Consider the following 62143-nt stretch of genomic DNA (forward strand, 5'->3'; position numbering starts at 1 on the left):
CATACATAGCTAAAAGGCAGTGACATTAAAATGATTTGTAATGAATTAGTTATTCAAGGCTTCATTATTGTGTTTCTTAACCATAAACACGCGTTGAACTTGATCTTCATGAGGACCGAGGGACTTCACGTACCATCTTTCATTTAATTTTCAACGTCTCAATATACTTAGCTTTTATATCGATTCAGCAGAAATATAATCAAGAAATCCCCCAAAGCTCCCTTCTCTATAAGCAACAGGGTGTTGCTCATCAACTAGCTCGGGTGCGGGTTCCCACTTTTTTCTCTAAACGCATACTATGAAGACTCGCAATTGAAAACGGCTTCCTTTTCATGTTAAGAATCGCTCTATGCGGGACACTCTTGTATCTACCATTGCTAATCACTTCCATTTGATCTCCCAACTGAACTATTAGTGCACCTTGAATAAACGGAACAGGGTGCCATTTATTGTTGCGGTCCATGATTTCAAGTCCTTGTTGGCTTTGATTTAGAATGGTTATTGTACCAAAATCCGTGTGAGGTGGCATCCCGAGTGAAAGATCTGGTTTCGGACAGGACGGGTAGCAGTTAACTGTCATCACTTGAGAACCTTCTTCAATGTCATTGTTTAAGTAACTTGCATTCAAACCGAGGCTTTCTAGAACCACTTCCATTAACTGTTTTTGTAACGCCACCATCGCCTTCGCATAGTTTCCCATTTTCTCTTTATAAATAATACAAGTAATCCAAAGTTAAAACATTGGTGAAAAAAGAAATGAATAATATAATTTGATGTTTTTACTTGTTAGTTGGAGGATTTGATGGCCATAAATGGATCCAGTCTGATATGGGGTTAGCATAATGCTTGATAAAGTCTCTCCAGTATAACACTTTATCCATCCGTGATTCACACTCGTGCCATATCTTACAGGATCATGAACATCGGTTGATGCAAAACGTGTCTTTTCATCACTTGGCAAGTGTAAAGAAATGGTTGTAGTGAAGTAATGTTTATTACTTGAAGGTGTGAGAAATACATAAACAACTACATCTATTTATACACAAATAAACCCTAGCTATCAACCCATAAAAGGCCCATGGGTTTTAGCCAACTATAGGGGCTAAAACCCTAACTAAATACAACTAACACTCCTCCTCAAGTTGGAACATAGATGTTAATCATGCCCAACTTGTTACAAATAAAGTCTATCTGAGCTTTCCGGAGCGATTTAGTTAGAATGTCTGCTAGCTGAAAATTTGTCTTCACATGAACTGGTTGAATGGAAGGAGGATCAGTTCGTGTGCCTACTACTCGATCTCTGATAAGGTGGCAGTCGACCTCAATATGTTTTGTCCTCTCATGAAATACTTGATTCTTGGCTATGTGAATGGCTGACTGACTATCACAGTATAACCTCATCAAGTCATTAGAAACAACCCCATGCTCTCTGAGAAGACGACGAACCCATGTCATCTCTGATGTTACATCTGCCATGGCTCTATACTCCGATTCGGCACTCGACCGGGAAACCGTGTGTTGCTTCTTACTCTTCCATGATACAAGATTTCCTCCAACAAACACACAATATCCTGTGGTAGATCGTCGAGACATCGGACAACCTGCCCAATCTACATCTGAGAACCCTGATATCCGACCATATCCTTCTTCCGTGAAGGCACCTACACGACAATGACCCTGATCGGAGTATAATATACCCAAGCCAGGTGAGGTCTTAAGATATCTTAAGACACGAAGGGCAGCATCCCAGTGACCGGTGTATGGTGTAGCCATAAATTGGCTCAGAACACTGACAGTAAAGGAGATATCCGGTCGTGTGACGGTTAAATAATTAAGTTTACCAACCAGCCGTCTGTATCGCTCAGGATCTTTCATTGGATCTCCTTCCTTTGGGAGGAGTTTCTTTGTAGGAAACATTGGGGGTGTCAACAGGTTTACAACCCAGTAAGCCACATTCAGTTAACATATCAAGAACATACTTTCGTTGGGAGAGAAGTATTCCTTGTGGAGAGCGGGATACTTCTATGCCAAGGAAATACCTCAATCGACCTAAGTCGCTGACCTGAAACTGAGACTGAAGAAACTGCTTGAGTTCGGTAATCCCGACCTCGTCATCACCTGTGATTATAATGTCATCCACATAAACAACTACGATAATCCTCTTTCCTTTCTGGTGTCTAAAGAAGACAGAATGATCGTAGGCACTCCGAGTCATCCCAAACTGTCCCATAACACTAGAGAATCGACCAAACCATGCCCTGGGAGACTGTTTAAGACCATATAGAGAATGACGTAGTCTACAAACTTTCGAGGCCTCCTCCTCAACAACGAACCCTGGGGGCTGCTCCATATATACCTCCTCCTCAAGAACACCATTAAGAAAGGCGTTCTTAACATCAAGCTGGTGGAGCGGCCAATGATTAATGGCAGCAAGAGCGATACAAATACGGACAGATGACATTTTAGCAACCGGAGAGAAAGTTTCATCATAATCAATGCCGAACCCCAATTTTTTGAGTCAAGTTTGATCGGAATGCGAAGAACAGCTGAATAATTAATAATACCTGGAGCAATCTAATTTTCTGAAGCCTTTTTATCAGCCATTGGATCTGAAAGTTTCTTATCCGAACGAATACACACGCGAACTGAGACTGAAAACTTAAAAGATCCCGAATTGAAAAACTAACAACACAGGGTGGCGCGGAAGCAAAAAATAAGTAACCTGGAAAAAATACGGCGGCCGGAGGATGGTGCACGCGTCGTCACGCGGCGGCGCGTGGGTGGCAGCGGCGGTCTTCAGGTGGCGCGTGGGGGCGCGTGCGGCGGATCGGCGTCGGATTTTCAGGGTTTGCTAATCGGAGGGTGGTGGTGACAGTGGGAGAGGCGGCGACGGCAGAATATATCTCGAAAAAGGATTACGAGATCTGGACAGGAGGTAGACGGGTTCGGTTTCAGATCTAGGGTCGGCTGGTTCGGTTCAGATTAAGTGGCGGCTAGGGTTTGGATCGAGAGCCGTAGCTCTGATACCATGTAAAGAAATGGTTGTAGTGAAGTAATGTTTATTACTTGAAGGTGTGAGAAATACATAAACAACTACATCTATTTATACACAAATAAACCCTAGCTATCAACCCATAAAAGGCCCATGGGCTTTAGCCAACTATATGGGCTAAAACCCTAACTAAATACAACTAACAGCAAGTTAAAGAATTCTTCAGCCGAGTTAAGCACGTCTTTCATCACCGAAGGAGGAATCCCGTGGTTTGTTACCTTCAAATACACATTTGTTATTATCTAAGTAAAATAATATCTATAACATAATTACATGCATGCAGTGGCGAAGCTTGGACACGAACGTCGGGAGGCCGGACGCAAAATGTATTGTAAAAATCATCGAACGAGAGGGGGGGGGGGGCACAAACTTTTGGCCGAAAACAGACAAAATTACACAACTTATGAAAATTTCCAGGCAAAAAATAAATAAATTTACACTAATGCACGAAAAAACAAGGGGGGGACCACTGGCCCTTGATATCCTTTGCCCCTGCATGCATGCACACTATATTGTTTTTTTAAACTAATAAACACCTGAAAGTAGCCAAGCTGGTTGCATGCTGCGCGCACTTCATTGATTAACCGAGACCTATGTGCGGGGTGGTTCATCTGGGAAATGTCAATGACTGGGTGGTCGGTTGAAATGCAGTCAACGTGGCCATGGTTCGGTCTTTTGAAAGGAGGGAGAACGTAGCGTTCGGGTATATTTTGATGGCATTTTTGGATAAGTGCCATGACACTGGTAAATGAACCATCTGATATGTCTCTTTGTACTCCCATTCTCCCTCTCTTTCACAAAGTTAAATATGACGATTTGGATATTCTAGTATAAATCTAGTCTATTTATAGCTAGAAAGGTTTGAAAATAAAAAGGGTACATTTAATTTTATTAAATTTTATAGTTATGTGCTATTTATGTACAGGTACTATGAATGTTAAAGTAGAAAGTATATTATGTATTTAGGGGGAAGAATCCTTGTCATGGTTGTATACTATTTAGCAGGGGACCAATTATTGATATTTATGCCATTCATATTCCACCCATTCACCTTGTGCAGTGTTCTCATATTGAGTTGTTATTGTTAAATGGTTTTATCAATTTGATCAACAAACAAAAATTATTTCTCTTTTCGAGTCAAGAGATAGATAAATAGACACATCCCATTTGATTATTGTAAGCAAATTCATGTAAAATAATATGTTTAGTTTTAAATAGAAATAAAAATGTTATCAAGGATGTTACCAGTTACATCACTTTACAGTTTTTGCAAGTTACATGATACATTTATTTTTATTAAGTTACTAGAAACATATGAGTGCAACATATGTGTTTAAATTTTAAAAGAAAATTTCCAGAAATAGTTGCAAACCATTTGCATTATTTATTATTATCTTGTTACTCATGTTGCAAACTATTGTTAGACATGTTGCAAACCATTGAATATGAACTCTCACTTTATTGGACTTTTGAAGAGATTTGTAGTAACAGCCCAAAACTTGTTTTGCAACTATAGGCAACAACTAAAGGGTAAAATGGTAAGTCAACAACTACAGTGTTTAATGGTAATTTAACAACTAAAGGTTAAAAAATTACCCCAAATTAAATGTCATGATCTATATGTAGTTAAGAACATTTTTACAATGAATGACTAGTTATATACTTAAATCCTAAGTTAAACTTTCTTTTTTTTGGGTGATTTTTAAACTTTAGGCCCTTCTTTGTGGGGTGGCGCGCTTGCAACCCAAAACGCGCTTTATTAAAGGATGAGTTAGTTATTAGTTAAAGCTCACTATCTATGTGACACTGACATGCGTTTTAACTGTTAACTCACAACACATAGCCATACTGATCAAATTCAAAATTAAACCAAGTTGATTGACGTTTTTAGTTATGTAATAAGTAATAACTGTATTTTTTTGGTGGTCACAGACTCGGTTATAACTTAGAAGCTCATTTCGACTCTGGGGGTGCTTTTGTATGTTTTGTTACACCAAGGGTACAAAATGTGTATGGCATATAATACTGGTAGCTGTTTCTGACATTTTGTTCAAGTTGAATTAAAAATCATATTTATTCATTTCCTTATCCATTTATTGAATTGTTCGACCAAATAAAGGCCATAAGGCTGAAATTCCTAAAACAGCACCAACATGTATGCCATGCACAATTTTGAGGACTATAATTTCTATCCCCAATGCATACTTTTGAGGCTGAAATCACTCAACAAAACCAACATGTATGTATTCTATTTTTCTTTTGTTTTATTTTATTTTAAATTCATTTTTTTTTATAAATTTTACAAATGATTTCTATTAGGGGTGTTCATAAAATAAATAGTTAAAACCGGTCGAGCCATCCAAACCGAAGCAAATTGGATAATTGGCCGGCTAAATATTTTCGATTATGTTCAGTTGTTCACGATTCGATTTTGTATGTTTGACTATTTATCATTTTTCTTATTTTTCCTTTCATTTTTGGCTCATAAAGCTCCTATAAATATTTTTATAATTTGTTATAATGCTTTTTAACTTTTTTGACTATATTCTAAAATCTAAGATGATATAATGTTTTTCAACTTTTTTTTTGAAACCGATAAACCTTGAAAACGGGCATGTTAGGCTTACTCAACCGGCCGATTGCTTGGTTTGTTTTTATTTAAAACTATAGCTTTCGGTTTGATAAACTTTTACTGATAATTCAAACGAACCCGACTCTACAAACCCTTAACTTGATAATGCCGCTAAATCGATCAAATGGATGGATTTTTGCACACTAAACAATTAGATCGGGTATCAAAAAGTCCATAAGATCGAAATATTTATACCAAAAATTGTTTATAACCAATAAGCTTGAATTTCAAACATCTCATGTTTATAGCCAAACGAGAAATGGGAAATCTTTAAAATGGCATGTGGACCGAAAAAAATCCCAAAATAAGATGAATAGTTTTCGCAACAAAACAATTAAAAAACGTGAAGATTTGCTTAAACCAAAACAATTTATATTTGTTGTCCTTAAAAAACACATTGGAAACATAAAAGCGAGTATAAAATCCACTTAAGCACATAAGTTATTCTTGGTGAAGCTAAATTGAACGGTGTGTTACCAATATGTGGGCATGACGAGTCTAAAAGTTCTGTCAGTAAAGGACATTTATTGAATACTTTAAAAATAATATGGAGAATCGAATGAGTCCATTGGTAAGGTTATATAAGGAAATGCCCCGAGAAATGATGTCTTAAAAAATTTAGAAAGACATTTGTAATTGTTTTGCACACTTAGTTTTAGCTGTTAAAGAACAATTTAATGTAGTTGGTAATGAAAAATATGTTTTATCTCTGAAATAAAAAATTAATGAATTATTTACTCGATACAATATGACACTGCAACTCTGCAAGCAATATAGTTAGTTTTATGGTTTGAAAGCCTTAATTTTAAAAGAAAATACTTTGGCATATTTTATACATTGCTTTACTTACCAATTTCAACTAGTTGTTTAGGCACTTGCAAACAAACTTGATGACCTTTGGACACTTTTTTTTTATTAGTAACTAGCTTTGACAAATGCGGTTGGCTCATCTTGCAAGCAAATAAATATGATTCAAGAAAGTCAAAAGGAGAAATTAAAAGAATCAATTGGTCATGAAAAAGGTGAAACCCGGAGTTGTTTAAATCAAGAACATTTTCCAAAAGCTAGTGATACGCGTTGGAGTTCACATCATAAAACACTTGTGCGTTTGGTTAAGTTGAAACTAGAAGTGGTTTAAATCAAGAACTTTCTTTTTTGGTCGAAGATATAATGGATCGCTTTTAAAAGATGAAAATTCGTATAGAACAACTTTAGAAATTTGTAATATTTTTATTTTTCATTTATAATGACCTCGTAATTTTACTGCGTGTTTTCTAATTATAATATTATTATGATATCGTATGTTATATATAATGTTCTCCGACCTGACTGACCCAAATAATCTAAAGCTTTGTTGTGGAATTTTGACCATCGAAAAAAAAGTGAGTCCATGGGAAAAAAAAACACGGGTCCACCTTTGAAGGGGTTGGGGGTTTAGTAAATAGACTTTGATGTATTTTGAGAAAATAAGATTTATAATTGGTTATTCTGTTTCATTAAGCAATTAAACATTTTTTTTCCAATCTCACAAAATAATCGATTCCACTTCGTCAGTCATCATTGCATAGCATACACTACCTTAGTTACCCTAATCAAGCTCGAGACATAGTTTCTCAATAAATAAAATTCGCATTTCACATTTCGTTAAGGAACTGTATGGGCATGAACTTTGTTAAATATTTAATGAAAACTTGATAAAGAAATTGCAACAAATTTTGCATAATCAAAGTCGATATATTAACAAAGATTGAAATTCAAATCCAGTAAAGCTAGACCGATGGACACCTTGATTAGGTGTAATATATACCTATTATTAAAGAGAAAAATTAATTAAGGTTAATTCATGTTAACGATCTAAGTAGACAACCTAACAATTTCAAATGACATAGATGTTCCAACTTCTAAGGGACAAAGACTAATGTTGACTTAGAACTTCAATAACAGTAGTGTTAAGATGGAGAAAAAAACATCATTCGTTAACTTTGGAGGATATATGTATATTAGGCGGAGCCACGTAGTCTCTATCGGGTTCGGCCTAATTAACCCGGTCTTTTTGGTTTTATATATAATCTATAGTATCAAATTAACAAGCGAACTCATTCTTTTTCAGCGAGCGAACCCAATATCTTTTCAAAACAATATTCAAACCCACTGATTATGAAAGATTTAGCTATAAAAGATATTCGAACCCATTAATTATGAAACGTTTTCGAAAAATGAAAACACGTAGGGAACAATTAAATATGTACTTATGTTATGATAGTGATATTGCTTTTTATTTATTTGACCGAATGACCAACCCGATTCATCCGGGCTCCAAACTTAACACCGGATAAAAGTCGAGCACCAAATAGTTCCGAACCTATAGGGAAAAATTTATGACTCCGTCACCGTGTATATAGTGAGTATTAATTCCAAAATCATATTCTTGCTTATAAAAAGTATAAGTAAACTACACACGTTATTAACTTAACCCACAACAATCCTACATAGAGCTGTCATTTTTATCCGAAATTTGAAACCCAACCCAAAAAAACCCGTACATGAACCCGAACTAACATACCCAAAGAACCCGAACCCGAACCCGAGAAAAGACCAACCCGAACCCGAAAGTAATTCTTGTTGGTATTCGGGTTTGATTTATAAGTTATATATCATACATGTTATTTGGACACCATATGCGCCTATACGTCTCGTATAGGTGCAAAATTTTGTCCTTTTGTGTTGGAGACTATCATGTGTTTGAAGCATATACGGCTCGTATAGGGGGCTATACGACCCGTATAGACTGAAAAAACTGTCATCCGTACAATAGTTAATCATGTAAGGGCTATATGACTCGTAGCCTAGGACGAACCACATAGAACTGTTAACACACTATTGAGGGTGATGTTTGAATATAACGACCCTAAATTAAATTACATAAACCATTTTATTACATCATATGTTATTTATAGCACATAACTTACCGGCTTCATGTGGGGCAAGGGAGTGGGTTGGAAGCATTAGGTAAGAGTTAGTAGCAGAATTAGTCAGATATTCCATCTGCCACACACAAAATATGAAAAATCATATAATTAATATTTCATTTAAGTGCCTATATAATCACATGTTCTTACACCCTTTTGTCACAAAAACAATACTTTCACTACATAAAAAAACAAACAAACCATGGCAATTGCCACATTCTTTCTTGTTTTGATTCTAGGAGTCGCGACACGCTCAGCGTATGCAGTGCAACATATCGTCGGTGATGACAACGGTTGGACCAATTTCGGAGATTACACTACATGGGCTACTGGCAAAACGTTCAATGTTGGGGACACGCTTTGTAAGTATTCGTCCATATTTTATAAAAACTTTATGTAATACAATCTTTCATCTTTATGTAATATGTTTTCTATGTATTAATGAAAGCCAAATCGCTTTGTAGAGATATTATAACTGAAAAAGATAATGAAAAAAGATAATGATAAAGCTAACCAACTGATAATAATGATAATATTTTAATAATAATAATAATAATGATAATATTTTAATAACTACGTGACATTCAAACTAGAGGTACAATAATAAAAAGTAACTAAAAAGAAACCTAAAGTTAATTTATATTTGTAATAGATATAATAGATAATAAACTCGGTTAACAAATAATTTTTGTTGGGCAGTATTCAACTACGGTGGTAGCCATGGTGTGGACGTAGTATCTAAATCCGATTATGACAATTGTGCCACGGGCAATGCTATCGACTCCTACACTGGTGGCACAACAACCGTTCAACTAAAACAACCGGGTCCAATGTATTTTACTTGCCCGACATTTGGTCATTGTAGTACGGGGATGAAACTTGCGATCAACGTGGTATCTACAAGTTCCGACTCACCAGGCACCACTACCCCTAGTGACGGGAGCAACTCATCGCCACCGTCTACTACTAGCCCATCTACGCCGCCAATTAAAAGGGATGCTGGCTCAACCAATAGTGCAAAAATGGTGGTGGCTGGGCTTTCTTTGTTTTTGGCACCGTTGTTTGTGTTCATGTGCTAGGAAAGAGGCAGTGCTTATTGTTTATGTTGTCCTTATTATATAAATTGTGTGCCTTTTTTAAAATTTGTTCTTTGTACGTGTGACAAATAATTAAAATGGAAATATTAAATATTTTATTACGAGTATTGAAGATTGGGTTGGGTTATGCTGCATTTTAGTTAAAGGCCGGCCCTTTTAGGCCCAGCTCAAGTTGTGCAATCAGCCTAAATGTTTAATCAAAAGCCGTGATAGGTTCAAGCCCAGTTAGACCCAAATCTCTGTTTAATATATATTAAAATATTAAATCTTCTATATCGGATAAATAAAATTAACGTGGACCCATGTTAGCGTTAGAGGCCAGCTGAAAGTTGGTTCCCGGCACTGTGTCCTAAAAAATATTTGATGTCACGTGTTGACTTATGATGGATTTTAATTTTAGTTTCTCACATCTCTCTCATTAAATACTCCGTAATAATAATGGTCTTTTTTTATTTTTTATTAATCAGATTTGATAAATATATGATGTGTTTTATAATATATTTATTTTGAGAAGAATATTTATTTAACACGTCTAACATACATGTTCTAAACCTAGTATGTAATAAGTTCAATTATTTTAACTAGTAGCGTACTTGTAATTTGCGTACTCTCATGTTTTATTGAATAAATTTAAAGTATTTTTTTGGAAATAAAACTATATTTTTGTTTGAAACACATTTGTATTTATAATTTAAAATATATTTTCAGTAAATAAAGCTATATAACTAAATGAAAATAGAAAGCATTACTTCGACGAGTGATTATGTCCATTTCGGCGTTTATTAGACCAATTCTTCTTCATACATAACATGATTAAAATAATACTTTTACACACTTGTAAAACATTAACATTTTAACCGCAAACTCGCACTCTCTTAACTAATCCTAAATCTACGTTATTTACTCACAATAGATATTGAACTCTTATCACTTGAAATAACATCATTTCATATACTTTAATACCATTGGGCTACATGCCTTTTAGTTCGAAAAATATTAATTGAACTATATTGTCTACAAATATCATACCCAATAGCTGGTTTTATATTTTTATTTGGCTAAAAATTATTATTTAGCATTTATAAATTACTAAGAAAATTGGAGTATATTTATTTAAAATGTAATCTTGAATTTATTAATGAATCGGCCAACCCCAATCACTTTTGTAGTCGGACGTGCTTGTTTCATAAAAAGAGGAACAACTTTGTTTTTAGCTCAATAATAGAATGCCCTATATGTTCTTCAATCATTCTTTTTCATTTTTTGGATCCTACGTTTCATATAATTGAATAAATTCATTTGAGAAATCTTAATTCACAATAATTCAAAAAAATAAAATAAAATTTGTTGAGATGTCCTTGAAATTTCACAAGATATCTTAAATTATAGGTATATTGGTTTTTAATGATCCCAACTATTGTCTTTTGGTCGCTGCTGGTCCCAACTAATGAATTGGCTATTGATGGTCCTAACTTTTAAAGTATTTGTTCCTAATGGTCTGCGACTAACAGAATCCTAACGTCGTTAGTTTCAGGTCGCCGGAAAGACGATTTTGGCCGGAAAATTCAAATTTGTTGCCGAAAAACACCACCTAAACACCGTAACCACTGCCAATTGACTCACCGCTAACCAACTACCACCACTTGTGCACCATCAACCGATTCCGACGATGGTTCTAGAGTTTCCGGCAACCTCAATATTTGGGGCTTTTATTAGAAAAAGGTTCCTAAAGATCCGATACGAAGTTACCAAGATGTTTGGGACGAAAATGTTGAGTTTTCGGGAAAAAAAATTGAGTTTTCCGGCCAAAACCGCTTTTCCAGCGACCTGAAAATAACGACGTTAGGCTTTCTGTTAGTCGCAGACCATTAGAAACAAATACATTAAAAGTTGGGACCATCAGTAGCCAATTCATTAGTTGGGACCAGCGGTGACTAAAAGGCAATAGTTGGGATCATTAAAAACCAATATACCTAAATTATATCATGATAATTTAATAAGTTTTATTGATTATAGGTTTGTAGACAAATCAAATATTCAACGAATCGTTAAACTATAAATTCGTTTATTTCATTCATTTAATAAATGAGCATACATGAAATATATATATATATGTGTGTTTTAGTTCATTTAGTTAAACAGAGAATATGAGCAACATTTTTCATTCAATTAAACGAGTGAACATTAACACATACCCCGTTTCGTACACTATCGTATCTTTGTTCATATATGTTCGTTTATGATAATTCATTTATGTTTGATTAATTAAACAAATGAACATAAACACATATCTTGTTTGCATACGGTGTTTATTGACCTTGAACAAGCTTACGATATTGAAATACTGATTGTGTTTAGTGAATTTTTTTAATCATTTTTCCTGTACTTAAACGATTACTTTACTTTGTGTATACCGAAACCCAGTTAATAGATAATAAATCACTAAATAAATGAGTATTACCGGCAATCATATTCATTCATAATGTTTATTACAGATGGGAAATAACTGTTAGATTAATGGCAATGAGTAATCAAATTCACGATAAATGGTACCATCGGCAATCCGTCGTTAAATGTTAGTTTGATAATGGTAAACGGTGATGTCCTTGTGCCAGCTTGACTTTGGTCAACAGATTCATTGGTAATCTATCGGTAATTACCAATGGTTACCACCAACTATAACATTTAAATTACGTTTGAATATTTTTTAGGTATTGTTGATGATCATTAGAAACCATTGGTGGATGAATTTTGACGCTAAGTGTCCAACATAGGTATATTTTTTAGTGGTGAATAATTATGTATTTTTTTTTGAACGGCCAACTAAGTAACGCCGGGTACCCCGTACGCGGCCCCCATTAGCTAAAGGGGGCCCAAGCCGGCCACTAGTCCGGACGGACGGAGCCCCTAGCGGTCCACCTGTTGAGGGATTCACCGGATAAAACCCGACCCCCACGCCCGCCAAACGGCACGACAGCGAGGAGCCGGTAAAACCGGGTGAGATCAGGACTCAAACCCAGGCAAACCAGGGTCATCCTTCATATCTCCCATATAAGTTGGTGGTAGTGAGGTTTGATTCTCCTACCTCTCACTTGTAAAGTGAGTGCTCTACCATTGAGCCACAACCAACTTATTGAATAATGATGTATTATAATGACTTTTAGAAGCTATTAATAACATAATTACTTTATTATATTATATTATATATAATACTATAAAGTTTTACCAATGTGATATATGTTGTGTTCGAAGGAAACATTAAAGTTACCTTTGTATATAGTCAACCAAAAACCACTTTCATCAAATAATTTTAACCCAAAATGCTGGGAATTCAACCATAACTCAAAAATAAGGATCCACCAATTACATATGGTTGATTATTTGTAGCTAACTAACAACTTGTATGAAAAAGAATAAAGTTTTATAGGATGCCATAGTCGACCTTATGTTTTTACAAAAGTTTTATTTGTTATAGGAACAACGATTTACTTGTAAACTTTTGTGTTAGTTAACTATTGTAACATAGGGATGATGAATGTTCCAACAACACACTTTATAGAATTACTCAAACTATCTAGCTTTCAATTTGAACATTACCATAAGATCTAAGATCTTATGGTAGCATAGATGCCAAACCTCTTTCTTAATTCTTCTTTGGAAGACTGATGTAGCATTTTCGCTACGTTAAAGTATTTCAAGAATCTTTTTAAGTGTTTGGACTCAACACAACACGTATAATGTATGTTATGAAATATTTACTGACACATATACGTGACGTCATATGTTGCTTTTTTTGTTTGAATGAAGGTGGTTTAACTTCTACTGATTAGACATTGTTAGCCTAAATCATAAATTTTATATTGTGTATAAATTAATATAAAATGAAGCTCTTAATCTTAGCAATAAAGTGATAAAAAAATGTTCAATCTAAGTACCAAGAATAATATGGATTCGTGTGCCATAAATCATAGATTACATAAAATTACCATTCCATAGGTGGAGAATGCTTAAGGCTTCATGAGTAGATTTTAATCTCAATGATTTTATAACCACTCATAATGGCGTCACTAATCCAATCCCATAATCTTATGTCCGTTTTTGCCACTACTAATCTAGGATTAGGAGCAAATTAATCTCTAATAATGTTTGAAATCTATCTTTTTTTAAATTATTTTGAACGACAATTTGGATAATTGACGAGCCACTGGCGCACTCGATCATTTTCATTCCTCAAATACGGAATCATGAGGTTCTAGGCTGGTACGTCCCATAGGTGAGAACCCTCTTGTCTAACCTTGAACCCCTATTTTATCATAGATGGGACTTGAACCCCAAGAATTAAAGTTGATTTATTGATATATGGTGCCTAACCTCAACCACTTTGCCCGGGAATCATTGGCAAACCAATGTATCAAATTAACCGTGTACGCGATTAATTATGTATGATGATGTAATTAATTTGTAAAGATGTATCATTCCTTGAGATCCCATTATAAAATACACATTATAAAAGGCCATTATGTGTTTAAAGTTATATATTTTTTTTGACAGTCATGTTCCTTCTTTTCACTTATATATTTTCATTTACAGGTGTTTATGTCTAATTAAGAGCAAGTGTATATAATATCTTTTGAAATGAGTGGATTATAGCTAGCTGATCCTACATTACCACATGCATGTAAGTGGATGAAGAGGCTTAACTTTAAAGCACACATGAAAAAATGGTCCCTTGTATGAGCAAAAGTGAAAAGGAAGGCATCCTAAATGACTTTGGGCATTGTTTTTGACACCCATGCTTGTATTGTAGGCCATGTAAATTTCTTTTATCAAAAGGCATGGTTACCCACAAAAGCTAAGTACAAAGTTGGGAAGAAGAAAAGTTAAAAGAGTATGTTAGGTCATGAATACTCTTCATCATCATCCAAACCTCCTAATTCTCCAACACACCCCATGTGACATAGTTTTATATCTTATGATTCGGAGATTTGATAATGGTTGAGTAAGAAAAAATGGTCGTCGAGTTAAAATGATGTAATGGGGGTCAGTTTGAATCGACCCATCTAAGTTCTAATATTTATTATCCCGTTTCAGATATATAAACAACTAATGCAGTGGATGATTGGAAATTGTAATAATGTTTTGTTTTATATAGACTCGGTATCACTTACAACTTATTTAATTCATTATTGTACGTTTTATAAACTTAACTACCTTAAAAGGATACTTGTTACATAAACTTTAATAGTATATCAACTGTTTTTTATCGCTACAATAATGGCTATTTATTTACCTGAGTTATTGGAGCCAATTAAGTTATTTATGACATACTGGCAGAGTAGACTAGATACATACCTTGCTACTATGCCCCCCTCGATTCCCAACGCATTTTTTGATTTTTTTCTTTAATTTAATACCTCACATTAAAACTTACTTTATATAGTATTCTGATGAATATATTCTCATGAAAATATTAGGTCATTTTCAAGTGATAACATAATTTTGAATAATCTTTTAAAAATAATTTATTTGTCATTCAAATATCTACGTCACATGTGATCTTGTGAAAAATTTGTTATAAAACTCGTTTAACACTATAATCAAGGTTGATTTCACATAAGAATTATTATTTTTTAATTAGAAACGTAAGGTGTGAGAATACAATGACAGGTATTCTGTTATTATATTTTTTTAAAATGACAAAACATAAACTTAAGAGTTGAGCCTTTTCATTAGAATGGTGAAAATGCTAATGATGAGATTGGTTACAGAAGCTACTTTAAAAAGAATCAATCACGTTTGGATCCGTACAATTTATAGGTCTCCCTTAAAAGAACAAGTCCAAACAATCATCTGAATACATAAGATGATAGCTTCTTTACTATTGCTCCAGAGTTCGTATCGCTACAACAAAAAAAAAGAATTAAATTGATTCACAAACTCGTATGTAGTCATTGAACGACACCGTCCAATTCTACTGCCTAAAATGTCACTCCCGATAGCTGCTTAACTTATGGTAGATTTCCTTCATATCCTTTACTTAATTTTCTAAATAAATTAATTTCTTTCCATTAAACTCACCAACGTCCCAATCCCATCCAAATTTATCATATTTTTAAATCTCATATGGTATAGCCGTAGTATATGGAGAAAATACATCCACTAAAAATCAAATAATCTAATATTATCATAAGTTGTAATCTTCGTACCTCAAAACCTTCGCCCTATGTATAAAATAAAATACAAAATATTATTATATATTATATGGATATAGATATAGATATAATAGATATGTAGATATATAAATAAAATACAATACTCGTTCCTAACCTAACAGACGAGATGGCCACCAACAAGCGAACAAAAAAAGAACATGTACAAGTAACAAGTAACAATAAAATATAAATAAATAAATAAATAAGAAACAATAAAATAAAAATAAATAAGAAGATATATATAGAAAGAAACAGTACCTCCAAATTCTCCTTTCCTGTATGTATATATATGTATATATATTCATTTGAATCATATATATATATATATATAATCCTCAAACAATAAGCTGCTTATTATTCATTTCATTTCTTCATTTTCATCTTACAACTTCTTCAGATCCAGTTGAGAATTAAACCCTAACCTAACCAACTCTCACTTTCATTTCAAATCAAATCAAATCACACGGTAACGTTTCTTAATCTATTGCATATTGATTCACCTTCTGTTTACCAATTCTAATTGTTTCTTGATTAGGTATTGTTTCAATTGAAGTCTGCAATGGTGGAAATTAAGGTGTGTTGAGTGTTTGTTTGTTAACGGTATTAATGGAGGATAGAGGCGGTGGATCATTCGTTGCTGTTAGAAGTATTTCACATACTCTTGATAGAAATAATAACACTTGTAATACTACTTCAGGTATATTATTATTATTATTATTATTATTATTATATTGTAGATATATTATTATGTTCCTCTGCCATGAGTTATATCTGTTTCAATTGAATTTTGGATAATTGATTTTAGTTTTCATTGATGCATATGATTAATTTAGTACCTTAATTTAGAAGTGCACAAACCGGTTCAAAACTTAAATCCGGTTTGGTTTTGGTCAACAAAAGTCAAAACTGGTTTATGATCGGTTTCGGTTCGGCTTGAAACCGCTTTCTTGACCAGGTTACGACCGGTTTCGGTTCGGTTAACTGGTTTTGGTATAAAAAATTAGAATCCGGTTCTGAACCTACGGTTTCAATCGGTTCCAAACCGGTTTCTTCATAATCGGTTTCGGTTTGATTTTTGGTCTGTTTCGGTTAACCGGTTTATTTGCCCACCTCTACCTTTATTGATGTAATAGAGTTATAATTACTTGAAAGTTATATTGATTATCGAATATGTGTACCGTCGTGTAGCCATAAAGCCTAACTTCTGTGAGACTAATGAACGGATGACCATTATTTATTTTTCGTGAAGTTAGAACGGATGACCAAAATACTCTCAGTCCAATCACTAACATTTAATCGTTTATATAAAATATAGAGTTTATTAGTATAACTACCAAAATTGTCTGAGGTTTGGCCATTTGTGCGGCTTTTGTCCAAAAAATTTTGTATTTATTTTGCAATTGGTCTCTTCAGTTTCTCAATTAATCCTAACTTCTGTGAGATTTATGAAATTTATGTTATTTTGACCATAGTTATTAAAAGCCCTCGCTTCTTGCGCCTAGGCCCATTTTTCAGGCGAGGCTCAATAAATGCGCTTCTAGTTCCTAGGCGAGCGCTTCGGCATTGTCTATGCCAAGAACATGATAACATAAAAGCCAAGCAAAAGACAGGCAAGGGTTGCTATTGAAACTTAGATCTAGGAGAAGTCAAAGGCATTATATTGATACATTTTGTTATTCAAGTTTTGGAATCACATTTGAATCTTGACAATTTTAGAACTTTTGGTACTAATTAGATGATATTAAATGTTATATAATAGCTTTTGTTTATTTTATTTGAAGAGTAGTATTATTTTTCATATACATAACATTTTTTTAGATGTTTAAATATAAGTGCGCTTATTTTTCCTCATACCATTGTTTTTTTTGCGCCTTATACATAGGCCCTAGGCGAGGCCTGTGCGCCTTATGTGCGCCTAACGCATTTGATAACTATGATTTTGACAAATGTTTTTTTATTTATGTGTAGCTGAGGCTGTTGCAGGCTCAGCAGCATGGCTTGGAAGAGGCCTCTCGTGTGTTTGTGTTCAGGGAAGAGAAGGTGACTCTCGACCCTCGTTTGATTTGACTCCTGCTCAAGTAAGTCGTTAAGATTGTATGCATAATAATCTGATTTTGAACGGATGGGTTACGAGTGAAAATATTATTTGTGTAGGCGTAATACTGATCTGATTTTCTGTGTTTGAATATGGCATTGCCAGGAACATTGCTTACAGAGGCTGCAAAGTCGCTTAGATATAGCCTATGATGGTTCAATTCCAGAACATCAGGTACATTTTGTAGAAAAATTACAGATTCTTGATGTTTGTATGGTTTTAAGTCTAGAAAAGAGGGACTGATCTTGCCATTTTTGGCAATTTTATTGGAGTTTTAGGAAGCATTGAGGGCGTTATGGAAGGCTGCATATCCTGAAGAGGAACTCCGTGATTTAATTTCTGAACAATGGAAGGAAATGGGTTGGCAAGGGAAAGATCCTTCAACTGATTTTCGGTAAGTTACGCCTTCTTTAATATAAAAAGACCATTGACATTATTTATCTAGACTTCAAATTTGTGACAGGGGTGGAGGGTTTGTATCATTGGAGAACTTATTGTATTTTGCCCGGAATTTCCCTGTACTCTCTCTCTCTCTCTCACTTGATACAATTATATTTGCATAATTATGTTTTGTTTTTGAATATAATTTTGGTTTAATTTACTTCATCTTATCCAGAAATCATTCCAAGATCTTCTTAGAAAGCAGGAAGGTGTACGGGCCATGTGGGAATATCCTTTTGCTGTAGCTGGAGTGAACATTACATTCATGCTTATTCAGATGTTGGATCTTGAAGCAGGTTTGATAGATTTGTATGAATTAAATTGTGTTCTGTAAGTGATAGATTTTGGAGTTTAACTGTTTTTGTGGACTAATAATGTGTCCATCCATTGTGCAGTAAAACCGCAAAGTTTTGTGGGAGCAACCTTCTTGAAGTTGCTTTCAGGTATATTAATATATGTAACTGTAAACTGCTCTGTCTAATTATTCTGTGTTTATTTTTGTTCCACACAGTTATTAATAATGTCAATTATGTTCATTTTCTTCAATTTGCATGACAGAAAATGAATCAGCATTTGACCTTCTTTATTGCATAACATTCAAGCTAATGGATCACCAGTGGCTCGCCATGCATGCTTCTTACATGGATTTTAATGTATGTGCTTTCTTTCTGTTGTCCGCAGTGATTAGAAATAAAAATATCCAACTGCGTTTTTTAATATGTTTTGGTATTGAAATTGCAGGCGGTGATGAAGTCGACACGTCGCCAGCTTGAAAGAGAGCTTTTGCAAGAAGACATAACACGACTTGAAGAGTTACCATCCTACAGTCTACTTAGTCGATAGGTGTTTGATCTGACCACATTTTTAGTTACAAAAGAGATTTCACTATTTACCACGGATAAAATGGTTTACTACCACCTACTGCTTGATTTGGTTTGATTTCTCTGTAGAAGAAAGCAAAAGAAAAACGGTAATTTCATCTAGGTGTGGGTGTGGCTTCATTATCTAATGAAGCGAATGACGATTGTGCTACATTTGTTATATTCTAAGTGTGGGTGTGGCTAGATCTTATGAAATTATATACCATCACCTGTTCCAGATTTGAGACCAAGAATTCTAGGTGTCTCATAATAATATAATATGATATCACTTAGAATATTTGATTCAAGATTGTGTGACTTGTGTCCACGATTCCAGTTGGACTTGTAGAGAATCATAGATACATTAATACACCATCTGAACATGTCATTAGCATCAACATGACATCATCATAAACAGAACAATTTATACAAATTATGAAACCAGCAAATAATAAAAATGATCCAAATTGGTTTACGCACCAAAAAGTAAGCAAGGTATTAAAACAACTAGAAATGAAGGAAACAAGAGGTTGAGTATTGCAAAATCTAAATCCTTTGAATAAGAGGAGACCAAAATTATAGTTCATAGCGACGATCTTATGGTTTATAGAATACGAAGTATCATCAGTCTTTCAAAAGAGTACTCAGTTTGACACTTGAAGAAGCCTTGTCAAACTTCAGCACTTCCTTCATAATCTTCGTTGACTTTTCATGGTATTTGACTTTGTCACGCCAACTGAAAACCATTTCCTCCAACGCATTTCAATGTCCCAACAAAAAACGAGCCATGTCCCGCTACCGCTTTTCTCCATTAAACTCAAGAAACTCGACCCGTTTCAAATGACGAGCCAAAACTTCATCGAAGTCCCATACTTCCAGCCCAATAATTTCCTACATCATCAAACAAAAAGATATATATATATATATATATATATATATATATATATATTTTCAGCACAATTATGTAAGGTGATTTAAAATACACAAAACAATATCATTATTTAGGATCAAGAAGAAGTGCAGTACCTCTTCAATAATCAAATAGAAAGAGTCCAGATTGGGACAACATCTGAGGATCCGTGTGACTACATTCAGGGCGTATTCGTCAATTGTTGTGGATATCTCTAATGTCTTCAGATTGCCAAGAGGTGCCGGGAAATCCTCACGCGCAACATTAATGCCCTATGAGACAACATGATTCCCATATTTAATCATTAATTAATAATCTAAAACTTCAATTAAACAGTATATAAGTCAAACATGAGGAATAAGCTAAACTCAGGTTTGGTATCACTACGCGGGTACTGCAATATAACAAGTTCAAAACTTAGTCATTTTATAGCCTGCAACTAATGTTCTAGTCTTGATTTGCATATAGTCTTCTATTCATGTCTACAAACCTGAATGAAAGAAAGGCTGAGGTACAAAGATTCGACATGAGAAACTCCTGCAAACAACTGACATAAGCTGTCGCCATATCTTTCAAATAATATTCTCTTGTTTCCCTTGGCATTCGGGTAAATCACAGCTTTCTTCAAGGAGTCCAGGTTTTTACATTTAAATTTATACACCGTCTGGCCTACATACTCCAAAAACACCAGTTTTGGACAGCAAATCTTTAGGCACCTACACAGAATGCCGTCCATGTAATGGCTATAATAGAGTACACCATGAGCGTAACGCTCTTTAATATCCATTTTCTGATTACGAATTCTGAGATTCTTGAGATTCGGGCATGAAATACGAAATTTAGCAAATGAGAATGAAAAGCAGTCAACCAAAGTCAAATCCTCTAGCAACGGGCAGGTATCGAGAAACTGTTGAATCGGATGACATCCACCCATTAAATAAACACTGTTGAGTTCAAGAACTCTTAGTGCAGGGAAACCACCAGTGACAAAAGGAAAAACTAGAGGCCTTGTATACAAGAACAACTTTAATACCTCCAATGCATCATATTTTACCAGATTATAGGGAGGCTCAAAAAGCTTAACATGATCATGATCAGCCGGCCTAGGGGAGAACAGCAAGTGTAGCTGTTTGACTTTTCGAATAACCGCGGCGTGAATCCACTGCTGTACTGTCGACCTTTTGTAGAAATTTGCACAGCATAAACGAACACTCTCCAAATCTAGTGTTTGGTTTTCCAAAACCGAAGACACGAAGTCTTTGAATGTGTTGGTATTAAAATTTGTAGAGGCTCGAGTGCAATCTAAGTCTATAGATGGAAGTGAAGTCCACAAGTACCTCCATCTTGTTGACAGAATGCTTGTTCGAGCCGCTTCTTCGGTAGCTGGAAGACGTGAGAGGATCATCTGGAGGATATGATCAGGCAGGTTACTGATCAAATCCACACTATTTTTGCTACGCTTCGATCTCTTCTTATTCATGCTTCTTCTGTTAATAATTTGGTGATAATAATAATAATAATAATCAGCAACAGAAATCAAACTTGCCACAGGGATTTTATAGAATTGGCGTGTCAAATTAAATTTCAAAAATTTCTAATAGACTTATATTTAGTAATTTTTTATTATTATTTTTTTTACAGAATTTCACTTTTATATATAACACAAACCGAGCTACATCTGGATAATGGATAATGGGTAAGTGAGCAACAAGTTGCGCCGCTATCCCCTTTTGAATCGCAAAACCTATTCTACTAAATATGAATCCTTGGTTCCTCGGGCTCTGCGAGTCACTGTGTACCACCTTCTGCACCCGCTCCAAGAAGCGAACCGCCTCGGGAGCTAGGGATCCAAAAGTGTCGAAGCAAATGGAATGAACACGTGCTGATTCTCCAAACACGCTGTCTCATGCTTAGCAACCTTTCTAGATTCCGCTCTCAAAACCGCCTGTCCCGGTACGAAGCCACTGTCTCTCAGCCCCACCAACGGGGACACCCCAGTGAGGTCAACACACGCATGCTTACCCCCTGCCCAGCCAAACACAAGAACATCCACAGGACGCAGGGTTGATCTCCCATCTCGCGCATCAGTCAAAAAGTTAACAGGTGCCTCTTTCTTGGCTGAGATCCCGGCACGTCTAAGCACATCCCATAAGACATCTCTAACCCAGTCATGACGATACTTGAATCCCGACAATTCCTTACAGTGGAGGGCATGCTCACCAAATCTATCCAAACAAGCTTTTTACAAATGGGGCATGATTCATCTTGAGGGAAAAGACGAATCATAAGCCGGTATTTAAGGATGGCTCTGTATTCAACTGCCGACATCCGTTGCCCAAGACCTTCAATGGACACAACAGTCAAAAAATCCTGGGCATGAGCCCCCTTGAGACAAGCTAAAACTGCCTTTTGTCTCGGGGTCATATCGAATCGCTCCTCCAAATTATTATAATTTTGTATTTAGAAGAGATCTTCTCTCCAAATAGAAGATCACAATAAGATCTTGATCACAAGGTCTAAATGCATAATTATAATATTCACTAAATATAAGTCTACTAGGCAGATGCGTGCGTGATGCAGCAGGTGTTAGAACATAGACTCTGATAATCACGTAACAGTTATGAGAGTTCATGATTTGGTTTGTAGCCTTACAACCGTTTAAATTGGTATTGGCTAGGTTCACGATTGGTTGTTATTTTAACATTAAGTAAGGGGTATTTTGATCCTTTTAGTTTTATAAAGTTTAGTAATAATAAGAGGCTATTATATAGATGGTGTCATTCCTACTTTATTAGGTGTCAATCATGGCTTGGGTGTTAAATACGAGGTCAATGATTCAGTCAACTTAGCATAAAATAGTATATGCTTTAGGTGTTCAATTTTTTTTTATATAAATGGTACTTGTAGTATGCGAAGTGTCACTTTCTAACATATATTTTTATATTATACGTTATTTCATCCCAACAATTACTCACCTTATAGAAATAAAAATTCAATGCAACAGAAAAAATGCCTCAATTTTAACTACAATTTCACATAAGGTGCGAATTCTCTTGTTTATTTGTTAACGTTTATTCACAAACTAAAACAAGAACCATCCACAACCACTAGCATCAATGTCAACCGTACAACCTACATAGGTCCAGACTGAACCTATCTAGGCCCGTGCAGGATGGACGTTAAGCACTTAAGCCTAGTAAAGAGCGGTCTAGAATACAACAAAGGTAAGAGGCTATCACTACGAAAAAGCTTAATTTTGTCACACCATCTAGGTGTGGATGTAACTTGGTCTTATAAAATCATATGTCATCAATTGTTCCAGATTTTGAGACCAAGAATTTCTAGGTATCCCATGATATGATGATATTTATTCCTTAAAATTAGGGGTGTCAAATGGGTTGGCTTGGGTTGGGTCGAAACGGGTCATGGGTTGGAATGGGTTAGGATAGAAACGGGTTAGGGTTGGAATGGGTCAGTTAAAAAATGGTTGTTTTGGATAGGGTCGGAACGGGTTAGAGTCAACAGGTCCGGGTCGGAACGGGTCAAAACGGGTTTCGGGTCGGGTTTTTTTTGAACTAGGACAACGGAGAAAACATTTTAGTTTTTTTTTACTTTTTTCGTTTTTGATTTATATTTTGACGCATATAATGTATATATGTGTGAACCCTCGGGTGGGCAAAAGTAAAATTGCACTAATTTTGACGTTATTTTACTAATCTCGTGAAAATAACGTTAAAAGTGGCGGAAGGTTAATCAGGCATCATGTGGTGGCGTTGATAGCCGAAAGACAAGGGCACATGCACCGATCAGCCGGTGTCCCGATGATTGAGTGCTATGTGCCTTATGTCCAAGGCTTGATGCAAAACTACTATCGAGCCGGGGGTCTCACCGGAAGCAGCCTCTCTATCCCTATGGGATAGAGGTAAGGCTGTCTACATCTTACCCTCCTCAGACCCTACCATAGCATTGCTATTGGTGGGATATACTGAGTACGATGATGATGATGATGATGATTTATATTTTGAGTTATGATTTTGTATTATTTTTTTTGAATTTTTATTTGAGGGGTGTTTATTAAGTTCAAAAACCCCTAAAAAAATTAATTGAAAAATCATAACTCAAAATATAAATCAAAAACGAAAAAAAGTAAAATAACTAAAATGTTTCCTCCGTTGTCCTGGTTCAACAAAAAAAATCCTAGAAATGAACCGAAACTAGAAAGTCGACGAAAACGAAACTAAAAACCAAAACTGAACCGAATTGATCGAAACTGGAAAAATCGATCAAAACGTAACTAAAAAACTGAAACCAAACAGAAAGAAACTGATCAAACCTACCAAAACAAAACAAAAAACCGAAATCGACCAAAAAGAAACCGAAACCCAACCCGTCCAATGCGAAAACTCGTTTCGGCTCGAAACCTGATCGGAACCAAAACCTAAACCGGATTCGTTCCAATCCAAAACCTAAACCGAACTCGTTCCAATCCAAAACCCGTTTCAACCCGAACGGACACTTTTCCTTAGGACACTAACTCACATCGACCCATTTCTTTAAATTTTTCGACCCATTTTGACCCGAAAATAAGGTGGAATTTCATGTCGACCCATTTTGACCCATCTAATTAAAATCTGTGACCCAATTAAAATCTATGACCCAAACCAACTCATATGATTTTTAAAACAATCCAAATTGACCCATTTGAAATGGTTTGGATCAAGATTGCCACCTCTACTTAAAATATTGCTAGACTTACAATTCGTTTTAATATTATGTGAGTTGTGTCCACCATTCCAGGTGGACTTGAAGAGAATCATAGATCCATTAGTACACCATGTGAACATGAGCCATAATGCTTCAAAACAGGCCATTAGAATCAACATGACATGATCATAAACAGAACAAGTCGTTTATACAAATTATAAGTCAGCAAATAGTAGAAATGATCCGAATTAGTTTACTCACCAAAACGTAAGCATAGTCCATAGCAACAGAATATATTACTTATGGTTTATAGAACACCTTTTATTATCAGTCTTTCAACAGAATATATTACTCAGTTTGACAGTTGAAGAAGCCTTGTTCAGTTTCACCAATTTCTTCATAATCTTCTTTGACTGTTTATGGTATTTGACTTTATCACGCCAACTAAAAACCATTTCCTCCAACTCACTTCCGTGTCCCAGTAAGAAACAAGCCATGTCTAGTTTCCACTCCCCTCCATTGAACTCAAGAAACTCGACCCTGTTCAAATGACGAGCCAAAACTTGTTCTAACTCCCATTTATCCCACGCAATAATTTCCTAGGTCATCAAACAAAAGCATATATTGAGGTGCGTTTAGAATTTTGAAAAATGTATTCATTATACTATGCTAACTCAAGTTTTTCAACCCGTAAAATGATTCAAAATACACAAACAATATAATTATCTGGGATATAGAAGAACACACACCTCTTCGATAATCAAATGGAAAGACTCCAGATTAGCACAACATCTGAGGATCCGGATGACTACATTCATGGCATATTTGTCAATTGTTGTTGATATCTCCAATGTCTTCAGATTGCCAAGAGATGCCAGGAAATTCCCATTTAGATCACGTGCGGCTTTAATGGCCTATGAGATAACAGGATTCCCATTAATAATCTAACACTTCAATTAAACGGTATACAAACCCAAACACAAAGTTTGGTACCAAAATGCAGCCGGTACTGCAATATTAATATAATACACTTAAGTTCAAAATGTATTCAATTTACAGCCTACACCTAATGTTCTAGTATGGATTTGCATATAGTCTTCTATTCATGTCTACAAACTTTTTGCTAAATTATAAAAATAAAAAATGGTTACAAAGAAAGAAAGAAAGACGTGTAAGTACCCGGATGAAAGAATGGTTGAGGGACAAAGATTCCACATGTGAAACTCCGGCAAACAACTCGCACATGCTGCCACCAAATGATTTAAATGATCTTCCTTTCTGTGCCATGGCATTAGGGTAAATCACAGCTTTCTTCAATGCGTCTGGATTTCCGCATATAACTTCATACGCCGGCTGACCTACATACTCCCAAAAAACCAGTTTTGGGCAACAAATCTTTAGGCGTTTACACAAGCCCCGTATTTTACAGAATTCATCATAATCCTCCTCCACATCAGAATCATCCGAATCCTCATCATGAAAACCATAATCATCCATTTTTTGATCATTATGAATTCTGAGAGTCTTGAGATTCGGGCATGAAATATAAAGATCAACAATCGAGGACGAAAAGCATTCAGCGAAACTCAAATCCTCAAGCAACGGGCTGCGATCAAGAAACTGATGTACTAAATCACTGTCCGATAATCGAACACTGTTGAGTTCAAGAACTCTTAGTGCAGGGAAACCACCAGCGACAAAAGGGAACACTAGAGGCCTTGTATACAAGAACAACTTTAATACCTCCAATGCATCATATTTTACTAGATTATAGGGAGGCTCGAAAAGCTTAACATGATCATGATCAGCCGGCCTAGGGGAAAACAGCAAGTCTAGCTGTTTGACTTTTCGAATAACTGCGGCGTGAATCCACCCCTGTACTGTCGACCTATTGCAATAATTTGCACAGCATAAACGAACACTCTCCAAATCTAGAGTTTGGTTTTCCAAAGCCGAAGACACGAAGTCCTTGAATGTGCCAAGTGTATTAATATTTGTAGAGGCTCGAGTGCAATCTAAGTCTAGAGATGGAAGTGAAGTCCACAGGTACCTCCATCGTGTTGACAGAATGCTGGTTTGAGCCGCTTCTTCGGTGGTCGGAAGACGTGAAAGGATCAAGTGTAGAATAGGATCAGGCAGGTTACTGATCAAATCCACACTATTTTTGCTTCGGTTGGATATCTTCTTATTCATGCTTCTTCTGTTAATAATTAGGTGGTGATGATAATAATAATAATAATAATAATAATAATAATAATAATAATAATAATAATCAGCAACAAAAAACAAAATCACCACTGGGATTTTATAGAATTGGCGTGTCAAATTGAATTTTAAAAATTTCTAGCAGACTTATATTTAGTGAATATTATGATTATGTATTTAGATGAGATTTTGTCTCCAAATAGGAGATCACATACTTATAATATATCCACTAAATATAAATCTATTAATTTCCATATGGTTCCTTTTTTTGGCATTCCGATTCAAATATCATTAATACTGTTAGTTATTTTTCGTTAAGTTAGAACGAATGACCAAAATACTCTCACTTCATATAAAAAATATTATTATTAAAATTATTATTTTTTAAATATCGAGTATTAACTATCAAAATCGTGCCAAAAGGTTAAGCCGTGTTTGCCACTTTCATCCAAATTTTTTTATTTCAACTAGTCTTTAAGTTTTTCAGTTGTTGTCAATTTCGTTTAATACGTTAACTCTGTTAGTTTTTAACATTAAGTCAGGGGTATTTTGGTCCTTAGTTTTTTTTTGTTTTTTTTATTATCTTTTAAGTCTATATATATTTCTAAATTCTAATAATAATAATATAATAATAATAATAGGCAATTATATAGATGACGTCATTCCTACTTTATTAGATGGTAAGCGTGGTTTGGGTGTGAAACAAGAGGTCAATGGTTCGATCTCCTTATTATACAATAGTATATGCCTTAGGTGTTCAAACTTTTTTGTATAAACGGTACTTGTGGTATGCGAAAAGTCACTTTCTAACATTCATTTTATATTATACACTATTTCATCCCAACAATTACTCACCTTATAGAAATAATAATTCAATGTGGTAGAGTATTCAGATTAATGGCGATGGAAATTGAAAATGAATTAAGTAACATAAACCGAAACTAGAATTGATATGAAGAAGATGATCCTGTCGGATCTTACAGACTCGATAGACCAACACCGAAGTGTTCCCGGGACTGTGCCCTCTCTCAATGCCAAGCAAAGAGCCTAACAACTTACAAATATTATACCTGTCCTCCCTAATGAGTTATTAACCTATTTATAGAAAAGAAAATTACACTTAATACTCTTCTAGAATAGACAAATGATACTTAGAGACTAACTATAGCATTCCTATCATTATTCCCCCCCTTCAAAACAGTCTTGCACTCAAGACTGAGAACGAACTGACTCGACACCCAAGCGGAGGCTTCCCCGAGAGCTTTTCAGGTGGTCGTCCCTGCCATACACCACCCACAAATGATATGATCCAACAACACCTGCAGCAACTTGACTAGCAGTCCTTGCACCAACCATGAAACAGTTTCCATAACAAATCTGATTTAGGGTTTGTATACGGGTCACGTGGTTTAGGATCCTCATCCAAAAAAAACAGCTTCAAAGCAAAAGCAGGAGGTGGCCAACCAAAGTCCCAACCCGGTTTCCACTCAAAGGTTTGAACATCACAGAATTCACTACCAATTTTCTCTCGACTTTGAGGAACAGTAGGCACAATATTTGTAAGCCTGTGAAATATCGGAACAAAATTCATTGAATGAAGCTTGAAATCACCAGTTTCATGTGGATTTCCCTAACAATTTGGTAATTGCGTCGTTGTTGGTGAAAATAAACTCTGAAGACAAAGGTGAAGAGAGAAACACGGCGACATGCTTAATGAAAATTATAGCCTTCAATTGATTTACATGTAATGATTTACCTGTCATATAGGAGGAAGAGGAAGATAGAAGAGGAGCGCCTGAAGGAAGTCTTCCATCTAACGAGCCCAGATCTGGAGAGTCCAGGCCCACTGCCATTTTCTGATCGATACCTTGGCCCAGCACTGTCACACCCCGATTTAGGGCCTAGGCGTGTGACCACAAGTTGCTACCTGTTTTGTAAATATATCAGAGTTTATGGGTTAATTTTAGCGGAAGACTTTAGGTTGAATATAATATTAATTTACATTAAAAATTTACTCGGGAATTAAATACCCGAGTATTAGTTTACAAAACATATGTTTCATATTACAAGGATTTCTAGTTATAAAAAACGGAGACATCTTGTATGTGCTTCTATCTTCCTTAAAACTCCAATCCTTGTTAATGTTACTTATGCTTAATTACCTGCAATGGGTTGAAAAAATACGTCAGCTATATGCTGGTGAACACATATGACTCGATAAAACATTTGAATGACATTAAAATACAAATATAGTTTTCTCTACAAGCTCAGCGGAAGTATTTCTACTCCCGGTCTATGTACCACTGCCCTACACACACAATAATTCCCGAGCCACGTAGCCCTTAATGGGAAACTAGTTATGACCATTAGCCCGCGGCCACGTAGCCTTTGAATGATTAGACTGAACGGTTATGTTTGGATCCAGACACATGCGTATTCGGTCTAAGTTGTTTTTATTCTCTACTTTGTATTATAACGTTTTAGAGATCACATGATCTCATGTAGACATTGATTGACTCGTTAAGACAAACACCCGTTCCTCTCATTGAATATAAATATGTTTTGACTGATTAAAAAGGTTAACGTATTCACATGTACTGTCGGTGCGTTTGAAACCTTAGATTGATTGATTGACTGTGAATGATACTTAACCTATACATAAATAGGTTCGTATGAATGTTTTGAATGATGTTAAGCTATGATTGTAAGCTTAACCTTGAAATCGTTTATCTTTTATTGTGAATGAAAACACTTGATTTTATGTGACGTTTGATATAGCATGCTTTGGCTTAGTAGGTTCTATCACGTTGGTAAGTTTCTCCAGGTAAGTAAATGGGTCCCTCGGTTGATTGGGATTTATACGAATTACTTTTCCTTATGCAAGAAACTTACTACTAGTGATATCCTCCTTACAGTTACTACATGCCCGTCAAAATATATCTTTTGTTTGACATTACTTTCGCTATGAAGTAACGTTTATGAAAACTCGATTGTGAATGTTTATAAAATACGATCAAGGTTAAAGGCCATAGCCTCGATTGATAGTCTAAGCTATAATTCAAATAACTTAAACATAACCCCAACCTTAATGCGGATACTTAGATTGATAATAATAAAAAGGCAGGATCTTGATCTACTCGATTATATGATTACTAGATCGACTATAACTTCGTTCCTTACACGAAATACGAGAAAATGACACGTCGGCTTGCTACGGCAATGGGGCACGCATTTCGAGGTTAAATGTGTGAATGTAGAGGTGTGTTTCGGGATGAATGGGTTCAATCCCGTAACACTCTATTTATAGGCAAGTTCAGGACCCCATCGCGGTACGCGATGGGTTCCTTGTGACCCGTCGCGTACCGCGGCGCTGCAATTTGACGTCGTCTTACCGGCTCGTGACACGTGGCCTGTCATATTGTGCCACGTGTTGACACGTGGTTGGACACGTGTTCACGTTACTTAGCCTCGTCAACGCTACGCGATGATCCCTTAGGTTGAGTCAACGCGTACCGCTACACCGCCCAAATCTGGGTTTATGTGCAAGGCCATCGCGCTACACGATGGGTTCAATCTTACCCCATCGCGTATCACGATGAGTTCAAATTTTCAAAAATGTTCATTTTTGGTCCTTATACTTTCTAAGTTGGTATATTTGGCTTAAATTTTATAGGGTAGAAGACGCGGTGTTACAATCACAATCTCGAAGCCCAATTGTCTCTCAAAATGACCTGATATCACTCCAATTGCATGATATTTCGATCTGACGTCAACAATATGTGCACGTGAGACTGAAATTGCTCAATTGGAGCCGCCGGTGTAGAATTAGATCATGAAAACCTTGAATCCGACGGACTATTCATCATCAAATAGCCATGGTCGGTTGAAATTTCTTCAAATCGGTAAGTGAGCGCCTTCAATTGATCTAGATATAACACCGAGTTGGTTGTTGAGTGGCCATAGACAAACGCGTTTACACCGGAATTGAGACCAGAACCCGAAGAGCCATCGATATGCCGCTTCTCATGTTACTTCATCCAACCCAAAACCACCTTTTGGAACTCCCTTGAGTCAGCCCGATCTGCGTTCAATGCAGTAAGCGATGCCTTAATCTCTGTAACATCGGATTGTAATTGTTGAATTTGTTGTTCATGAACATCCAAACGAGAAGTCTGATCTAGGGTTTCCATGATTGATCAGATTAAAACGGCAGGTCTAGGGCAGGTCGGAACAATGGTAGATATCCAATTCAGATTAATGGCGATGGAAATTGAAAATGAATTAAGTAACATAAACCGAAACTAGAATTGATATGAAGAAGATGATCTTGTCGGATCTTACAGACTCGATAAACTAACACCGAAGTGTTCCCGGGACTGTGCCCTCTCTCAATGCCAAGCAAAGAGCCTAACAACTTACTAATATCATTCATGCCCTCCCTAATGAGTTATTAACCTATTTATAGAAAAGGAAATTACACTTAATACCCTTCTAGAATAGACAAATGATACTTAGAGACTAACTATAACATGATTTTCTATCACAATGTAACATAAAAATGACTCAATTTTAACTACAATTTCACATAAGGTTTCAATTATCTTGCATATTTTTAACAACGTGTCTTCACAAACTGAAACAGACCCATCCACAATCACTAGCGTCAATGTCAACTGTATAGCCTACATACGTCCAGACTGAACCTATCTAGGCCCCCATGCCGGATGGATGTTAAGCACTTAAGCCTAGTAAAGAGCGGTCTAGAATACAACAAAGGTAAGAGGCTATCACTACGAAAAAGCTTACTTTTGTCACACCCGATTTGTTCATCTAGTTGTGGATGTAACTTTGTCTTATAAAATTATATGCCATCAATTGTTCCAGATTTTGAGACCAAGAATTTCTTAAGTATCCCATAATATGATGATATTTATTCCTTAAAATATTGCCAGACTTATGATTTGTTTCAAGATTGTGTGACTTGTGTCCAACATTCTAGGTGGACTTGTAAAGAATCATAGATACATTAGTAGTTTATTAGTACACCATGTGAACATGAGCCATAATGCTTCAAAACAGGCCATTAGAATCAACATGACATGATCATAAACAGAACAAGTCGTTTATACAAATTATAAGTCAGCAAATAGTAGAAATGATCCGAATTAGTTTACTCACCAAAACGTAAGCATAGTCCATAGCAACAGAATATATTACTTATGGTTTATAGAACACCTTTTATTATCAGTCTTTCAACAGAATATATTACTCAGTTTGACAGTTGAAGAAGCCTTGTTCAGTTTCACCAATTTCTTCATAATCTTCTTTGACTGTTTATGGTATTTGACTTTATCACGCCAACTAAAAACCATTTCCTCCAACTCACTTCCGTGTCCCAGTAAGAAACAAGCCATGTCTAGTTTCCACTCCCCTCCATTGAACTCAAGAAACTCGACCCTGTTCAAATGACGAGCCAAAACTTGTTCTAACTCCCATACGTCCAACTAGGGGTGGCAACCTTGACCCAAACCATTCCAAATGGGTCAATTTGGGTTGTTTTAAAATTCAAATGGGTTGATTTGGGTTATAGGTTTTAATTAAATGGGTCAAAATGGGTCACTTGAAATTCCACATTCTTATTTTTGGGTCAAAATGGGTTGACAAATTTAACTACATGGGTCGATGTGGGTTAGTGTCTTAAGGAAAAGTGACATGTTTGGGTTGAAATGGGTTTTAGATTGGAACAATATCGGTTTAGGTTTCGGCTCGGATCAGCTTTCGTGCCGACACGAGTTTTAGCACTAGACGGGTTGGGTTTCGGTTTCACTAGACGGGTCGATTAAGGTTTTTGATTCGTTTTCGTCGACATTTCAGTTTCGGTTAATTTGTCGGTTTTTTTTTTTTTTTTTGATGAACGAGGTTAACGGCGAAAATATTTTGGTTTTTTTACTTTTTTCGTTATTCGTTTGTATTTTGAGTTATGATTTTTTATTTGTTTTTATTAGTTTTTTTTGAGAGATTTTGATCTTAATAGAAATCATCAAAAAATATTCAAAAAAATTAATAAAAAAATCATAACTCGAAAAATAAAACAAAAACAAAAAATGTTAAAAGCTAAAACGTTTCGTCCGTTGTCCTCGTTCAAAAAAAATCGGTAAATTAACCGAAACTGAAAAGTCGACAACAACGAAACAAAAACATGCTGAAACAAGCTGTTAATTGATGGAAGGAACTGAAAAATCGCTAAAGCAAGCTGATAAGTGCTGAAATGAGCTGAAAAATCGCTTAAACGAGCTGTTACGCGTTGAAACGAACTGAAAAATCTCTTAAATGAGCTGTTAAGCAATGAAACGAACTGAAAAATCGCTTAAACGAGCTGTTACGCGCTGAAATGAACTGAAAACTCGCTTAAACGAGCTGTTACGCGCTGAAACGAACTGAAAAATCGCTTAAACGAGCTGTTACACGCTGAAACGAACTGAAAAATCGCTTAAACGAGCTGTTACGCGCTGAAACGAACTGAAAAATCGCTTAAACGAACTGAAAAATCGCTTAAACGAGCTGTTACGTGATGAAACGAAATGAAAAATCACTTAAACGAGTTTTGACCCAAACCCGTTTTGACCCGTTCTAACCCGAACCTGTTGACCCTAACCCGTTCCGACCCGAACCAAAACAACCCTTTTTAAGTGACCCGTTTCGACCCTAACCCGTTCCGACCCATGACCCGTTTCGACCCAACCCAACCCATTTGCCACCTCTACGTCCAACGTAGTAATTTCCTAGGTCATCAAACAAAAACATATGTTGAGTTAAGTTTATAATTCTGGAAAAGGTATTTATTACTATACTAACAAAAGTATTTCACATGTGAAATGATTCAAAATACGCAAACAATATAATTATTTTGGATAAGTAAGAATGCACACCTTTTCAATAATCAAATAGAAAGACTTTAGACTGGGACAACATCCGAGGATCCAGAGGACTACATTCATTCATGGCGTATGTATCAATTGTTGTGGATATCTCTAATGTCTTCGGATTGCGAAGAGATGCCGGGAAATTCCCATTTAGATAACAGGAGGAATAAGCTAAACTCAGGTTTGATACTAAAAGGTACTGCAATATTAATATAATACACTTAAGTTCATAATTTATTCAATTTACAGCCTACAACTAATGTTCTAGTCTTGATTTGCATATAGTCTTCTATTCATGTCTACAAACTTTTTGCTAAATCATAAAATAAAAAATGGTTACAATGAAAGAAAGATGTGTAAGTACCCGGATGAAAGAATGGTTTAGGGACAAAGATTCAACATGAGAAACTCCGGCAAACAACTCACATATGCGGTCACCAAATGATTTAAATGATCTTCCTTTCTGTGCCATGGCATCAGGGTAAATCACAGCTTTCTTCAAGGAGTCTAGATTTTCGCATATAACTTCATACGCCGGCTGACCTACGTACTCCAAAAACGCCAGTTTTGGGCAAGAAATCTTTAGGCGTTTACACAAGCCCCGTATTTTATAGAATTCATCATAATCCTCCTCCAGCTCCTCATCATCCGAATCATCAGTTTCAGAATCAGAATCAGAATCAGAATCATAATAATCCATTTTCTGATTATGAATTCTGAGAATCTTGAGATTCGGGGATGAAATACGAAGATCAACAATTGAGTATGAAAAGCAGTTAATCAAACTCAATTCCTCAAGCAGCGGACAACTATCAAGAAACTGTTGTATCAAATCATGACCGTCCAATAACCAAACACTTTTCAGCTCAAGAGCCCTAAGTGCGGTAAAACCAGTGACAGTTAGCAAATTTAAAGATCGTTTATACAGAAACAGCTTTAAAGCCTCCAATGAATCACATTTCACCAAACCCAATAGACAAACTCTTTGAACTCATTTTCTTTGAAAGGTACTTTTAGTGATCGAGTACAATCTAAGTCTATAGATGGAAGAAAAGTCCATAGATACCTCCATCGGGCCGACAAGATGCTTGTTCGAGCTGCTTCTTCGGTGGCTAGTGAAGGACATGATCCGGAAAGTTATTCATTTTACGTATGTCATGTACGTACACGATGATCTCAAAATTTAGTAGAAACGTACACTTTCGAAAACTAATGAAGATTGAAGAAGATTAATATATAACAAGGATTATTGATCACTTACGGATCATCAACAAGATGAGCTGAATCCAAACACAACAAACCCCAGACGTAGCAAACTCCTTTACAACTGTGAGAGAGAAAATGTGCATGTGATAATAAATGAAAAATAAATGTCTCCGTGTCGACTTCTGATCAGCTACAACAAGTTGAGTAAAGTGTGCAACTTCTAATCTTTGCCAAAAATATAAGAGTAAGATCTACCGTTCTTTTCGTAGTGCGTATGTGAGTTGTATTAGTCTATTGTTTCGTAAATTCGTGCTACACTTTTTTCTAAAATGTGAACCTTGGGTCCCTGTTTTGAACTTTGCTCCGAGTTTGGCATGTGGAGTACTTAAAGCACCACATGTTGTTGTTGCTAAATTTAGTGACCGTAAACGAACCAAACTTTCGATTAACTGTTCGTAACTTGTTCGGCAGGAAGTTCGTTTAATTAAACGAACGAACATGAGTTCATTTATGTTCATGAACGTTCGTTTACGTCTGTTTATTTATGTTTGTTTATGTATTAATAAAAAATAATTCAATATTATTTGGATGAGTCATCTACTTAAAGTTTTATATTTGTTAATTTGTATTCATTTAAAAGTTTTCATTTATGTTCGTTTATGTTTGTTTGTGTTCATATATGCTTATTTATCTTTGTTTAGTTATATTCGTTTAGATTTTAAACAAATAAACATAAATGTAACATCCTAAAATTTATAATGTTGAATAAAGAAAGTTATGTTAGTGATTTCGCGTTTTTAATTATTAATATCGGGTAGGAGCGGGTCATGGACTTGGATTAATTGAGATAGGATAAATGAGAATGGGATTTCAGGGATATAAATACCCCCAAAATCCCAAAATATCTCATTTCTCACCAAACTCCACACACTCCTCAAAACACACACATTCTAACCGATCAAGATTCGAAGCCGAGACCCGAGATTTCGTTGATAGATCTGAGTTGGTAAGGTAAGAACAAATCCAACAAAGTTAATATTACTGAAAATAGTTAGGATTGGATGGGTTAACCGGACCCGAAACCCAAACTGCCCAAATCGGACCCCTGAAACGTCGATTTTAGGCCGATTTGATGGTTGGGATTTGTAGGCGCCGATCATACGATTCCGTGAGTAACAAAATCGAGTTATTTGGCTAAGAAACGAAGGAGTTATGGGCAAACAGATCTGCAGCGCGATAACTTCGCCTGCAAGATTAAGTTCGCCTGATGAACTTCGCCTTCAAGCGTAACTTCGCCTTCAAGCGTAACTTCGCCTAAGGTTTAACTTCGCCTGAAGCCAAGTTCGCCTAAGGTATAACTTCGCCTGAAGCCAAGTTCGCCTAAGGTATAACTTCGCCTGAAGCCAAGTTCGCCTAAGGTTTAACTTCGCCTGAAGCCAAGTTCGCCTAAGGTTTAACTTCGCCTGAAGTGAAATTCGTTTATAAAATAAATTAAAAACCTAATGGAAAATGTGTTAAGGCAGTTATCGAAAATAAAATTTTTCCAAGCTGACCTGGCAGCTTAACCCCAGCCAGGGGCTCTGCCCCTTGGACCCCGCTAGGGGCTGCCGCCCCTAGAACCCCGCTGCCAGGGGCGCTGCCCCCGGACCCCCGTTCGTTGTGGGTCATATATAGATAGAAATACAAAACGAGTAGTAGTAGTTAATTGATATGTGTAAATATTATACAGTTAGCTGAGCCCAGTTAAAGAAAGGAATTACGATCAACGGCGAGCGTAACAGGATCCAGGTGAGTTTCTAGCCCCATTCCTTGTTATGTTTTCGGGGCTGTGTGCATACTTGATGTGTTGTTAATACATTTATCCTAAGTGATAAGTGTATGCCATATGTGATATATGTGATATGTATGAATGATTGCTTGATGGTTCGTGAACGATCTTCGGATATTGCACGTACTGTCAGGTTGTAACGTTATAAAGCCATATGTGATATATGTGATATGTATGAATGATTGCTTGATGGTTCGTGAACGATCTTCGGATATTGCACGTACTGTCAGGTTGTAACGTTATAATTATGGTAAGTATGATATGTATGTTTATGTGTATGAACGTAATAAAGTTAATAAAAGAAGGAAATGACGGTTGTATGGTTGTATGGTTACGAAAGGGGTACCGAGCCCTAATAATACTCGAGGTATGATGCATGGTTGTATGGTAACGAAGAGGGAACTGAACCCTACTAATATTCGAAAACAAGGGACCAGACCCTAATAATATCTGTGATGTTAGGGACCAGACCCTAATAATATCTGTGATGTTAGGGACCAGACCCTCATAATATCTGTGATGTTAGGGACCAGACCCTTATAATATCTGTGATGTTAGGGACCAGACCCTTATAATATCTGTGATGTTAGGGACCAGACCCTTATAATATCTGTGAGGTTATAGGGCGAAAGGCTCTTTAAAACGTATGATTATGAATGTAAAGAAAGTATGTAAGTAAGAAAGAAAGTATGTAAGTAAGAATGAAGGCATGAGTATTTATGTGTGTATGAAAGAAAGTTATGAGGTTAAGTACGTATGTATGTAATAAGGTATTGTATGGTATGGTATGATTAACTAGAACTCACTCAGCGTAGCTGACTTTTAGTATGCACGCAGGTGAGTAGGTTGAGACAGCTGGCTTGAGTGGAGGACACATGGCGGAAGACTAAAGCCTGGCATCTGAAGATCTGATATGTTTTATAAGTTATGTTTGATTTTGAAAGACAAGAGGAATGTTTTAAGACATGATTATGAATTGATATGTAATGTTTTATGAAAGTTTTATATTCCGCGTAAAGTTTTAATTAACTCTGATATTTAGAACTGTGTTTATGAGTAAATCCAACACGAAAGTAGGGTTACCGGTGACGGGGCCTTACAATAAACGACACAAATGTCCATTTTTTAAATAAACGAACACGAACATAAATATTTGTTCGATTAAGTGTTTGTGTCGTTTAAAGTTAAATGAACGAGCACGAACATGCCCTTGTTCGTGTTCGTTTGGTTCGTTTGCGCGCTCTCATTATTCACATTGATAAATACATCAGTCTCAATCTCTAGGCTTTGCCGATTTTATTTGTGTTCGTGAACCGTTCGTGAACACAATAATGAACGAACACGAACATAAAATCTCATTCGGTAAGTGTCCATAAACCGTTCGTGAACACATTATTTCCTTAACGAGCGAACACGAACAAGGCCTTGTTCGTGTCCGTTTGGTTCACTTACAGCCCTAACTCTTTAAGACAACATATGTTTTAGAAAAACTTGAGTTCCATAATTAAGCACCACGTGTTGTAGTTTGTAACATGGCATTTGATCTTCCAGCTGAGTCTAATGGGAATTTTTATATTATGAAGATAATACACAAATCTCATTAAGCAGAGGTAATTTCACACTAAAATGTGGTTATTTGTGGTCATTTAACCTGCTTTGAGTTTTTTCTTGATTCTCATCATGCATTGATGGTTGTATCGTCAGATGTTGATTTACATTCCTATAACATCTCTCTTTGCTAACATTTTAATAAACGGGTCAAAGTTATCTTTTTTTCTTTTTTTTTTTTTGTATATAGCTCAAACTCAATTTTTAGTAAATTGGTCAAACTCGTCAATTTTAGAAAACGAGACAAAAGTGCAATTTTAGCAAATAAGCCAAAATTATAATGTAGTTAGCCTTATGGTCTAATGGTATAGGGGTAGTGGTTAAGACTTGGTTCTTATGGTTTCAAGTTCAAAACATGACTCAAGGGTTTTCTTATGATGGTGGGTTTCCTCCTTGATGGTGTTCTTGGACGAGTCAAGCCTTGAGCATCCGAAGGTTGTCATCCTGTCCCAGGAAGACTCACCCGGGTATTGGAGGTGGTTCCGAACGCTGCTAAAAAAAGCCAAAATTATAATTTTAGTAAAAGGTTCGATTATAATTGTCACACCCTCAAAATCCGCTAACGGAGTTTTATCGTCAGAGGGTGTGAACTAACAGGATCTGAATCATTAGTTATAATCAAACACCATGTTTAAAGTTTTCAACCCAACAAGACATTAAGTCTTAAATAAAAATGCGGAAGCGTAAATTGTAAACCAAAAAGTTTGCGCCACACATGACGACTTAAAAACCCAAGTTATTAAGATAAAAATTAAAAGAAGTTTTCAAAGCGATGGTGTTTAGCGAATGCATGTTCCTATACCGCGCGCCCGCCTCGGCTACCTGAGAATAACATACTAAAAGTGTCAACACAGAGTTGGTGAGTTCACAGGTTTATATAAATAAAGCGTTTGCGTTTGCGTTTGCGTTTACGTTTTGCGTTTGCGTTTGCGTTTTGCGTTACCAGATAGTGTTAAGTCAATTATATATCAATAGGTAGCTAACCTATCAAGCATGTATTACTAAGTGTTCGACACCGAAGCTGACTGTTTATCAATTGTCTTGCCACCATGTCAACCACGACCATGGTAATGTGTTAGCCAAGATTACACCCATTCGACCTACAGTCGAGTTTAGAGTTGGATGGGGTTTGTCAAACCCAGTAGTACTACTCAACAGTGACTCGCTATTATCCAAATATTAACCGGTTCGATGTTATGAAGGAATTTAGTTGGTTTGTTTGCCACTTAGCCTTACAAATGATATATAAAAATTAACAAAATCTACAGCGTTGGAGTATGTTATCTCCCCCCAAATAAAAGCGTTTAAAAAGAGTAAAAAGGGTACGTGAAACTCACTGTTTGCGAAGAAATCTAAAACAAATCCGAGAGATGCGCGTCACAGAAAATCATCACTAGTGCTCTAAAACAAAAATGAGATTTTCTAAGTATTTAAACTATTATTGAGTCTCTAGACTCGGCACATAATACCTATGCATGAGATACGTTTCGTGTTTCGTTTGTGAATTATGTGTGACTCGACAAACACATTGGTAACACGTTACATGTGTATACAACTACTTAAGCATCAAATACTAACATTGTACATTACTAGTAAATTATCTCCCCACAAGGGCAATTTAGTCAAAACATGGCAATTATCTATTAACGAACACGTTTCATGTATTTTCACATAGTTCAGCAGCTAGTTTTATCAAGACAGATTTCTATTTGAAAGATTACTCTATTCAACAGATCATAACATATCAATTAATTCACCAAAAATCGTCACAAAAGGACACATGAGTTAGGTTTCCAGAACTATTTTTATTGTATTTTTATTCCACATAGTTTTCTCACAAAGACCCAAACATTACAGTAAACTCACAGCAGTCAAAATCATGCGCAACAAAACGATATTTGCTATTCCCGTTAAATGGTAAATTCAATTAATGCAAGACCAATTGGGTTAGATTCTTAACACAATATGTTAACTTCCAGAAGTGGAACCAACCCATTTGGTCTTGTCGTTTATGAGATATCTAAATCGCAAAACAGCCTAACAGCAGGTCTCCGAATCAGCCTTGCACAACAGTTTTGTAAAATCATAAAAACTAACTTTTATATGTCCAAAAATTACAAACTCGGACTTTTCAGAAACTAAACTCGACTTAGTATATTGTAGAATCAACAATCACATCAGAACATGTAATTAACATCGAGGTACAGTCATCCAAACACGAATTCAATAATCTGTCCAGCATCAGTTTTCATTAAAACTCAACATACAAATAACCTTTGCACACAAAATCATGTACGTAAGCCTAACTCATCATCAATCATCAATTTTTAAGAACTAGGGTTTTGATTAACATGTTCAATCATGCAATTAAATCAATAGAATAGACTAGAGAGGATGTAAATTACCTAACTAGCACCTTCAATTCTTCAAACAAGCTTGGAAATTATATTGTATGTATGTGTGTGTGTGTTCACGGCGACAAGAGGGAGGGGAGAGGGTGGGGCAGCCGTCGATCAAGAGGAGGGAGAGAGAAGGGGATTAGGGTTTATGTTAATGTTGTTTATATATTAAGATAATTCATATGTTACAACTAGCACCCTCAAGTTTAATTTAGTTTAATTCTAATACCAACTAATCTTTTTCATCCATAACGTGATGTTATACATACAAGCACAAGTTTACACATATAAACGCAACACGAAATTTTACTAAGTACTTGTTTATAATATTCATCGTTTGTTCACCAATGGTTTGAGTCGACTCGTGTGTGTTTCGGTGAAATTCCGAAAGACTACTTGTGTAGTGATTGTCATGCGTCATCTAAACTCTAGTTTAAATGTAATGAGATATGCGTTACAGTTCGTGTGATTTAAAGTTTGAATTAACGGAGTTCGGGTTAACGGTGTTAACCTGAAATTGACGAGTGTCACAATAATTTTGTTGAAACATTTATTTAAGTTTTATTTTTATGATTTTGTAAATACCCAGGGGACGGGTAAAAAGCTAGTTATTATTTTTATTTGAAAAGAAGATTTTCTGAAATCACATGGGATATAGATAGCTTTAACACGTACTTTAAGAGACGAGTTATCCGTCAGAAAGTGACATGAGCTTTTATTTGGTCATATATCCATTGGTGGTTGACAAAGACACTACGAATAGGAAATCTTTCTAAATAAATGTCAAGTATTCTCTAAATATTTTTGAAGAATTATAATATGTTAATTAGGATATTGGCTCGTGTTACACACTGGGTAGAAAATATTTTAAACATTATATATATGAGATATCATAAGAACTTTTTACCTTGTTCTCTGCAAAACCACAATATGTAGAAAAAATATGTATAAATGGTGCCACAATATGTAGAATAAATATGTATAAATGGTGTAATGAGAAACTATTATACAAATCATCGAATTGCTAAAATAATAGTCATACTAAAAAATAGAACACAAAATCAGTTATAAATAATTAATTGTAGTCAAAATAGGTTTTAAAATAATTTGAATGGAATAGCTGGTTATGATTATAGAAAACATTAATGACGTTATGATTCTAGAAAATATTAATTAGTGAATTATGTGGCAATTCTATAGATGGAAACCGGATGATTTGGAAACCTATGTGGACATGCTAGTTCAATGTCATGTGGATATCTTGTATTGCTTTAGTAGTATAGCAAGATTGTATAAAACAACAATGAAAGTGAATTACGTGAGAGGTGGGGGGGGAGAAGAGACCGGCCATGTTCTTGACTTCTTGTAGCCGGTTTTGGCTGTGAAAGGAACAAAGCCTGGGCATAGTTGAAGTTTGGTAACCAAAACCGATTAACACAAACAATGCTTTAGATCATAAGTTCGATCTTTGTAATTCTCATTAACTCGAAAATTACAATACAATGATATATCCTACAAATTAAGGGCTAACAATAGTGAGCATGGGTGATTTGAATCCGATTGATCATTGATAGATCTAACTGTGTTCATATTTTCCTAGCAGCGTTCATTAAGAGTCACTTTCTAACGTATATTTTATGTTATACACTTTTTCATCTCAACAATTACTCATCTTATAGAAATAAAAATTCACTGTAACAGAAAAAATGCCTTGAATTTACTACAATTTCACAAACGGTACCAATTATTTCGTATATTTTTAACAACGTTTATTCACGAAACTGAAACAAGAACCATCCACAACCACTAGCATCAATGTCATCTGTTCAACCTACACACGCCCGGACCGAACCTACCTAGCTCGTGCCGGATGGACGTTAAGCACTTAAGCCTAGTAAAGAGCGGTCTAGAATACAACAAAGGTAAAGAGGTTATCTTTACTAAAAAGTTTAATTTTGTCACACCCGATTTGTTCATCTAGGTGTGGGTGTAACATCTTATCAGTCTTATTTGTGTGACTTATGTCCATGATTTCAGTCGGACTTGTAGAGAATCATAGATACATAGTACACCATGTTAACATGAGCCATGATTCTTCAAACAGGTCACTAGAATCAACATGACATCATCAAAAACAGAACAAGTCATTTATCTTTACTAAAAAGTAAAGAGGTTATCTTTACTAAAAAGTTTAATTTTGTCACACCCGATTTGTTCATCTAGGTGTGGGTGTAACATCTTATCAGTCTTATTTGTGTGACTTATGTCCATGATTTCAGTCGGACTTGTAGAGAATCATAGATACATAGTACACCATGTTAACATGAGCCATGATTCTTCAAACAGGTCACTAGAATCAACATGACATCATCAAAAACAGAACAAGTCATTTATACAAATAATGAAGCCAGCAAATAGTAGTAATGATCCGAATTGGTTTACTCACCAAATCGAAAGCATAGCATTACTTATGGTTTATGAATCCTTTGCACAAAATGAGACCAAGTCTCTAGTCAATAGCAACATGCAATATATATTACTTATGATTTATAGGTAATAGAATACCTATTGTTATCATCATTCTTTCAAAAGAACACTCACTTTGACAGTTGAAGAAGCCTTGTTCAAATTCAACACTTTCTTCATAATCTTCTTTGACCGTTTATGGTACTTGACTTTGTCATGCCAACTGAAAACCATTTCTTGCAACTCATTTCCGTGTCCCAGTAAGAAACGAGCCATATCCAGCTTCCGCTTTTCTCCATTGAACTCAAGAAACTCGACCCGTTTCAAATGACGAGCCAAAACTTCATCCAACTCCCATATTTCCCGATAAATAATTTCCTAGATCATAAAACAAAAGCATATGTGAAAGCGGGTCAATGTAGTAAATGATTTTAAAAAAACAATATCATTATTTGAGATGGGGAAGAATGCGCACCTCTTCAATAATCAAACGCAATTCCTCAAGCAACGGGCAGCTATTGAGAAACTGTTCTACCGAACCATCGACCAATAACTCAACGCGTTCAAGAACTCTAAGTGCCAAAACCCCAGTGACAGAAGGCAACACTAGAGGCCGGTTATACAAGAACAACTTGAATACCTCCAATGAATCAGGTTTTACCAGACTATATGATAAGTCGAAAAACATATCATCGTCAACCCGAGGGCAAAACAGCAAGTCAAGGCATTTGACTTTTCGCATAAACGCAGCGTGAATCCACCGCTATACAGTCGACACATCAAAGTAATCCGCACAGCGTAAACGAAAACTCTCCAAATCTAGGGTGCTTTTGTTAAGCAAAATCCAATACACAAACTCTTTGAATTCATTTTTATTTAAAGGTTCTAGTGATCGAGTACAGTCTATGTCTATAGATGGAAGTAAAGTCCACAAATACCTCCATCGTGTCGACAAAATGCTTGTTCGAGCGGCTTCTTTGGTAGCTGGAAGACGTGAAAGGATCATCTGGAGGATATGATCCGGCAACTTACTTATCAAATCATCCCCAGTCTGCTTCATAATAATATTTTGCCACCACGAAACCATTAATATACCGATCATACTTGTTCTGTTAATTTGGCATGAACACAATTTTATTGTAATGGAGTATGTATGTCAATATTCATAATCAATGGTTAAGTTTTACACTTGTAATAAGAAGTTGAGTGAAGCTCCAAAACTTGCCAATTTAAGTTCATTTTCCTAGTGCATATGTGAGCTGTACAAAACATCTATTCTATTTGGGGCTAGATGGTGTTATGCACGAAAGGATGAGCAAATTCGGTATTGGTATCAATTCGTATCGGTACCGAATCGATACCAAAGTTTTGAGTTTTCAATATTGGTACTGGTACGGTACAATATCGGTATTTCCCGAATTTTACCTTAAATACCATTACCGAACCGGTATTGGACCGAACATGTCGGTGTACCAAAAATTTGAGATATTTGAGATTGAGATTTTCGGTACCGGTATGGCATCGATCTCATCCTAAGGCCAGTAGACAAAATTTTAACTATGTGGATTAAGTTTGAAAATTGCTTATTATCTTATTGACTTTTTCAAAAAGCCAAGATTTGAGGCTTTTAGACAACTAATTTTTAATCTTTCCAAAAAGTTAAAATAAAAGGAATATTTGTGATTGCTAAACACCATTTAACTTATTGGCTTTTTCAAAAAGCTAATAAGCCAATAAGGTGTTTTCAAACTCAATCCCAAACATGCTTTAAAAGTAATTTCAGGAGTATTGTTTGGGATTTTACAGGTTATGAAAATTTCAGGATCTTAAAAGAGATTGGAAGCAATGTTGTTAAGGTATTCTCGCTTGACGTCTAAATAATAGCTCTGCTATATTTTAGGTTTCTTTGTCAAATTTATAACACGCCCTGTTTGTAGTGTGCACATATAATCTACCTATATAATAAGGTAGTGTTTGGTATGTGGTAATTGGAGAAGGAATGGAATAGCCCATTCAAAGGGAATGAAATTAGTATGTTTGGTTGAAGAATTGAAAGAAATCATCCATTACAAAAGGAATGTCATTCCTTCTATTTCATTCCTCCCACACCCCCTTCTTTCAATTTGATTCCATGCTATTCTATTTTTGGTTTATTCATTTTGGCTACTCTATTTTAGCAATTATCTTCAATTCATTATATTTTCTTGTAAAAACCAAAAAAATATGCGATTAAACTACACAATTCATTTCAATAGTTGTGATTGTCTATCATCTAAACAATGAATTGACTAAAATCAAAAGTTAATTTGAATAGTTTTAAATTTATTTTAGTTCAGAACTTTGAATTAATTTAAAATTTTATTAGTTAAATGTATATCTATTTTCATGATACAAATTTATTATAAATTACAATTGGAAATGTTGTAAATTGGTAGAAAAATATTTTGAAACGGAGTATTTTTGTCATTTAAAAAAAAATATTTCAATTTTTCATTGTTTCCATATACCAAACACATGGAAATGATTCATTTCAATCAACATGGTAACCAAACATGACAATGGAATGGTATAAATTCATTTCATTCTCTCTTCTATTCCATTCCCTATTTCATTCCAATCCCCCTTCATTCCATTACCCCGTACCAAACAGACCCTAAAAGAATGGGTTTTTCAACAACTTTGACTTTTATATTTAACCAGCTCTCTTTAAAGTGCTTGCAAACGTCAAAACTTAGATAAATCTAGGCTAATAAGAAGTAAATATATTGGCAGAGGACATGAATCATGTTACACAGTTATAGTATGTAATGAAAATTTTCAATCCCAGAATTATTTTTTTCTTTTTCGTAGTGGGGCACACATAGTACTTTTCAGAACATAAAATGTAACCAATTCTTAAGCATCGTTTGGTATAATCTGAAACTGATACATACTTTGGCAGTTTGGCTGTTGGCGGTCTTAATGAAAGAACTTGAATGTCGCCTCTTTATAATTATTCCTTCATCTTATCTAATTTTTTTTATATTCAACTTCTTTTCTTCACATTTATAATAAAAAAAAAACTTAAAAAAAACCAATAATATGTTCTCTCGTGGCATGATTTATAGTTTATAGGAGTGTGAGGTTTCTTGTGCATCTTGGTAAAATTCATTCCATATCCTTTAATGAATTTTACCTTTAAAATTTTAATGAACTATGACATTGCTATCAAAATCAAATATCATTGAATTCTATATCTTTTCATATAAGTTTTTCACTTGAACTTATTATAATTTAATAGAAAATATGCATATGGCTTATGAGAAAAATCTAATTGCTGGTCTCTACTTGATCTAAGTACATTTAAAGTCAGGGGATATAATTATTTAAGGTAAAATCAGTTGAGATTGTTAGATTGTCATTTTGGTTGTAGATAACTAATGTATTTAATAATGATTATATGATTATTAAACTATAAGAATGCCGCTCTATTTAGTATTTCTGGTTTCTATATGTTTACTAGCCCAAGGAATGAAACAGATTGTGATCACATTACATTCTTCCGATGCTAATGCCTCAAAAGATCTAAGATTCAGGGAGACCATTGCCAGGGTAAAGGTTCTCTATGAATTGGTCATGCAATCAGGTATTCACCTTCCCGTCTTGCCGACCTCCGTTTATGTCGATTTAGTCGAGTGCTCGGCTATCAATTTTTTGGGCCTTTTTTATCCTCTTTTTAATGGTTTCTTCGATTTTGTGTTTTCTGAACAGAATCTGAGTTAGTCAACGCTGCTTCATCTTCGGTATGTAATGTTATATATCCTTTATTAGCCTAATTTTCTCGGTTGGATATATATTAGCTTAGGTGAAATTCGTGTTTGTGCTGCTATTATGAGTGTTTTTTATATGTGGATTTTGGTCAACATCCTGTACAATTAAAAGAGGTTTTTTAATGCTTATAATTAGCCATTTTATGTTATGGTCAGATATCATGTTTTTGTGTGTCTATAGTTCAAGTGTTACGAAGAGATAATTCAAGCATTATCTTTAGTTTAAGAGCAGTTGAGACCATTTACCATGTTTTTTATTATTGTATATATCTTAATTGTTACTTGCAATGGTGAAGCAGATATAAAGGTACCAATTGAATTAATTTGTGTTTGAGTTCTTTGTCTATGTTTGTCATTTAGAAACTTCATATTTATCTTCTGATGGAGTTGACTTCTGAAAATGGTCATATTGGATTTGGGGTGTTCACTTACAACTTTGTAAATTTGATTAAAAACCTTTGAAGTATTTTGGACAAGAAAAGGAGATTCGCCATTTTCTAAATCAATATCTTTCATTTCATTTTATGTTAATATTTGTTCGTTCAACTAAATGACAAAAAAAGTATTTTTCATGTTATTTGTTTATTAGATAAACGAACATAAAGAATTGCTCACTGAATGTTTTGTTCCATTTACAGACTTATTTATGGGTTAATGGTTAAAAAAACTAAGCTTATAACAAAAGGAAGGTCATTATAAAAAAATCGTATTTTCGGTTCACGAGAGCTTTGGATGGTCAACATCCTGTACAATGAAAAGAGGTTTGTAGGATTTAACAAGGAATTGATGGGTTATTCTCGAGAGCATCACTATTTCATTTGTTGTTTTAATTCCTTTAGAAGAATTAGGATTGAAATGTTGTAAATATGGGACTTTTGAAGTATTTCAGGTATGTTTGAGCGTAGGTTTAATACATTAATGTCACGTGAATCGCTGGTGAATTTGAATGATCAAAATGCCCTTGCTTTTCCTCGTGCAGGAAATAGTAACAGAGGAAGATGGGATGAACTGTGGCTCAAAGATTACATTCTGCAGTAGTAAAAGTAAGTTTTCCTTTAAATGTTTAGTTATCTTCATTTATGTTCGATTATATGTTTTTTAGGTGTTATATGAATGAACATAAACAAACGCGAGCATTTGCACTTTTAAACGAACGGGAATGAACACATTTTTTTCATGTTTTGTACTTAAATTAATAATATGTATTATATAAAGCTATATATTTAATTAGCCGCTATTCGGTACATTGTAGGTAAAACTATGGTTGCTTGAGCACTTGGAAAATTACTTTTCATGATGAGGATTAAACCAACCAATAAAGTAAAAGTATTACAAAGACTGGATTGGTTGGAAAATTTGTTGGTCACACATGACCAAATACTAGGAGATTGGTGCATGATAGGAGATTGAACCAAACCAATAACATTAAAGAAGTACAAATAATAGATTTAGTTGAAAATTTTCTTGGTCACACAGGTACAAAAACTAGGAGTCATGTGCTGGCATTGATAGCCTAATTGGCCAATGGTTAACTTTTTTGTACCTTTTTGTACCTTATGTCCAAGGCTTGATGCAATACTAGGAGATTGGTGCATGATAGGAGATTGAACCAAACCAATAACATTAAAGAAGTACAAATAATAGATTTAGTTGAAAATTTTCTTGGTCACACAGGTACAAAAACTAGGAGTCATGTGCTGGCATTGATAGCCTAATTGGCCAATGGTTAACTTTTTTGTACCTTATGTCCAAGGCTTGATGCAAAACTACTATTGAGCCGAAGGTCTCATCTAAAGCAACATCTCTATTTCTACAGGGTAAAGATAAGACTGTCTGTATTTACCATAGCTTTGTTTTTATGAGATTTACCGTGATTTATCAAATTTATGTGTTCTTACTTCCTTTTTTCTTTTTCTTTCTCTTTTCTTTTCTTTTTTGCTATAATATAGCGGATGTTTATGGTGGCTACAAGTAACTTTAAGCTAAAATAATTTTAGCTTCATTTGAAAGCTTGAAAGCATTGCGTATAATCATTTAGAATCGATTTTTTTAATTCACTGTATATCTTATGTATAACATGAAGTTTGAATCATTTTAATTGAAATCAGGGTGTTTTGAAGTTGATACAATAAGTCGGGGTTTTGAAATCTTTGAAGACGAGGTGGATCAAACTGTGCCTATTGCACTTAAAAAACATCATAACCAGATTTATGGTGGCATTATAACATACCATTTTAATAGGTTTTGAGATGCATCAAAACTCAACAAAAAAGGAGCCCAGCTTGGGAGATTTGATGCAGTGATGTAATTGTTATAAATTATAAAACATGTTAAAATTATAATATGTACAACTTTACAAACTTGTGTTGTAATCAATATTAATGCACATGTTTTATAACACTGCATCAAAACTTCAAATAAAGGCCTTAAAAATTATGGCTTGAAAGACATGTGAAATATGAGTAAATTCCTGTTCCAAAACCCAACAATTTTGACACTTTAAAACAAAATTAAATCCCTTTAGCCAACAGTGGCAGCAAAAATAATAAGTCGATCATATGACAAGGTTACAAGTTCAGAAACATCACGTATACCAAATGTAATGTAAAGAGGATAAGATATCAACAAAATGTACTATTTATTTATCTATAAATAAGCTAGGCAACTTAACCAAAGTACACAAACCAAACCTTGTATTGTACTTACACTCCCAACCAAGGTAACATTATAAAAATCCAAGTCTCCTCCAAATAGGATCAATCTTCAAGGGATGTGTTTGCAGTAGCATCAGCAAACCTCCTGTAAAAAAGTTTAAGATTGTAATTCATCAGTACATTGGCTTCTAGAAGATGTATGCTGCATTAAAACACAATTTCAAATAAATGAAGAGATGTAATATTAGAGCATGAATTTTGTTTGTGAGAAGAAAATTAATGCAAAGGTCATCCCTTTTTTAAAGCCTAGAGTATAACTGTTACAGGCGTATTAATCCTACCACGCATTCTATACAATCCATCTCTTTTATGGTCTCTGCTTCTGTACTTGCACTGCCGATCTCCTATCGTTGTCTTCTGGCTTCTTCCTCGACCAACCTATCGTTGCCTTCTTGCTCAACCAACATCGCACCACCACAGTCGTTTGCAACATCGACGTCCTTTACCCCGATTTCAACTACATCAACATCTGTATCAATCGTATGGTATGGCCTATGCTCTATTTTTGTCATGTACTTATTCCTTACTTCCCAGTTTCGTAATTCTGGATTTTGTTTAGGGTTCGCATGATTAAATGTAGATAGTTGCCTGTATCTACAGAATAGCACGTGCTATATATACCCAAGGTGTTGCCATAACGAGGCATGAAAGGTAATGAACTCACTTTTATAGTGAAAACAGTTAGGGCTTGCTTCCCTGAGCATAAATATAAAAGACGGCTTTTAGATGAAAGTGAATACTTATGACTTTCTATAAGAATTGGGATATGACAGAAATAAGTTTATAAATCGCAGTATGAGAAACAAGAAAGCATTCTATCAGCCTCTGAATACGGGTATCGATGGAAGTTTGCAATATTACAACTAAGTTATGTCATCCCTAATTGGCGGTTTCATCTTGCAGGTGGTGATGGAACAATTGGCATCCGGTCCATGGAACAATAAGATGTTTTTTTTAATATGCAGAGGCTGAATAGCTCTAAGATTTCAGATGGTTAGATTAGATACTCAGCTCTAAGATTCTGATTATCTATTACAAATATTGCGCAATATGAAGAAATCAAAGTTTGAATACAAATAAATTTTATTTCAGTAGGGTAAATCACGAATAGTGAACTTTTGGGAATTGTAGCAGAAAATTTCTTAAGCAATTGTGATCATTAATTCATTTGGTATGCTTTCTTTATCCAATAATCTTTAAGATTTATTGTTTGAGGCATACAAGGTCATAAGACCAAGTATTTTTGAGTTATGGATTGAAGTAACTATAGCAATTTTAATGTACCTACAAAAACCCCCATTATAGAAAGGTCAAAATAATGAACAATTATCATACAGAAAGTGAAAACTTCTCAAAAGCCATACTCATACAGTATGATACTACACGTCCAATATGTAGTTTTATTAACACACAGTTTAAGATGTCTACAGTTGGTATGAATTTTTATAAGAAAAATACCAAGATTTATCCTTAGAATATTTAAGATGCTAATTAATTTGGAAGACCTAATGGTAAAGATTCTTAAGCTGTGTGTTAATAAAACTACATACTGAACTTAAAGAGTAATAATTAAGAGTAAAATGGGACATTAGTAAATTATAGCTAATGAATCTGGTATTGTGGTAACCTTAGTAGTAAATTAACTTCTTAATAGTCAGATGTCATTCATTATACCTGCAGCCTGCAGGTTGGATGGAGCACGCCTTTTAATAAGCCTTAGTACTTAAAAATACAAGACAGGTTTTATGGTATATGATTTTGGAAAAATAATGCTTTTGTTTGGGTGTAACTTGTAAGAACAAAAGGTAACAAAAGATGCTTGCAGATTTGCTGAGCAAGATGCTGCATCGCGAAGATATGCTACAGAAATGCTTTAGATTAGTTTATCTTTGTTAACCAATAAAGACAACTGAACACTTAGAGTGTGTTTTGAGATTGCTTATTTTAACCTCCTTATAACCTATTAACTTTTTCTAAAAAGTTAAGAAGTTAGAAAGTTGTTCGGCAAGCTCATAAGGACGTTTTATTTTAACTTATGAAATAGTGTAAATAAGTTGATTTTGATAACTTGTTGGATGGTGACTTATTAACTTATTATTGGTAATTACCCATTACACATTTACACCCCTCAAACGCTCAAAACCCCATTACACTCCTTCTAAAAGAAAGTCCTTTTTGGTCATTTGGCTTTCCCCGCAACATAAGCTAATCCAAACACTTTTTCAAAACTCCTTTTAATAAGTCCTTTTGAACTTAAATAAGCAATCCCAAACACACCCTTGTTTTTTTAAATTTTGCATTGTAAGTGCTTAGCAGGTCAATATGAAGATAAGTGGTGAATGGTAATGAACAAAATCCAAAAGATTTGCAGGAAGATGAAATTGGTGATCAAATGGAACAAGTTTCTTTGGCTGATGATGGTATGTAGAGATAAAACCGATGCATCTATACTCACACAGTAGTGGAAAAATGTCTCTGGATGCATTGAAACTCCTTTATATTTACTATTTTGTAGGCTGTAGTTGTGGTAAAAACTTTATTGGCTGTCTACATGTTGTAAGCCATAGTTGTAAAACTTTTTTTTTTGTTTTCTAAAAATCTTCTATGCAATACCTATATGTATCTAGCATCTAAAACATCATACGAAACTTAACTAACAAAGAAACACATGCTATAATCATAAAAGGGTTAATTTGTACGTACCACATAACAAGAAGGCGACTGGTTGACCGGTCAAACAGCATACGGAGGCGCTCTGGCAGCCATGTTGGTAATCTGCGCCTGCATCTGAACAGCCCTAACCTTAGCAGACGTTGCCCGATGAAAAAACTGTTCTCGCGACAATAACCTCACATTCCTCAAATACAAATCAAACGGAATCGCCCCTTCTTGCACAGCTTTATCCAACGCATAAACCGCATCCTCAATAGCCAGATCCGCCGACGTAGTCTCCAACATCTGCTTCGACAACGAATCACTCGTCTCAAACGCTTCATCCGCGCTCACATCACCCAAACCCCCACCCAACTTCCCTTCATTCTCCCTCACCCACGCCTCCAACACGTCCGTATTCATCAACACCATCTGCAACTGCTGCTCCAACCCTTCCTTCTCGTACTGCATCTCGTGCACACCTTGAGATAACACCTCGTCCCGCTGCCGCAACACCGCTTGCGCCGTAAACATCCCGTCCATCTCCACCTCCCTCTTCTTCCTCAACTCACTCGCATCGTTATGCACACTCTCCACCAGCTTATTAATCGCATTCCGCTTGTACACCTCACTCGGATCCTCCGTCGCCTGCATATGCGACGGAGCCTGAGATGGAGGAACCGGAGACGGTGACGAAATCCGTCCGCTACCGTACGGCGACGGCGGATACGTTCGAGGTGGAATCGCAGGACGAACAGCTGTTGTCGAATTCGGTGGAATTACGGAGGAGCTATAACTAGGGTTAGGGTTAGGGTTTGGTCTACGTTGCGAGTATAAAGGCGGATCTAATCCGAAATAATGACTTAAATTACGACATAAATCGACTAAATTGGAGCTAGGGTAGACCCAATTCTGCAAATAGGGGATGGAAACCAGCCCCGAGGGGTTAACAAACGGGTGGTTGCGTTTAATAACCATATCACGGGTGGGATTAACGAATACTAGAGGCGGGTGGCGAGGGTAAGACTCCATGAGCCAGATGACAACGGGGATGTTGTAAGTGACGTTTTGGAAGAGGATTGGGACGGTGCCGTCGGACTGGAGGAGGTTGAGGGTGCGGCCGTCGTTGTGGGTGAAGGTGTTGGTTTGGGGGTGGAGGGATGGGTAGGATTGGTGGAGGGATAGGAGGTGTTGGCGGATGAGCCATTTGACGTCTTCGGAGTAGGGTAAGGAGGATGGGCCGCGTTGGGAGAGGACGGAGCTGAGGAACTGTTGGGTTTGGGCGGTGGAGGTCGTCGTGGTGGTGGATGGTGGCGGTGGGTGAACCATTTGGATCGATGGGTTGTTTAGTTTATTGGACAAGGAATTTGCGCGTTGGCCGAGTTTGGACGGTGATATAGATCGCGTTAAGTTTTTTCTAATGTGTTGGTGTGTGTAGTTATCAATCTTAAATGATAAAAATATAAGAAGGATGGAATTTCCTACCTACTTACCCTTGAACTAATGATAAAAGGTTATCGCTCGTTGGCTCAATCTAGCGGCGGTAAGGAGCAATTAAGCGTTTAATATCCAGTTTCATGGGAAACCCACCCACCCGAATTTCCGCCAGTGGTAAAAACCGAACGTTTTTAATATCAAACTTGATATCACATATACATCAGTCAGTCTTTCGTTTTTAGTCACTCATGCCCCTAAAGTGTTGTTCGTGAAGATTTACCCTAGTCTCTATGAAGAAACTCAGGCTTCCTACCATTATACCATATTAAAAAGAACGTCAATTTTTTCTAATATGTTGATGTATGTGGTTATCAATTTTTCTTTTTTATTTTCCTTAAGAACTCAATTGCAAAACACGACATGTATGTTCGCGATTGCAGATAACGTTGGGTAGCCAAGCCTACCATCTCATGTTTAATCAAAAGCCCACCACCCGAAGACCCATTACACTAAAATGCAGTTATGATTGGATTTGAATTTGAGACCTTGTGGCCTCCATCTTAAATTTTGCATCCTTTCTAATACCAATTGAGCTAAAGCTTATCATAGATATGTACAATTTAATTCTGATCCAAATTAATTACGTTTTTACTACTAGAAGAGTGTCCGCGCGATGCAGCGGGAAACTGGAAACACATACTTTGATAATCATGTAACAAATTTTTAGGTGTTCAATATTTCGTTTGAAACTGTGAGACCGTTCACCAGTTTGGATTAACGGTTGAAACCGGAGCTGACCGTACATATTGAAATATTAATTATTTACTTAATTAAGTATTAGATATAATATATATTAGACATAGTTAAAATATTGTTAACCAAAGTTTTATTTAATACGGGCAAACTCGTCTACTACAACTTTAATTTAGCCAAATTTACAGTGGTTTTTTTATAATCTTTGTTCTTGTTATGATTTCGCCTTCTATTTATTCTAATAAGGTTTATTATTTATGTGACCAAAGTTATCTTTATTCAGTATGATTATCTTAATAATGTATTAGTTGATGCTTAGTTTGAAGTGAATCTATATGCAGATTAATAATTCTTATTTTAAATTTTAAACTCAACTTTTGTATCGAAGTGCAAACTATATTGGAACCTAATCGTTGATAATGGTTTGGTTTAGTTTGGTTTTAATTAGAAACAATTTAGTTTCGGTTTTCGATGACAAAAAAACGTGTAAAATTGGCTTATGGTTTAATTTAAAACCATTAAAAGCAAACAGCAAACACTTTTGCATAAATTTTTTTACTTCGAAAACTATAGCAATATGATACTCAAATTAAAGATAATAAAATGCTCGTTTTTATGATGACATTTATTTTAAAAAATATTAACGTACGAAAAAGTTATGACTGTTTAAAAATCATGGGGATAGTTGGGTTAAAAGTGAAAATAAAATAATATATAGATAAAAGACTAAGGACCAATGTTGTAATTTCAAGGGATGAAACTTGTAATTATTTTGATAAAATTGCAAATGCTAGTGAGAATGGCATTTTTGCCTCTAGTTGATGTTGTACCTTATGTAATAAGGGTTGTACATTACTTAAAAAGAGGTATGAATTTGCCCATAATAGTATATTATATATAGTATAGATAAGAAAACAAATTGTTCGAAACTTGATACTTTTCTTATTGATGTCTAAAGTCTAAGAAGTATGTGACAAACTTCATTGAACATCTTTTATGTATTCCAAGATATTGACAGATAAATAAAGGGCCTCTAAATCGTAAATATAAAACAATTTATGGCCGGCTAGTTCTTGCAATACAAGATGGTAGATCCAAACGCTATACTAACAAATATTTAGCTTAGAAATTGTTGGGTTTGGGCGGTGAACGACGGTGGTGACGGCAGCGGGGGAACCATTTGGTGATGGCCGGGTTGTGTTGATTGTGTAGAGATTGGATGGATGGAAGTTTCAAGAGAAGACTTTTTAGGAGGTGTTTTTGTTTATCTTATTGGAGAAGGGAATTTGCGCATTGGGAGTTTGAACGGTGATGGCGTGTATCGAGTAATCGGTATCGTACCGTTACTGGTATCGAGATAAGTATTTTAGTACCAATATCAAGTTTTTTAAAAAAGTGGGATAGGGAATTTCGGAATAAGTATCGAACTGGTATACCTCGGAATTTTTGCCCACTATATCGTACCGATACCAAACTGAGCATTTTTTATACCGGTGACATTTTGGAAAAATTGAGGTCGAAAATTTATGTGTTGAGAGATCAAGGTTTTTTCTAATGTGTAGTTATCAATTTTAAATGATCAAAACTGAATAGACATAAAAGACACTTTTTTAAGTATAAGTAAACAAAATAGTATTTTGTTTAGAACCATGATCTCTTGGAAAATATTTTACATATTCCAAGATAATTGTCAAATAACTAAAGGGCCTCTTGATCGTAAATATAACACAGATTATGGCCAGCAAGTTCTTGCAATACAAGGTAGGTCGATTAATAAAGTGATGATAAATGGATTTTTGTTGTGTGTATAGTACTTGGTGAAGCATTAGACCATTCGTAGTGGAACGTATCTCCCGTCCATAACCTCACCAAAACACTGGAATACCCATGGTGCCGCCGCGCCCAGGGGCGCCTTGGAGGTGGGGGCGCTTCCCTCACAACGATGGTGTTGAAGGTTTTTGATCGGGTGGGGTAATGAATAGTGGGGAGATGTTTTATTGTTTTTTTAATAAAAATAATAATAAAATAATAATTGTAATGATTGGAAGAGGGTTATCCACTACACACATTTTATGTATAATGCCACTATGGTAACGTGACGTCATCTGACGCACAACGCACCTACGGGGGCGTTAACCACTACACGGTCTTATAAGAGACAACTATAATTGATAAGTTATTTCAAGTTGGGTTTATTTATAAAAACATGTTTTCGAATGAAATTATGTTTGAATGAAATTTACTTTTGAAGTTTGTAAGTTGGGTTGAGATCAAAGAACTATCTTAAAACACAAATTAAAAGAGGTTATTGCGGAAGTCAAGACCTTAAAGCCCATGATACAATCCTTATGCAATTTTTTTGTTAGAGTTTCATCTAAATTTTTTTTCCGTTTGGCTATCCTCATAGTTTCATTTTCTCGTCATTTCAGTCTAACTCACACTGCTAGTTACTTAGACCGAAATGACAAAAAAGAAAATGAAACCATAAACGGATGTACCGGTTTCAAGTTGTTTATGGAAACAAAATCGAATTTATGTTTATATTTTATGGAGTTTGCCCACTTTTTTTTAACCATTGTACAAATTAGTTAACTAAACACTATCATGCGAAGGAGTCAAGGACTCAAGAATTGAAAAATCAGCAGATTTTTTCAAGTCCAAAACTAAATTAATAACCTGATATATAACACTTTAAAACCAATCATAATGTACAAGGGGACTTTCAAATAATAACAACTCCAGCTCAGTAGTTAGTTTACTACTAATCTAGCTACCTAACTGTACATGTGGTCATGTCTTCTAAAGTACAACACATAACCAAGATGAACCGGTCAAATGGTGAATTGGGTTGGCAGGTGCTGGATGTTTTGCACCATGGTGATTGGAAGCTCATCGCTATTTCGCCTTTGGTGTATTTGCTTTTGCACCGCCTTTATGGCTGCCACCCGGGCAGCATTGGCTGCCCGGTTGGCAGATATAACTGCATTATTCACCCGTTCCTCCATTTTCCCAGCCGCCTCATACGCTTTCTCTGCTGCCCGTCGCGCTTCTTGAATAGCGTTAAGGACTTTGGACCTATGATCAGGAAGCGGTGGGGATGATTCGAGAACGCCATTTTGCCAGTGCCCGGATTGTGTTTCGCCATTTCTAAAAGTGTACACTCCAAAACCTTGTCGTTTTCCTTCGTGCCACGATCCTTCGTATCTATGTCCATTTCCGAAATTATAAACTCCAAAACCATGCATTTTGTCTGCAAAATATTCTCCAGCATATGCATCACCATTTCTGCGAATAATTCAAATACAAATGTTCTCAATTCAACTAAAAATAAAAATATAATATAAGTTGTTACAAATATATATATATATATATATGTTTTCTAAATAGAACAACATACTATTCTATATATAGATAAAGTCTAGGGGTGCAAACGAGCTAAACCACCAGTGAGGTAATTGAAATCGGCTCGCTAAAAGCTCGAATAGAGCCGAGCTTAAACGAGCTCGAGCTAACAAAAGTGTGTGTTTACTAAACGAGCCCGACCCTAAGTTTGACTTATCAATGTGGCTCGCAAGCCTAAATAACCTATTATTTATATATTTTTATTTGATATAATTTATATATGTTTATATGATGATCATTATTATAAACAAAATTATCAAAAAATAAGTAATATATTATGTTACATATATAAAAAAATAATTACAAAGGGCTATATATTAATTAATAAATAATAAATGAGTTGAGGCTGAACTTGAAAATTACTCGAGAAACAGGGCATCCCCGAGAATGCGTGGGCCCCTCATGGATCATGTGTGGGTAAAAAAATGGGTCCTAATATAAACTTATATATATATAATCAATGATTGAATGTTAAGTGTGTTATCATTTAACAAAACAACCCTAGAGCCAGCTTGTCGTCGACAAGCTCGAGATCAAGCTCTTGTAAGTTAAGCGAGCCAAGGCTGAGCATCTCATACTCGGCTCGGCTGGTTTAAACCATAATGTACAATGTCAAAACAGATCAAGCCAGAAGATCTAACCTGAAATGGTAATAACCAAGACCATGTTTAACCCCCCACTTGAATTCACCCGCATACCAACTCCCATCTTCGCAGCTATGCACCCCGCATCCATGGCTGCGCCCATTCGACCACTCACCCGCATAAACATCACCCTTATAAAACCTATAAACACCGAGCCCGTGCCTCAACCCTTGTCGATACTGCCCTCGGTACCGACTCCCCTTAACCCAAGTCTCCACCCCATACCCATCATACTTCCCATCAACCCAATCCCCTTCATACCTCCCACTCATGTAATAATAATAAACCCCGCAACCCGAACACTTCCCCTTATGAAACTCGCCTTCGTACACATCCCCGTTACTATACGCCTGCACCCAACACCCCGAATTCACCCTCTTGGTCTTATCACCTTTCGTTTTCGATCCAATTGACCAGAACACGGGTAATGGAGGTCTGGAAGAGGTGGACGAATGTGATTTGATCGGGAATGAGCGAGCGAGTAACGAACGGATTGATGGGAGTTTCGGGAGGCCGAGGTTTAAGGAAAATAGCAATGCTGAAGAGAACGCTAATGCGGATAGGAAATCGAGTACGAACGAATGGCTTGGATGTGACACCAAGAAGTAAAAGAATGGGAGGGATAATAATAATATTAACCGGATGTGAGCTTGCAGTTGGCGGAGGTGGCGGAGACGGTGGAGGAGGTGGATCGCTACGGCTTTGGTGCCCGAAAAGCGATGCTTTTCGGGCGAAAAAGTTGTGGTATGAACGGGTTTGAAATCATCGTTGATTGTGATTTGGTGTTGGTGTTGGTGGTTAGAGTTTGTTAAGGTGGTTGTGAATTTGTTATTATTGTTATTAGGTGAAGGTAACATGAATAGTAAGTCGGATGATGAAGGATGATCGGATATTGAAGAATCAATTCCGATGCGGTATTGTGGTTTTTGGTCATGCATTACATATATATATATATGTGTGTGTGAATATATATATAGAGGAGTAATAATAATAATAATATGATGATGGTGATGATGATGTTTTAGGTGAGTTTTTGTTTGTTGAATGAAGATATTTGTGGAAAGAAAGATTTAAGAAGATTTTGAAGAGATTGTAGACAGATTTTGTGAAGATATTATTATTGATAGAGAAGAAGATGGTGATGGAAAGACGAGCGGATTCTGCGTTGGATTTAATGGTAATGGTAAAAAGGCGCCAACAACATTTTTGAAGAGAGTAGCCACCTTCCAATATTCTCGTTTTATGTTTCTAAATAAAGGTATCAAAAGTACAATTTATAATAATAGTTATAAGTGATTAATAAGTTATAACTATAAGCTAATATATAAGTAGTATAAATGAATTAAGCAAGCACTACTTTAATGAATCATCCCTATATGAGTAACATGACTACATGTTAATGTGTTATGTTGGAAAGGATCTCCTACATGTTACGTAACATGTAAACGACTAAACAGTGGCATATGTTTTGTTAACATGTGAACTCGTGCTCCGGTGCTCGATATACTCATGGGACTCAATCAATATATTGTTAATTTACAAGATCATATAAATCATTTCTTGCATTGGACATATAATATTTAAGAAGTTATATATACAATAAACGGTGAAAACAAGATTCGAACGTGAGAAAACTACTAAAGAGAAACCATGTGCTTAATAATTTACCATTCATGACATGTACCCTTTGTATCATATGACTGTAGTTTATATGATTTGGTCACATATACGTGTGATTATTTTATTAATTTTTAGATTTTATGCTTTAAAGACATTATTTTTTTTATTACAAATAGATATCCGAATACAATGATAAATGCATCACAAGAGAGTACTTTCTTAATATAATATAGGAAAATTGAAGATTAATAATCCCAACTTAATACAGTTGGTCAATAATAATTCTAACCTTGAAAATAGTTGTTACTGATCACAACTTTCACACTGTTTGTTTTCATTAGACTTTCGTTAAAAAAACGACGTTAAGTTTTTTTTCAAATTTCAAATTGATGTTTTAGGGCTTTTGATCGGAATGAGAATACAAATCGATTGATGTAAAACTTAAATCGAAACGACGCTTCAAGCAACTTGATTTTTGTTAATTAAAAGTTTAAACACCGGAATTGAAGCATCCTTTAGTCGTTTGGACCACCGTTTGGAGGTAAGTTTTTCATCAATCGACCCATATCCTCATTCCGATCAAAAGCCATAAAATATCAGTTTGAAATTTGGTCGTTAAGTTATTTTTAACGAAGGTCCAATGAAAACAAATAGTGTGAAAGTTGGGACCAGTGATAACTATTTTTAAAGTTGAGAACCCTCGGGTGGGCAAAAGTGAAATTGCACTAATTTTGACGTTATTTTACTAATCTCGTGAAAATAACGTTAAAAGTGACGGACGGTTAATCAGGCATCATGTAGTGGCGTTGATAGCTGAAAGATAAGGGTACATGCACCGATCAGCCGATGTCCCGATGATTGAGTGCTATGTGCCTTATGTCCAAGGCTTGATGCAAAACTACTATCGAGCCGGGGGTCTCACCGGAAGCAGCCTCTCTATCCCTATGGGGTAGAGGTAAGGCTGCCTACATCTTACCCTCCTCAGACCCTACCATAGCTTTGCTATTGGTGGGATATACTGAGTACTGAGTACGATGAAGTTTGGAACCGACATAATGAAGCTTTTTCAGTGTGGTGTTTGTGTCGGTATGAACGTTTAACATTCCGTCTCGTGTTGAAGGAGTTTAATTAATTGATTTGCAAATGCAATCAATGGCCCAGGTATCACGGCCCAGAAATCTGGGGTTGAATACTTAGCCATGGGTTTAGAAGAATATCAGTCTATTCGGGTGCCTGTTACTTCAAAGCAGGTCTTGCATTCAAGAAAGATGGGTCGGATTAAACAGGGTCTGGTTTTGGCAGATGGGAAAGTTTTTGATCCCAAAACTGCTACTCCAGAAGAATGTAGAGATCTTCAACAGAAATATATGCCGGGATTCAATGGCGTACCTTAGGATGTAAGGACAATCAGTACAGGTAAATATTTTTCTAAGGTTTATGAATATCCTGTATATCTTGTATAATTAATAAACTAGTTAATAACATCTGCCAAGTTCATGTTTATT

General features: G+C 35.6%; 5 protein-coding genes and 3 pseudogenes across 6 annotated transcripts; 2 read left to right on the top strand and 6 right to left on the bottom strand.

Moving 5' to 3' along the window:
- Positions 1 to 174: 174 nt before the first annotated feature.
- On the bottom strand, positions 175 to 3858 carry LOC143603195 (flavanone 3-dioxygenase 3-like; annotated as a pseudogene).
- Positions 3859 to 8642: 4784 nt separating this feature from the next.
- On the top strand, positions 8643 to 9860 carry LOC143603192 (mavicyanin-like). Its single transcript, XM_077080074.1, has 2 exons — positions 8643 to 9015; positions 9353 to 9860. The coding sequence occupies exons 1-2, from the start codon at positions 8856 to 8858 to the stop codon at positions 9730 to 9732; spliced, it is 540 nt and encodes a 179-aa protein (XP_076936189.1). The 5' UTR covers positions 8643 to 8855; the 3' UTR covers positions 9733 to 9860.
- Positions 9861 to 16544: 6684 nt separating this feature from the next.
- Positions 16545 to 19574, top strand: LOC143603193 (uncharacterized). The gene is made up of 9 exons (XM_077080075.1): positions 16545 to 16659; positions 17931 to 18040; positions 18163 to 18231; positions 18336 to 18451; positions 18521 to 18575; positions 18674 to 18794; positions 18894 to 18941; positions 19057 to 19151; positions 19240 to 19574. The coding sequence occupies exons 1-9, from the start codon at positions 16569 to 16571 to the stop codon at positions 19339 to 19341; spliced, it is 807 nt and encodes a 268-aa protein (XP_076936190.1). The 5' UTR covers positions 16545 to 16568; the 3' UTR covers positions 19342 to 19574.
- A 385-nt stretch (positions 19575 to 19959) lies between these two features.
- On the bottom strand, positions 19960 to 21748 carry LOC143603194 (FBD-associated F-box protein At5g22730-like; annotated as a pseudogene).
- Positions 21749 to 25307: 3559 nt separating this feature from the next.
- On the bottom strand, positions 25308 to 27174 carry LOC143603188 (putative F-box/FBD/LRR-repeat protein At4g03220). Its single transcript, XM_077080071.1, has 4 exons — positions 27132 to 27174; positions 26152 to 26903; positions 25722 to 25886; positions 25308 to 25571 (listed from the first exon to the last, which is right to left on the bottom strand). The coding sequence occupies exons 1-4, from the start codon at positions 27163 to 27165 to the stop codon at positions 25308 to 25310; spliced, it is 1215 nt and encodes a 404-aa protein (XP_076936186.1). The 5' UTR covers positions 27166 to 27174.
- A 5255-nt stretch (positions 27175 to 32429) lies between these two features.
- Positions 32430 to 44694, bottom strand: LOC143603190 (FBD-associated F-box protein At5g22730-like; annotated as a pseudogene).
- Positions 44695 to 49794: 5100 nt separating this feature from the next.
- On the bottom strand, positions 49795 to 54121 carry LOC143603187 (protein ELC-like). Of its 2 annotated transcripts, none has more exons than XM_077080069.1 (2): positions 52830 to 54121; positions 49795 to 50212 (listed from the first exon to the last, which is right to left on the bottom strand). In XM_077080069.1, exon 1 carries the CDS (start codon positions 54109 to 54111, stop codon positions 52864 to 52866), a length of 1248 nt encoding a protein of 415 aa, XP_076936184.1. In that variant the 5' UTR covers positions 54112 to 54121; the 3' UTR covers positions 49795 to 50212; positions 52830 to 52863. The 2 variants fall into 2 exon arrangements, with proteins under 2 accessions (XP_076936184.1, XP_076936185.1); XM_077080070.1 differs by lacking the exon at positions 49795 to 50212 and having other exon boundaries at positions 52688 to 53430; positions 53464 to 54121.
- Positions 54122 to 58996: 4875 nt separating this feature from the next.
- On the bottom strand, positions 58997 to 60254 carry LOC143603191 (uncharacterized). Its single transcript, XM_077080073.1, has one exon. The coding sequence runs from the start codon at positions 59954 to 59956 to the stop codon at positions 58997 to 58999; it is 960 nt and encodes a 319-aa protein (XP_076936188.1). The 5' UTR covers positions 59957 to 60254.
- Between the last annotated feature and the right edge of the window lie 1889 nt (positions 60255 to 62143).

The sequence above is a fragment of the Bidens hawaiensis genome, unplaced genomic scaffold (genome assembly GCF_021521415.1).
Source record: "Bidens hawaiensis isolate Kalapana, Puna unplaced genomic scaffold, B.hawaiensis_p1.1 tig00060976_1, whole genome shotgun sequence".
NCBI classification, from domain to species: domain Eukaryota; kingdom Viridiplantae; phylum Streptophyta; class Magnoliopsida; order Asterales; family Asteraceae; genus Bidens; species Bidens hawaiensis.

Excerpts from the sequence above, each read along its gene's own strand:
- LOC143603192 (XM_077080074.1), top strand. The coding sequence starts at position 8,856 with ATGGCAATTGCCACATTCTTTCTTGTTTTGATTCTAGGAGTCGCGACA. Across the intron at positions 9,016-9,352 it reads CAATGTTGGGGACACGCTTT|TATTCAACTACGGTGGTAGC; the intron begins GTAAGTATTCGT and ends TTTGTTGGGCAG.
- LOC143603193 (XM_077080075.1), top strand. The coding sequence starts at position 16,569 with ATGGAGGATAGAGGCGGTGGATCATTCGTTGCTGTTAGAAGTATTTCA. Across the intron at positions 18,942-19,056 it reads CTTCTTGAAGTTGCTTTCAG|AAAATGAATCAGCATTTGAC; the intron begins GTATATTAATAT and ends TTTGCATGACAG. Across the intron at positions 19,152-19,239 it reads CTTCTTACATGGATTTTAAT|GCGGTGATGAAGTCGACACG; the intron begins GTATGTGCTTTC and ends TTGAAATTGCAG.
- LOC143603188 (XM_077080071.1), bottom strand. The coding sequence starts at position 27,165 with ATGAATAAGAAGATATCCAACCGAAGCAAAAATA. Across the intron at positions 26,904-27,131 it reads ATCCAACCGAAGCAAAAATA|ATTTGGAGAGTGTTCGTTTA; the intron begins GTGTGGATTTGA and ends ACCAAACTCTAG. Across the intron at positions 25,887-26,151 it reads TCAACCATTCTTTCATCCGG|GCCATTAAAGCCGCACGTGA; the intron begins GTACTTACACGT and ends GTTATCTCATAG.
- LOC143603187 (XM_077080069.1), bottom strand. The coding sequence starts at position 54,111 with ATGGTTCACCCACCGCCACCATCCACCACCACGACGACCTCCACCGCC.
- LOC143603191 (XM_077080073.1), bottom strand. The coding sequence starts at position 59,956 with ATGCATGACCAAAAACCACAATACCGCATCGGAATTGATTCTTCAATA.